The sequence below is a fragment of the Thermobia domestica genome, chromosome 12 (genome assembly GCF_964235325.1).
Source record: "Thermobia domestica chromosome 12, izTheDome1.hap1.1, whole genome shotgun sequence".
Lineage (NCBI taxonomy): Eukaryota > Metazoa > Arthropoda > Insecta > Zygentoma > Lepismatidae > Thermobia > Thermobia domestica.
This window is the reverse complement of record NC_137465.1, coordinates 47512700-47584788: the sequence shown is the minus strand read 5'-3', so window position 1 is coordinate 47584788 and position 72089 is coordinate 47512700.

Genomic DNA, 72089 nt, shown 5'->3' with positions numbered 1-72089 from the left:
ACAGGAGGAAAGACAGAAAATGTGCATCTGAGTGATCGCGCATGCGTAGGTTCCGCTTGCCAAAGTCAAGCGAGAGAGCGCATCCAGAAGATTGCAGTGGAAATACTTGTGATAATACAAGCAAACAATTTATAAATATAATGAAATACGTACTTTTTTCTTATTAACAGGGGATGCCGGGCATACAGGCGTTCCCTTATGTTACGCCGCTGATATGTATATAAGTACAGAGTATACTGACACAGAAGGAACTTGTGTGTTTACCTAGTACAAAGGTAGTTCAAGGTTGACCGGGACTTTTATTCCTTCAGAGGAAACAGATAGCGCAAGAAGCACCAAACTATGTCAGCTTTTCAAAGTATTCTCCGTGTGCGTCGAGGCACGGTTGCCATCGTTGTGGCAGCGCCCTGATTTCTTTGGCGTAGAAAGAACTTGGTTGCTGTCGCAGGCACTGGAGGTCATCGTTTCACAGTGCTTCATCTGTCGTGAATTTCTTCCCTCCCAGATGGTCTTTAAGAGGTGCAAACAAATGATAATCACTGGGGGCTAAATCTGGACTGTAGGGCAGATGGGGCAAAACTTCCCAGCGTATTACGGCCAGAGTTGTTGTTGTTACATTGACCGTGTGAGGCCGGGCATTGTCATGGAGAAGAATGGCATTTCTAGTCATTCCAAGTCTTTTCTTGCGAATGGACTTTCGTACAGCACAGCTTAACAATGAGGAGTAATACTGGACATTAATTGTGCTCCCTTTGTCCAGAACATTCACATGGATAACACTCTTCATGTCCAAGAAGACACTTGCCATGATGTTTCCAGCGGACGGCTGCGTTTGCTTTTCTTGGGTGGAACTTCTATGCCGCCACTCGATGCTGCTTCTTTGGTCTCTGGGATTGAATTCTGCAACAATGTTTCATCACACGTGATGATGGATTGCAACAATTCATCACCTTCGGTTCGAATCAGATTCAGAAGCTATTCATAGACCGTCATGCGTGTCCACTTCTGATCAAATCTCAGCTGGCGGGGAACCCACCTTGCACATATTTTGCGGAAGCGTAAGTGGTCGTGGATGATTGTCTCGACATTTCCGACACTGATATTCACCTCGGCAGCAATATCCGGCACTGTTACTCGCCAGTTCTCAAGAATCATTTGCTCAACACGGGCGATATTCACTATTGTGACTGCAGTCGGACTAGTGTGTCCATGCGCTTCATTTGTCACCAGTTTCCGTCCTTCGCGAAACTGTTCTCACCATTCGTACACTCTTTTGCGTGAAACCCTTTGTTCACCATACTGTGCTTGCAATCTTCTGAAAATCTCAGCTGGTTTAACTTTCTCCTTCACAAGAAATCTGATTTCATGCCGGGAGCTAGTTACTTGAGGACGAATGCATTACGTCACTCGCAAGTTTCATCATGATCCGGCTATTCATCGATTATTTACTTTCGAAAATCCCGGTCAAACTTGAACGACCCTTGTAATATTTAATGAGTAAATAATGTTACTTGATATATAGAAGTGTTTCATGACCAATTGCTCCAGACTCGTATGTAAACTAGTCGCGGAGCTGGGAAACATGGTCAGTTTCCTCTCCATTAACTTTACTTACATTTTAAAATCAAACAGTAAATAATAAACGTTTCCTCTCCCACGAACGATTTTGTATTGATCGTATCTAATATTCAATCCTGATAACGCATGTCCACACTTACATTTCTCTTAGATTTCTAGTCTCCTCGTTTATCTTTAAATCACGCTCGACCCTAGCAATAAATTGAAGCTAAACACACAGCTCTGATTGGTTAGATTTATCCTTTTCTCACCACATAGCATACATATAGCACAAAGCAAATACCAGATGCTGTCGAATCACCTAGCTGAGCATGGTAGCCCCGAGCGTGTTAGTAATGAAAATTGCTATTGGCGTTGGTTCAAATCCGACCCAAGGAAAGTTTTTTTATATTTTTTTTAAAAAAACAAATAATACTTTTTCATTAAAATAAGATGAAAATAATACTCATTTTCCTTCGTACGTAATATGCAGTGCGTAAATTGTGCTGTTTTCACCATCTAGCATTGATTATCTAGCATTGACGTTATAAACCAACATGAGAGTAAGAAGTGGGGCCCTGCCAAGCGAGGGGTTGTTGGGAGATAGAGAGAGAAAGTGCCAAATCCAACAGAAGGGGACCAGACTGTGCACACACTTTATTGATAACAAAATGTGATTTACTTACGTTAGGAAATATAGCTGACCGAGTGCCACCGAACGAATGGGGTTAGAAGCCTCGCAGGGCTTGTTTGGTTCCACGTTGATCCCCATGATAATACGTCAAACTCGAAAAGTCCAACTTCGATGTAAATCTAACTTCACCTGTTTTCTTGTGACCTACTTAAAAGAAAAAATGCAGTCTCGTATATAGGTAGCTAGGCTCATTGCATAGACTTCAAGCAATTTTTCTAATGAATGTGGAGTTGGTTAATTTCTGAACAAACTCTCTTTAAAATATTGTAAGAAGCTTATGATTGGTTGATGAACTTATTAGTTATAGTTTAATATGACTTCTCAGCAATGACGTAACTAGGGTGGGGAAAACGGGGTTTTGTTCCGGGCGCCAGATTGGGAGGGCGCTCGACCCCTCTGCGGAATTTACGGTAACTAAGTGACTTGTGTATGCAAATGTGCCCCAAGCCTCCAGCCATCTACCAGTGTCATTATTTCCATGTCAAACAGCATTATTGTTGTCCTGCGAGCCAATGGTGGAAATTTTAGATATTTAGTAGGTAGTCATAATGCTGTGGCTAGTCAGTGTATGTTCGTACCATAATGACGCAGATCATTGACCATTTTCTCAATCTTCATTTAAAGCCAACAAAATCATCATAGTGACATTGACAAAGGAATCAAGGAATTTCCTAAAACAGGTTCATCGGTTTGGAAAGTTATGAGTATCATCGATAAGTTTTGCTGAGTTTTTATATAAGAAGCGTTTATAAAGAAACGTGCCGAAGGCTGTAATGTGCACACCGGTGATAGAATGGTAATGTTCTTGCGTGTGTAACAAATAGGAATTCCTACAAGAGCGCAGAAGCTCACAATTCGCAGCTAGAGAGTCAGGTGTGCAAGTCACGTGAGTTATAAAGCCAGCAGCAGCAGACGCCAATCATCCAGCGCGATCAGTCGTGTTATGAGCAGTGCAAGAATGAAATGGAGGCTTTCACTGTAACTGTAGTCCTAGTTAACGAGTGCATCAATCAGCTGGACGATGTCATCGATAATGCCGTGTGATGTTGCAGATCGTGCATCATCGGCTAACAACACCCGTCATTCCCTGAAGCGCTTGTGCCACTTCTTAACCCTTGCAATCTTCACCGTACACTTGTGACATTCTTCGATGAATGTCCGTTCTCCCTACTCCTCCCGCCGTCAGTAAACGAACAATACCTCCATTTCACTGTTGTACTGCTCGCAATACGACTGAACGCACTTTAAGATTGGTGTCTGATTCTGCTGGTTTTATAAGACACGTGGTTTGCACACGTGACCCTCTAGCGGCGGCTTGTGAACTTTCGCGCTCTTGTAGGAACGCCAGCAACAATATTACCATTCTCTCACCGGTGTACACATTACAGCCTTCGGCTCGTTTCTTTTTGAATGCTCCTTATATATTAGTTGTGAATATTTTGGGTTAATTTATTTGGGAAGACGATTGTTCTTAAAAACATTTTAGTTCCATTTAATTACTTGAAATAATAATAGTATGTTTTTTTCATAATATGAGAAAGTAGTAACTAACTAGATGGAATGTACAAGGTCGATGGTATGTTCTCTTTAAATTTTACGTGCCTTCATGAACATGGAAAGATAGGGCCCTTTTCACATTTTTGCGAGTAGGCCCATTCATTCGTAGTTGCGCTAATGTATATATATAATAAATTTAACTAAAGAACCAATTCAAAGGTATCATAAATATTACAGGTCAGTAATTTCTGTATATTGGTTAACTCATGTTACAATTTCGGGAGTACAATATTGCTTTCATTAACATTTAAAACAAAAGAAAATATTTTATAATTTTAAAATTCTAGCATAATTCACAATACTTTCAGTTTTATTTATTTATTACGTTGGTGGTAGTAATATGTCCGTTTTGAACTGTGGTGGCAGACGCATCTCAGCAACGCAGCACGGGGATGTACTGAGATTATGATTTTTTTAATGCCACAAACTCTATGCATGTTCAATAATTAGGCTGGAGTAACTACACAATCATAAAGCAGTGGCTTGTATGAAAATGCACATTGGAGAACTCACAACTGATTTTTTTTTTCAAATTCAAACAGACTTTCTACACAAGAAGCCACAACAAAAATTAGCAATGCAATAGAACCAGGGATATTAATTTGATTTGTCGAATTTCGTTCCGGTGACCTAGCATTGCAAAATGGGTCGGGACCAACATTATGTTGGAATGAGCTCTTCAGTTATACCGCAGAAGTCAAGGAAAGAGATTCTCGGGAAACTGGTCGAGCATTGAAGATGTGTTAGTTATATTCCATACCACTGTAGTTCGGCAGATATGTGTAATCGCAAAAAGTAAAAATAATAGACTCATGTGTGCTACGTGAGTTGACACCGGTTAGCAAGAATCTCCGTCTGGAAATATGCAATTCTCGGAGTGTAAAAATTAACTGGGAAAGCTTCCTGCACCAGAATGTTACTTTTGATGGAAAGTGGATCTTCCGCGACACGTAAACTATCAGAGCAATGGTTGGATCTTGATCAAAACCTAGGACGGTTTCGATAACCCATAGAAGATGTTGATGGTATGGTACTGTTCAATCCGTTACGTCTCTCTCTACGTCGAGGCGAAATAATTACTGTGCATGTTAAGATACTGAACTTATGAAACGCACAGAAACTTTATCGGTATACATCCAGAAATATTCAAAAGGCTTAGTGTCATCTTGTTGCACAAATGTTGTGCAAAGAACATTGAAGGCTATTCAAGAATTGGAGTATAAAACCCTTCCTCCTCCACCATATACTCCTGATATTTCTCCCACCGACTACTATCTCCTCCGAAAATTCATACCCTTGCAGGGGAAGATCTTAATTAATAATGATTTGACGCTGCAGTATGAGATTGAGAACTGCTACAGATCGCATACTCCCGTCTTATTTCTCCATGAAATCCAGTTTTTGGTTTAGTGATGGAGAAAATGTGTGGCTGCAGAAGGCAGCTATTTTGATTGACCAGGTATTAGTGACGTCCCCACAGGGTGAGTTCTGGGTTTCGAACTACCTGAAATATGTAAATTTATTGTAATTTTCGGAGTGATTTTATAAATTTTAATACATTTGCATATTGAATTTGGACACCCAAAATAAATATTCGTGCATACGTGCCTGTAGTACGTGCGTACTATTTTTTTTGAAATACCGAACGTCGGTCGGACATTTCCTTTTGCACCAACCTAATAGTATACCAGGTTTACTCTCGCTTTGCAGCGCGTGACTCTATACGTATCGCATTAATAATTACGTACTGATCCTTTGAAGATTACATTCCGTAAACAAATGGAAACTTCATATAGCACTGCTGCTGTATGCACTAATTTCTCATTTAATTATAAAACAAAACTTCTGTATTAATACAAAAGTAGGTTTACAACCACCTTTATCTTATTAATCCCTATTCTTACAATTCAACTCGTTATTTAATTTAGGGATACAAGTGGCAATAACCGTATCAATTACAGTGTCTGAAAGATAATAATTCGCCTCCTATCAACAGAGTATATACTAGATATCACATACGAGTAATAATAATTCATTCTCCCGTATCGACAATAAAATTTAGAATTGAAAGAGCTCAAAACAAACTATCTGTCAGTCAAAGCATCTGAAACATATTTCTAGTACCTCAAAATGGTTGTAGTCACAGGCTATAGGACATTTCTCAAGTATGTAAAGGAAAAATTATCAATTATGTGAAGAAGATGAAGACTATTTATTTATACCACTCGCTCGGAAGAGTAATACTCCCGGAAGCTGCTTTTTCATGGCGCTATCCTACCCAGCTGTTTTCAGTTGGTCACAAAATGTATATCATGAAGATCAAAGTGGTAAAAAAAAACGAGCCCTGCGGGGCTTTTAACCCGTTCCTACTACTGCTTATCTGCACAAAAGTAAGTAAATCAGGTTTTTGAGCATTATTTTCATATTATTTTAGTGGAAAACGTGTTATGAATTTAAAAACTTTCCTTTGACAGGGTTTGAACTCACTGCAAAAGAGAGACACATTACTAGCCCGTTGCGATAGCACACTCGGCCACGAGGGACTCTTTTAAACATAAAACTCTGATTTTATTTTAGGAAATTTGTTACATACATCGTTAAAGAAAAGAAAAGAAAGAAAGAAATTGTTATGTAACTTTACTAATGTTCTACCCACAAACTGTATATGGGGGCACGGAGGTTCAGCGGTTGAACGCTTACCTCTGGTGCGTGAGGTCCTTGTTCGATTTCCGGTAAAATAAATTTTGAGTTGGCCAACTCGTGTCTGTGGGTTTCCTCTCTGTATTTTCATTTCCTCTCACATTATAATCCTACCAATTCTTCCATCAATATTCACTTGCCCCATTCATCCTTTTCTCTTAGCCTAAAGGCCATAAGATTTTATGACGTTTCATTTACAAGCTGCGTGTGTATAATATACTGTATGTGTGCAAATACACGTCATAAAAACAAACACGTACGAAAAACAAGTGCAGATTAAGAATTAGTCCGTCATAAAGATGAAACTATTATGATTAAAATGAGTGAGTGCATGTGGAAGAGAACTGTCTAACATATAAGATATTAATTTCCATTGTCAGAGCATTTCTGCATAATATAAGAAACCAGTATTTTATGTTTACGTATATGTATCAAACTACGAAAATTGCTGTAGTATAGTTGAAATGAGTCAGTGTATTTGAAAGACGACTCGGAAACATATTAACTTCCATCAGCAAGAATCTTTAGTTGTAGAGCAAAAGGTGGCGTGTGCATTAATAACATTTAAAACAAATTGACTGATTTATAATAGTTGATCGTTATGTTTATAGCTATGTTGGAAGTTAACTGTCATAGACAAGTCTTTTCTGTTTCTGATCTAGAATTCGTTTCCCTGTAGAGTCAGTATATTTTTTAAATTTCGAGTAAAATCATTTGCAATGCTAAAATTATTTTTATCTCCTGAATTTACATTCGTCTTTCGTGAATGTCGGCTCAGTTTGTATTCACTAATAGACAGGTGGATTTATTTCAGTGTGATAATTTGTTTTACATATTTACAGAGAGGTCCAGAAAATGTACTCACTGTTTGTAAGTAAATAATTTCTAAACAAAGACATTCACATTCACTAATTTAATGCGTAGTGTAGTATGAGGTATGAACTTTGTCACGATAGATGGACGTATAAATATATGCAGGATGTGCAGGTTATCGTTGGTGAAACGAGTTAGTTATATTAGCTAGTGCAGCAAAAGACAGTCCAGTAGCAATAATGGCTAAGGTTCCCTTATCGTTTGTTGAACACAAATCTGTACTGAAATGGTACTTAGAAATACGAGAACATTCGCGAGATACAGCGGCATTCGCAGAGAGAGTTTGGAAGACTGCCACCAACACGTTGGACAATTGCCCGCATTCACGATAAATGCGAAGCCGACGGAACAGTTAAAGATGTACACACGGAAAGATCCGGTCGGCCATGAACAGCTACAAGTCTGGTGTCCAGTGCTGCGGTGTCGTAACATTTCCCGTGATCACCGCAAAAATCAGCGAATCAGGAAGCACGCAAAAGTGAGGTGAGTCAGTCAAGTATAAAACGCATTCCGATGAGAGCAAAGTGAAAGCGTACATTCCAAAACTGCTACACATGAAGAATGAGAACGACCCAACTGGAAGGATGGAGCACTGTGAAAGTCGAATGAAGTTTGTGTGAACTGACGAGCCACAATTGAAAGTTAACGGTACTCTGAACTGCCACAATTTGTGTCTACTGGGCTCCTGAAAATCCTCAAACTGATGTTGACAGGGCAGTGAATCTACCGGAAGCAGCTCTGTGGTGTGGTATATCAATGCATGGTGTGATTCTTCGAGGGTACCGTAACTGGTGAGGCATATCTTGAAACGTCTCAGGCAAAGATTTTGCCTACCATTCAAACATGTATGGCGATGAACTTTTTTACATGTAACAAAACGGATCCTCAACCTTGTTACAATAGAGATGTGAAGATGTACCTCGATAACATTCTACCCGTATAGTGGATTTGTGGAAGAAGTGTTGTTGAGTACAAACATTGGTCTCCTGATTTGACATTTTTGGACTTGTACATCTACACAGCAAAAAATACAGATCTAATTTTAAACACAGTAGAACACTGTACACATTACCGACACTCTTTGAACACCTCCAGATGACACATATTTACCTCTTGTAGATACTGTGTTGTTCAAGTATGTTCCAGATGTATGTACAAAATGTGAAAAATATATGTCATCACTTTGTTCTCGAACTGTTTGCCGAGAAGAAAATTTTCAAATATGTTAAACTTGATACTGATTTCAGAGAATGAACGCTTTTGGACATGCCAAGCACAGTTTATAAGCACACGCTTGATATATTTCCCCCTCAACATTAAAAGTGTTTAAATGATTTTATTTTTTACAGTGCTCGTGAACGTTAAGGATGTTGTGTGTCGACAAAACCAGCAACAATTGATGAGCTATGTGAAGAACTCGAGAGTCATGTGCTGTCAGTATGGGAGATATAGTGACAGCCGTAGTTGTTGTGCTGTTCGGCTCCATGGGTTTTGTATAAAAGCTGCTGGAAATCATTTCGAACACGTAATCTCTCTCTCTCAGTGCTCTCAGTGCAAAAAGTTATCACATCAAGTTAAATGTGTTACAAGATATGGAGTTGCAAACAGTGATTGCGTTTTTTGGGTGATGATAACGCGGAGTCATATCGAGTTAGTATGAAGCCTAACGACATACAGGAATGAAAGCCTGAATCAATGTCCTATGCGATGTCCGGACGTCATTGCTTCTGTTCCATTGTTAGCAGCTTCCGTACATTTTTTAGGGATTTTCTCCTCATCCCAAATTCTCGTTCAAAATTGAATGTATTGATCCGATGCTTACCCCTATATCGTTCGAAATTCCTCGGAGTGTAGTACAACGGGCTTGCAAGGTAACAGTTAGCACTTGCTCGATGGCATTGTTTTTACGGCTTGTAGAAGGCCTACCTGAACTTGGTTCTCTGTCCACTGATGTGCGGCCATCTTTGAGGCGGTTATACCACTCTCTTATGTGTGAGGTGGGAATGACATCGTCCCCGAAAACCTGTTGAACCTTGCGAATAGTTTCCGCTTGGGTATCGATAATTGGCAAACTTTGAAGCAATATCGCTGCTCAAGTTTTTCTGTCATTTTACAAAAACTGAAAATGACGACCGCTCACTACACGTCTTCACTCGTTGGCCGTCTGTCAGAGACTGAAGCTTTATGTGGGCCGACTGTGCATTAGTGTCCCCTCTATATCTACACTGAAGGAAGTATCCCGTGTTTCATTGGTTTACGGGGGAGAAAATCATGTCCGATACATTTCGAGCACACCTCGTATACTTATATTAAATACTATACTACTAAGTTTATTTAATGTTTTTAATAAAAATATTTGCATAAATAACTCTTGTTTTATGCTATGTGTTATGTGCATTAAAGTGCATATCCATGATTGCAATCATGTTTAGGCGTTTTGCTCTCATTGGAAATAATCCTGCGGGTATAGCCTAAGAGGTGAAAATTATAGCTTTAAAAGCTACAAAAATATTAAAGAACAGTTAGATTTCGGAAAATCTTAATTTCAATTGTTTATATTTTTGCTTGTTTTTACTTTCTATTTAAATTGCATAAATACAGCATCAGTTACCTGCTTCGCTGGGTTAAATTTTAGAAAATAGTAATACGTTCCGTTGGTCAGTCACTTTTTACTGTTACTAAAACGTTCTTCTATACGTGTTATTTTCGATGATTTTTATATGTCTCCTTCCCTCCCCATGTTGCGTGGCGCTGCATTGGAAGTGTTATTGTTCATCTCAGCGACCCCAAAAACTATGAATTCGACACTGATATTGGCATTTCGATCATTTTCATATATCTCCTCTCCCTCTCACAAGCTGTGGAGCAGAAATTATATTTAAACAGCATCGGAAGTGTCACTGCTCATCTCAGCGACCCCAAAAACTATAGATTACACACTAATATCGGTCATTTTCGATCATTGTTAAATGTCTCTTCCCCTCCCTTAAGTTACACCGTCAAAGTGATATGACAAAAACCATCTCTGGTTCAAACTTCATGTAAGTTGAAACTTTGATTGAAATCGACAAGCTGGTTCAAGAGTTAACTTTGATTTATTCTTATATATCTCCGTCTCCCATCCACCACCCCTGAATTCTACTGTCAAAGTGAAATCGTAAAAACATATCAGGTCCGAACCTCATCTATGTTAAAAATTTGATTAAGATCGGTCGGGTGATACAAGAGATTAAAGAATTTATGATAGTTATTATGCATATCCATACAAGAAATTCAGTAAGATTAAATAAAAATTGATTATTCATAATCCATACAATTCTTTGTATAGTAAAGTTGCAAGATGACACAAACATGAGAAACCGGGAATGATAGGGAATTTAAGAGACAAGCTACGTATGTTTGAATCATAAATTTCCTAAGAAGGATATTTTAAAATTTCCTATATTAATAAAATTCTTCTTCTTCTCCTCCTTTTGAATTCTTTATGTATCTGATTCTTATGTAAATATATTCGATATAACACGACACCCTTGTCTGTGATGTGTAACAAACTTATGCTGTGAAATGGAATATTATATTAGTAGTTCCAATGATCTTATAAAATAGAGGATCTGCCCTTACAACAAAATCTTGAAGCCATACGTCACAGTTTCGCCGCACCTACTCTGCGCGCTCTGCCGAATAAGATCGCAATGTTTAGAGCCAACAATCATGGTTGAAACGAAAGTAGCCAATCAGACGTGCCGATGCTCGGTTGTCTTTTGGTTTTATTAATTTAATAGGATGAATATACATATGAGTACATTCTCAATTTTATAACATTCTTGAGCAATTCATTAACAAAATGCAGTTGAATCAAGGATCCAAATGTATTCCCATAATTCTATTTCCCCCTTTTTCGTTCCTACCAGTTTCGATTTTATCGAAATTTTCTGTCCTGTATTGAATGAATGTGATTTGTCACACGACCTAGCACAGACCTGTCGATCTTTGAGTAACGATAACTGTGTTACCACTGTTTAGAAGCGAAGTTTAGCTAATTGTAAACAAACTCTACTGCCTATGAAACCCGAAGGTTCAATGCCTCGTTCATAAAAGCTCTCCACTGGCTTGTATCCTTAGCAAACTGGATCCAGTTTCTATGTTTTATTACTATTTCTACATCTGCGACTAGGTCTTCTTAATGGTCTTTTCTGATTGTCTCCCAGTTAAAACTTTGAAAGGGTTTCTACTTTTTTCCATTCTGGCTAAATGACCTGCCCTCCTGAGCCTCCTAGTTTTGATGGCCCTAACAATGTTTGGTGAACAGTATAATTTATGTAGTTCCTCGTTATGAAGTTTCCGCCATTCAACATTCCCGTTCCTCTTGGGTCCGAATATTTGTCTCAGGATCTTGTTCTCAAATACTTTCAATCTACGTTCTTCCCTCAGAGTAAGAGACCATGTTTCGCAACCATACAGAAAACCACAGGCATGATCATCGTTTTATATATTTTAAGCTTCAAATTCCTCGACAGAATTCGCGACGACAAGAGATTTTGCATTAAATAATAAATAGGAATTCCCTGCTTTTAGTCAACATTTAATTCCTTTTGTGAATATGTTTTTCGTCTGTAAATATTGATTCTAGATATCTGAAAGTATTTACAATACAAACTACCGATACATGTAATTTAAATTTGGAGTCCTTCCTGCTGATGTAGCAGTTAACTCGCATGCCATTATTTAACGGAGTGGCAAGTTCGCTTCACGGCGGGAGATCCTTTATAAATGTTAAGCCATTAGTGTAGTTCGGATTCCGTCTTAAATTATAGGTTCGCACCTCATATAACCTTGGTGCTGGAAAGGTACGCTAAACTTTAAAATGAACAACGAGGCACAAGTTTGGAGGAGGGATCTTCAGTTTTATTTAATTTCCAAATCATTGAAATAACCAGAAACAGCATGAAAACTAAGTTTCTTTTCTTCCGTGCATAGGGGTTCGCAGCATTTTCACTAGCGTGCCATCACATGTCAAGCTCGCTAAAAACTAGCGGCTCGCGTACCATACGTTGCGAAACCGAGAAATGATATTTCACCATCTCCGAGAAGAAATAATCCTTTATAATGTTTTGTTTCTGGAATTTCGAGGTGAAGATTAGTTAAAATGAATGTGTCAGTTTACTTCCGTAAGTAACTACCATATAATTATTGCGCAGTTCACAAATATAATATAACTGGTTATCAACGAAACGTATATAAAAACTATCACCTGAATATATTAAATGAATTGGCAGGATACATATTTAATAATGAAATACTAACCTAGATGCCCAATTAAGCAGCCGTTGTTTTAATTCAATCATTTACGTTTCTATGACTACTTGCCATAATCACTGGGACGTTGTTGCTAAGAAATTTCTACATTAGTTTGTAGACTCAAACAATGGTATTTGTTTAGATTGTAGACAAAAAAGGAATATTATACTTCATTAACTGCAAACAAAGCATACCTCTGAAAATATCATTCAAATTAAATAATTTTGGTTGATAAAGTTCAGCGTCACACACTGCATGGCCTCCTGCTAATGTCTTAGATAAAATACCGTAATTCATGGATGGAGAAACTACTTATTTAAATATTGTTCCCATAAATAAATTGCCCATCGATCTCGAATTACCGAAATATCACAATATGAGCAATATAAGAAATTAATTCTTGCTTTAAATATAGTAAGCATCAGTGTCTGTTATTCAATGAAAAAAAAAAACAGATTTTTTTTTAAAAACGAAAATCAAGTACATACCTCACTTTAATTTAAAAATTAACTGTTATACTTACACTACAAGATTGTTTTAGTATTTTTTTTTATATTTAAAGACTTTATAACAGGGTGTAATTTCTTACAAAACTCAACAAAAGAATGTAGACGGAAATTATTTGAAAACACGATCCTGAGACGAATATTCGGACCCAAGAGGAACGGGAATGGAGAATGGCGGAAACTTCATAACCAGGAACTACATAATTTATATCGTTTACCAAACTTTGTTATCATCATCAAATCTAGCAGGCTCAGATGAGCAGGCGATCTAGCCAGAATGGAAGAAAGTAGGAACGCTTTCGAAGTTTTAACTGGAAACCCAATCGGAAAACGACCATTAGGAAAACCTAGACGCAGATCGAAGGACAATATTAAGATGGATCCATGGATCTAGCAGAAATGGGAATACAAAGTAGAAACTGAATCCAGTTGGCTAAGGACAGAAGTCAATGGAGAGCTTTTGTGAACTCGGCATTGAACCTTTGGGTTCCATAGGCCATACAGTTAGTAATTTCTAACATTATTATTTCGGTAATTCTACCCTAAGTAATCATTCTGATTGTTGTATTCAAATAAGTTGGTTATTAGTCCAGAAATCGTTTACCTGAAATGTAAGCAAGAGGCCATTGATTGTGATGCAGAAGTTAGTCAATCCTTCAAACGATTTATTGGAGAAAGATATTTGGATTAGTCTTTCTTTCTCTTTTAAGCAAGTATAAAAGTAGTTTTTCAAGGACTAAGCATATGAGGCGCCTAGAATCAAACCCCAACAAATCAATTTTTCATATAAATTTACTTATGCATCCTATCCTCTAATTTTAAACATGTCGAATTCAAAGAAAACATTATTTCGTATCTCAACTCGCCACATTCTACTGTAAAATAATGTTGAAAATGTGGTTTGGTTTCAAAATCCGCCAACTCCGAACAGAGCTAGGTCATGCTTGGTTTCAAACTTCGCCACATCCAAGGCAGCCAATCAGAGTGCCTGGCTCAGTTATGTGACTTCGCAGAATGATCAGCGATTTTGAGTTAATAGAAAAAGACTTGAAACAGAAAAACAAGATTCTGGAGTGTTGCCAACCGTAGCGGAATTCCGCTACGTGTAGCGACTTTTCATTGCCCTGGTGACAAAGCGGCGGCGAACGAAAAATATGGAAAATGTACGGACTTTTGAAAATCTTAAATCTTAAAACTTCCAACTTTCCACCATTGCTTGAAAGAATTGCTCAAATTAAGTTACAGGACATTTATTTCTTTCTAAAATGCTTAATATAGTTTTGTAGAGGGAAAGTACAAAAATTTCAATAAACGGGATTTCCCCGTTTTCGAGAACGACGTATGTAGGAGGAGAGGAGAATTGCACAAGTGGCCATGCCTGCTCCTACTTCTGATGACTTCATTCAAAATAGGAATTGCAATTGAGTCATAAGTTGCATCTTTTGTTATTGTAACTGGTATCCAGCAACTACAAGAAGAAATATAATCGACGGGGTAAACTAAAGTTCTTTAGAGTTTGCTAATTTAAGTAAAATGTTATAATTTTGTAGTAATGGAATTCCCTATGCAAACAGGTACATACGCAGGTGTGATTGTATGATGACGAGAGGTAACCTGAAATTTCAACTTCCCAGGGTTAAAATATGCAATTTCTGTTCAGGCTGAATTTAGAATCTAACTATAAAATCTTAGAGATCACTTCCAATAAAATTTCTGGATATATGCCTATACGGAAATTACCATATTGGTCAACCTACAGGGTGGTCCATAAGTCTTAGTACAGTGGATTATTTTGGAAACAAACATGATTAAAGCAAATCTGACTAGCAGAGGGCGGACTTGAATAAATGAGCTACCGATTGATGCATGTGTGGTGAATGGCGGCCATCTTGCATCCAGGTCTTCTTTTTTCAAATAGTAAGGTAAGCATATGACACATCAATTAACACTGTTTTTTTTCCGCAGGGAAATACAGTCCCGCAAGCAGAAATGCGTTATTATATCAGGTTTCAAAGTTATGACACCACAAAGTTGACGGTTTTCTGTTTCCTTGCAGGGAGAGCGACATGGCACTAATGCTGCAAGAAAGACGTGAAGCCCCAAATTTAACAGGTTTTCTTTTCGTTGCAGGTAGAGCGAGATGGCACTGACGAAGCAGAAAAGAATTGAGATCATCCTAATGTCTGGAAAAAGAAGCAGTCGTGTGATTCCCCAGGACTTCAACGCGCGCCACCCCGAAAGACCTGCAATAAGACACAACATCGTTAGCTACCTCATTAGGAAATTCAGTGTAACTGGTAATATTGCCGACAGACTGCGACACGAACGGAGACAGATGAGGAGACATGCACAATGATGTTTGCTGCGAGTTTGAAAAGTTCGAAGCGCAGCATAAGACAACTATCAGCGTTGACAGGCGTACCACGTGCTTCCGTGATGAGGATTCTCCATACGAACAAGTGGCATCCCTTCAAGCTGCAGCTTGTCTACAACCTTTCAGAGGATGATCCAGACCGGCGCATGGAATTCGTCAATTGTGCTTTGTCAAAATATGACAAAGATCCGCATTTCCCAGCCAGTATTCTCTTCACAGACGAGGCAAGCCTTTATTTGTACGGGGAAGTGAATTGCCAGAACATGCTATATTGGTCGGATGCAAACTCACATTCGATGAATCCTTGTAACAGGGTTACCCCTGCTCATATCATGGTGTGGTGTGACATATGGAACACGTCGGTCATATAAAATTTATTCATTCCTGGTACCCTAAATGGTGTCCGATATTTGGACATGTTACAGGAATTGGTGTTTCCGTTGCTTCTCCGCCCTGATGCCACCTTGCCGCGATATTTTCAGCAAGATGGTGCCCCACTGCACTGTGCGCTGCCTGTGCGGGAATGCTTGGATCTGCATTTTGCTGGACTTTGGATCTGTCGCCGAGGCTCTGTGGAGTGGCCAACCAGGTCACTGGACCTCTCTCCCTTGGATTATTTTATGGGACACTTAAAACACTCGGTGTATCAGGAGAAGATTCTGGATGTTGCACACCTACAGGGACGTATTCAGGACGCCTGTGATACTATCACCCCCACTGTATTGTTACGGGGTCAAGAGGACTGTATTAAGAGACTGGTTCTGTGTTGCAATGGACGGGCAGCATGTGGAGCACATCCTGTGGGTGGGATTTTGGGGCGTCATAACTTTGAAACGGAACATGATAATGCATTTCTGCTTGCGGGAGTGCATTCCCCTGCAAAAAGAGTGTTAATTGATGTGTCACATGCATACTTTCCCATTTGAAAAAAAAAATAACCTGAATCCAACATGACCGCCATTCATCACACATTCATCAATCTGTAGCTCCTTTACCCAAGTCTGCTGAAAGTTTCGTGGGGGAGGGCGGTCGTTCGAAGTCAATAGATTTTATTTAACATTTATAATACAAAGGTGAAAATTCTTGGGATAAGTTTTAATTTTAAAATAAAAAATATCCTATTCTGGAGGGGGTGAGATCGAGTTTCGAAGAAGAAAATGTCTTACCACAGCTCTAATTCCTAGCCCTGTGTCTTTCGTGCATATTATCCCGTGTTCGATTTCCGGCGGAGAGCATAAAAAATTAATCTGAAATCATTCACTTTCAACAATCATCTATCTTGTTTAGCCTAATTTGCTAGAATGCTAAACTATTAGTTTTTTTCATTTTCGAAGGAAAACATCTTAGATTCCATGCTTCTTTATAGTAGAACAGCAGACAAAAATACTTGGTTTCTGAAAATGGACTTTTTGTTCCTTATACTCATACAAAGAAATGCTAACAAAATGCATATGAGAGGTGTTTCTGTATCCTAAAGAAAAGATGGCGGAAAATATTTGCGGTAGCGATGCTTTCTATTTAGAAAATCTTAGCGAGCAGCATTTAAGATTTCAATGAAGTTATAAAAGAATTTGAAGGTCGAAAAGAACGAAGAAAGAACTTACATTTTAATATAATAAATAGTTATATAATTAAATAATTTTGTTTAACTGCGTGCATAAATATATGCAATTTTCTTGCTTTTTTCTTCTTTTTGGGTTAACGCCATCATTTATGGCTTACAGTACATGCTACATACTCAAATTATCTCTTGTTCAATTACATGAGTGTAGAAGTTTTGTATATAAATAGTGTATAGACGTACACTGATAGTGATTGTTTGAAAAAAAGGAAATAGTTTATATATTAAATCAATTATTAGAGATACGTTAATCAATAGTATACAAATAGAGCTTAAAAGACTTTCCTCTTCATATTTCCTGAATATTTTTTGGATAAGACTCAAGAATGCTGGGGGAGGGAAACACTTGCGCGCAGTGTTGAATTCAGATATTTTCACATGGGGAGAATGTGAACTCCTCAGGAGGAAGTGGAGTTCGGGTGAAGTAATTTCTACATTTTGATATTGAAATTTTGAGTTTCTCCGGGGGGACATTCCCCCCGGGCTACCCCAGGATTCATCCCTGTTTGCGCGTACCTACATACCTTTGATATTGCAACATTGCAACCGGTGCTTGTACAGTCCACGAACCGCTACTGGTTCCTATAATGTTCTGATAATCTCGTCATCTCGTAATCAAAGGGTCCTGGGTTTGATTCACAGTGAGGGTGACAGGAAATATTTTGCAGTCTTGTTAAAGCGTCTTTTTGTACCATTAAAGTTTAATTTTCTAGCGTAGCGGAAATAGCGGAATTTCAAAAACGGTAACAGAACGTGACGGAATTTTGACGGCACAGTAGCGACGCTTCGAGCCGGACACCTGGCAACACTGTGATTCTGACCGTGAGACCAAAAGCAGCATGAGAAACTTCTTGATAAGCATGGCATAGTTCATAATGTAGGGATAACAGTACCAGTTAAAGATTGGAAAATGGAAGCAAACAAGGTACAAAAGAAGCCAGGCAACTCGTGTTTCAAATTCAACCCTTCCAAATGAATCATTTTGAAGCAAAATCAAAACAAATCGTGTGTTCCTACGTAGTCGAGGAGGAAGAAGACGATAATAGCATGAAAGTAACATATTTTGTTCTAGCTTGGAAAAAATATATACAGGGTGCGGGAAAATTCAGTTTTGTAATAGACAAAATGTCATTTAGATTTCAGAAAAATAAAAAATACAACAGTTTAAGTTCTGTTTGGTATTGTTTAACCCTACGACCAGGTGGGTCCATTGGACACATACAGATTCTTTTGTCAGTAATTATAATAATACTGTGCGTTTCCAGGTATTGATATCCTCTGACTTTTTCCTGTTTGCATTCTAGTTTGAAATTACTTAGGTGTTATTTTAATTTTGTAAGTCATGTGGTAGGTTTACTAATTTATAGCTTTAAGTCCCAAGCGGGTCCATTGAACCCTCACTTTTATTGCGTACAAACATATTTACCAAACTTCGGCTTCGTTAAAATCGTGCACTGTAGATGGCAGCAATAGCATTTTAATGTTCTCCTAGCTATCATGGTGAAGCTAGAAATAAATACGAGTCCTGGAAAGAAGCGCATGGCAACATTGTTTTATCCCCGCGCAAGGAGTTTCGTTAGACCTGCTACTGTCAACAAGTGTAGAGGGTGTGTGGAGCTATACAACGCGAATGACAGCGCTAATGTAGGTGCTGCAGTGATAGGAGTGGAGTATGTTGAATGTAGGTTGTTAAATCAAACCGTTTTAAAGAGGATGTTTTCCAAGTTAGAACAACTACCATGGACTAAAATCGAAGTGCCAGTGAACAAAACGCTAGGGAATGTCACTCTGGACTACGTGAAGCATGGGGTAATGACGCATTCCGGTATTGGGCTGCGATGCTTTGGGTCGCAGCGTTTCGTGCAGGACGTGACAGTATGCAACAGAAACTACGTGAAGGTCGACATGGGGTCGGAAGGAGAGTCATTGAATTGATTCAATCTTTGCTGCATGTGGACAGGAGGTGGACTGACAGTGGATAGACTAGCGAGATAGGACCATCCCGCACTGCAGTATTGAATGTTTTGCACAATCTCCTTGGATACGGAGAAATTGCATCCCGGTGGGTACTGCACTACTTTACAGACGTTCAAAAATGACACAAATACGCCCTCGTTGGTTATCATTTGGTACATTACAGACGGATAGGTCAGGTGTTTCTGGATAGGATCATCGCACTTGAGGAAACATGGACGCGCTCTTATAAGCCAGAAATTAAGCGCCAATCCAACGAATGGTGCCACAAATCATCTCCCCGACTGAAAAAGCTGCGTCATCATGAAAGTAAGCGTAACTTAGGGGGAATGTGAAGGTGTTGCTGATAGTGGCATACGATGTATGCAGTTTCTCCAAACCAGACTGTAAATGCAATGTACTACTGCAGGTTTCTGGAATAATATCTTCGTCCTGAACTGCGAAGGAAACGACCCAACTTTATAGGAATCCGCTCATTATTTTGCATGACAAGTCACGTTGCCACAACTCAATTCCTATGAGAAACTTGTTTGCAAGATGGGGTGGGAGGTTCTAGAGCGCCCACCCTATTCACCGGACGTGAGTCCATGTGACTTTCCTTTGTTCCGTAAAATGAAAGAACGACTGTGAGATTCTAAAAACTCTTCGGGAAATTTTATATAATTTTATTTTAGTTACATAGAAATATATTTCTGACGTATAAATTTCAATATTATGTATTAGTTGCTTCATAAATAAAAAAGATGCTTTCGCTTAAAAAAGAGAAAAATCATAAAACGTAAATGTATTTCATTGATGTAGTTAACAAAAAGTAAGATGTAACAATTTACTGTTTACCCCTCCTATCTTCAAAAAGTACATATTATTGCCTAGAAAAAAAAATATATATATATATATATATCACTGTGGGTACATTGGACCCGGTTGGTATCGGAAGGTACAAAATTTTGTCCGTAGTTCCAGGGTTAGGAAATTAATGTAAAAATAAGGTTTAAGAACATTAGGTTCTCAAACTTGAGATAATTGTAATATTGCAAATGACGGTGTAATCTAATTTTGACAACACAGTAAAGTATTTTTCAACTTTACATTTTATTGATATCCTACAATGTCATAAATTATTGGTTTTCTCTATTTTTATTGTTAAATAGTACTTAGTTTTGAATTCCCTTTGAAGCAAAAGCATAAATTTAGTTCTGGTTTTCAATACTAGCTAAGTTCTGTCAGTATCAAATCCCGCCAAATCCATCACTCAGTATCAAACACAGCCACATCCGAATTTCTTACATATATTTTCCTTATATTTTAAATTGTTATTATTGCATTGTGTTCATATTTTGTCACTATGACACAATACAATTAAGAACATGTTTGGTAAATAAAAAATATATTGGTATTTACAAAGGTTTGTTTGTGACACTTTTTGTGACTTTTTCCACAAAAGTGTGTAAGATGATTTGGCGAGGTTTCATTCTTGGCGCCTCATATAAACTTATGTGAATCCATGATCATATAAAAATTCTTAGCAATAAGGTAGCGATGTATGATAAAGATTAATGGAAATGTATATGATTTAATACATACAACTTGTGCCTAAGTAAAGTACGAAGTTATTAGTTCATTACCGACTGAATAGCTACTCAATACTAACTTGTGTACTGTTAGATAAAACTTACAACTGAAAAATACAATTACAGTTTAACATTTCACGAATTTCACGGTACAGCCATATTTGATCTGTGCAGTACTACGTATATAAAAAAAATTATATAATTATGTTCAATGTATTCCATATAAATTAATTTGCAAGCAAACAATAGACAGATATTTTGTGCAAATAACGAAGTACTTTTAATTTACTCTTGTAATAATACAGTTCATTACAAATACTGGTTGAAGAATTGTATATTTAGTGTAATTTTGCTTTAAAATTATCATCTTGTTTTAAAACACCTATATTGTCGAATTCACATGATACGTTTATATTAAGTGTTAAATCTATTTATGTTTATAAAGATTCTATTATGGTTACATATTTAGACAACTTGATATAATAGAATATGTATTCAATATTTATTAAAAATAGCTACAAATTAAACTAATTATGGACATTTAGGAGAAAAAGTGTTGCTCTTTTATCAGCACATACCCTTTCACAAAACTTTTACCTATGAAATTTCATCTCTTTCACTATTTTTTTCCGAATTACTTTTCTTACTTCTAATGGTACTCCAGCTGATGCTTCTATTTAAAACACCGATAGTTGGTGAAAGAAGACAAGACAAGACAATGCTACTCCATCAAATTTTCCTTGTACCTAAATGCTATTCATATGTACCAGTCTGTATTTTATGTAGGTGATTAATAACTATTAAGGTGGACCACCATCCGGAAGTCTGTACATATTTTAGCTCATTCCCTTAATTTCTGCGCAATGGAATGTTATATATTATAAGTATTGTACTATAAGATAGAGTTATGCTTCAGCTACAACACAAGACACTGATTCATTTGATTCTGTCTTCTAATATCGTAAAAGGTAAATAAAAGAAACTATTTGATTCGTTTCACAATGAGTACACACGATGGCACTTGCTGTAAGATCTTACTAGAACTGTTTAGTTCCATTAAATATTTATTTGTATATGCAAAGTATTTTAGAGTAACGATCTTATTACGAAATAGATATATTGTTTGACTGTTTTTCGTTTTACGTTTCACACTTTATTTAAATTTTATTTTACATATAAGGAAATAGATTTTGAGAAGAAACTTGCACAGAACGCCATAATGCGTTGTTGCCAAATTTGTACGTTTACTATGATAGTCACAATAAGAAAATTCCTGGATTCAAGCGTTGCAGTTCCAGAAGCGGAACTTAGCTATAAATTGCTGTAAGGGTAGAAAACTAATTTCTCCAATAAGTATCCAAGCAGAATTCCGTCATTACTTCCTTTATTATCTGACATCAGTAAACATTCAACACTATCTGGCAACGCCGCACTATTCAAGCAGCGTTTAGCATAGCACCGAGAACACCTAGTGATCCACCTTAAACACTGTTTTTCAATCTCACTTGTTTCATTAATGTTTTATTTCACTCTACTAATAACATAATCGATCAAAGATTCTTGACGTACAGTTTCAATTGAGTAACTGTTCATCGACCAATTACATTATTAGTAATCAATATGATGTAGTCAGGCCCGTGCTGACCCACCAGAACACCGGGATATGTCCCAGTGCGCCCTCTGAAACATCACGTTATAAATAAATGTACAAGTTTCTTATAATAAATTCTTACAGTAGTTATAGGTAAACAAAACCTTGATAAGTACAGTGCACTTTTTACATAAGGCGCCCTTGCGAACCATATCAAAGATAAACAGTTTTATTTATTCTTCTGTATAGTACAGTTCTGTACAGTAAATACATACTGTTAATGTTGATAAAGAACTCGTGAAGTATACAGTGCGCCCCGAGAAACATCACATTATAGATTAGTGGTTTTAGTTGTTAATTTGGATACCAGTTCTACATAGTAAATTCATGTAGTCGTTGTTGATAAGGCATCTGTGAAGGGTACAGTGTGCCCATATACTATATAAGAGGCGGTCTGCTAATTATCACATTATAAATATTTTTTTAAAAAATTCTTGTGTGTACCAATTTTGTATAGTAAATTCATGCAGTGGATGTTGGTAAAGAATCTATGAAGGGTACACTGCACCTTTTGCACCTTTTTAAAAGGCGTCCTGAGAAATAACACATTATAAACATTTATCTTTTAAAAAATATCTTCTGAGTATCAGTTTTGTATTGCACGTTTCTATAGTTGCTATTGGAAGAGAACAGGTAAAGAGTACAATAACTTTTCAAAAAAAAGAAAGAAAGAAAGAAAAGAAAAGAAAAAAGAAATGTATAAAGCCAGTAAAGCAATTGAGATATAGGTATTTGGAAAGATAAAATAGTAGGTTTTCGTGTTGTTACTCATTTATTGAAAAAAAAAAAAAAAAACCGTTCAGAAGCTAACCGCAAACGATATAGCGAAACTTAAACAATTCAATTTTTTAAAGCTCTTTATTTTCACATTTGATTGTTCCTGTCTGTTTTAGAGCAATCTTCGAAAAATCAGTGGCTTTGTATTTCTAAAATATAGCTATATTGATTTGTTGGTATATATTTAGCTTCAGTTTATTTGCCAAAAAACCTTGATTAGAAGAACTAAAATGTGTTTCTCGAAGTAAAGAGGTTTCCGAGATTTTCCCAATTTAGCTATTTACATCACTAAACTTATTTGGTGGTTTTAATATGTAAAAGGCGCCCGTATATATGCAAGGTGTAACTTAATTAATATAACAAATGTCGGGGGATGATTGCTGAAACCGAGATAAAACGAAAATTATACACCAGCCTGGGTGTAAAAGTGCCTTGATCACTCGAAAATTTGTCGGGGAAATGCAAAAGCAGGTATAACTCAAGAACAAAATGTTGGATCGAAGTTGGGTAAAACAGAATGTCCATTACTTTTAGTCGTAGATTCCATTAACGTACAGGTACAATCAAATATAGTGCAGTGGCGGTGCAACGGTGTATCCCAAGGAAACTGGAGTATTCCCTTGAGGATTTTATGAAACGTTGAATGCGGGAAATGAACAACAAGCAAGTAAAAGATTTCAACAATTAAAAATAATACAACATTGTTCAAGTTAGAACACTTCGAATTCGAAAGGAAGAGAGATACACATGTGCGATTGATCTATTTTGTCTAACTACTAAGTACAGAATAAATTCTCGGAAGAAGAATTTAAATGAAACAAAGTCTTTAACGTATCACAGATACATCTTCTAGGCTAATGGTGACGTATGATAAATGTACGGCTTCGTGTCCAAGTTACGAGTGTGAAAATTGAGAAAATAACTGACCCAGATTAGATTTAAAACGACTGTTCATAGGACAGTCAGACGGCATGTAAAGAAACATAACGTGCAGTATCCAAAATGTAAAGATCATATGTGATAAAAAAAAGTGTACAAGGGAGTCTCCACGTGACACAAGGATTCTCGGCAAATTTCGTGAATACATTGGGCAAAAGAAAGCTGCATTAAAGGGTTTCCTCCTAGTAATATGTGATTCCGTGGAATATGATACTTCTGTATACAGAAGCAACGGAAATCGAAAAAACACGAGATGTTGCACGCGTTGCATAACGATACACAGATATGCGCTGGGACAATATATTTGATTTCTCCGTTAGGCGAATCTTCTTCCAGGGATTGGAGTTGGCAAACTGTCCCTTCGGCTGAGCTACGAAAATCTACATTGCTATTGTGAATATACCAAAATAGCGTCCTAATTTGGTGGTCCGTCCTAATAGCGTAAAATAGCGTCCTAATTAGATCGAGCTCATCTATTTGGTCTAGGAATTAATTCGTGCGGTTGGACAAGAGATGGCGCAACGAACGGAGCGTCCCACAGTTCCGTGTATCCACACATGTGTTGCAAACCCCTGCCATCACGTATCGTTCGTAGTATAGGGCAGTGGATTAAAGCGTCAACAACACCAGTTTGTAGTTAAGTGAACATGGCGCAATTTGTGCCTGATAAAGTGTTTTTGCGGGGTGTCCTGCTGCATTACTTTAACATGCAGAAAAGTGCGACTGAAAGTCATCGTATTTTGGTGGAAGTGTATGGTGATCATGCTCTAGCTGAGCGAACGTGTCAGAAGTGGTTTGCACGGTTTAGAAGTGGTGATTTCGGCTTGGCAGACCAAGAGCGAGCTGGACAGCCAAAAAAATTTCAAGACGAAGAATTGACAGCATTGCTCGAGCAGGATTCGTGTCAAACGCAGGAACAACTTGCAGCAGCATTAGGTGTTGATCAAACAACAGTCTCCAAACGCTTGAAAGCCATGGAAATGATTCAAAAGATGTCACATTGGGTTCCACATGAATTGAAAGACAGAGACGTTGAAAGACGAAAAACCATTTGCGAATTGCTGCTTCAATGACAAAGCAGAAAGGGGTGCTTTGCAGTGCAGTGCAGTGCAGTGCAGCAAATTTCTGCATCGAATTATTACGGGTGATGAGAAGTGGATCCATTACGAGAACCCTAAACGAAAAAAGGCCTGGGTGAAACCAGGTGAACCAGGTCCATCACAACCAAAACGAGATATTCACTGTGCAAAGGTTATGCTGTGCATATGGTGGGATATGAAAGGTGTGGTGTACTATGAGCTGCTGCAACCGGGTGAAACTATGAATGGAGAACGTTATCGACGACAATTAATGCGTTTGAAGCAAGCTCTGGCCAGAACACGACCAGAATGGGAGAACAGGCATGATAAACTTATTGTTCAACATGATAACGCTCGTCCACATGTCGCAAAACCGGTCAAAACCTATTTAGAAAATGCCGGATGGGAAGTTTTACCCCACCCGCCGTATTCACCAGACATTGCTCCTTCGGACTACTACTTGTTCGATTACATGAACAACGATTTGATTGGACAGCGGTTTACTTCTTCAGAAGATATCGAAACATGGGTCTCTGACTGGATCGCTTCCAAGGATGAGGACTTCTTTCGCCACGGAATCCGTACATTGCCTGACAGATGGGCGAAAGTGGTGGCTAGCGATGGACAATATTTTTCTTAAGGTATTTGTGTATTTTGTGTTTGTACTACAGCTTCAATGTGTGCGTACCAACCGCACGAATTAATTCCTAGACCAAATAAATTTTAATTTTGTCACTGCTGGAGAAATTTTCTTGAAGAATCCTCGTTGGAATTACATCCAAAAAATGGGGAAAATATGTTTTTTCGATGTTCTAATGTACCTCGGAGCTGGATAGAATATCTACGCAGAGGAAAGAGAACGTGGCACTTTTGCGTACATGTAGCAGCAAATATATAACTCATAGTACTTTCACTAAGGACATCATGCTCTTGTCGCATACTACGGAACTATCGTCCCTTGTGTGCCAATTGTGGGTGGCTAGCAGAAGGCTGTCTTGCAGTTTTATTGTGGAATGGCTTCAATTAGCGTGACTGTGTTGTAGTAGGCACCTACACAACTTGTGAGTGATACATAGTCCGATGCTCTGGTGTTACGTGTGGAATTGCTGTATAACAGAATAGGAAGTGTTGTGTTCAACGGTACAGGGCCGTCTTCAGGTATTCACGGTATGTAAAAGTGTAGAGGTTGGTGTTTAGGTAAAATTAATGGTGCTAATGTGTACGAGCATGCGTAGTGGTAGATTACCTTGTCCACGAGCTGGCAGATGTGCACCTCATTTATGAACAGGCAAGGGGAAATAGGCCAGAGACGAGGCGTTTATATCGTGACAGTCACCCTCAAAGGAAAGTAAGTTTCCTTTTTTTTCTACGCCTCCATATTTGCTTCGAGAGATAGTGTCTCTTCAATTTATCCTACATGAAATGGAGGAAATTTGCACCATGTGAACAGTTGAATTTGAAAACGGCGTACTGGGAATGTTCAGAGACCACCCTGAAACTTGCAGAAGCCATGTGCAGGGCTTAAAAATCCACATGCAACTCTAGTGAACGATCAGCAGCAGAGATTTAGTGTGAGCGTGCCGTGCGGTATGGTGGATAATTTTGTGGTAGAATCTTATTTTGTTAATGGCCCGCCTGTGTGGGGGTATGTTTCTTTTATTTTTACATAATGTCCAAAATTGTTAGAACATGTACCCTTAAACATAAGACAACAAATGTGATTCCAGCATGACAGTGTACATGCACATCTTGACTGGAATATGCAGACCTACCTAAACGAAACATTCCCAGATCATTGGCTATTCTTTGGGGGGGGGGGAGATGAAACACTTTCGTATACAACACCAGCCACTATAGCCAACACTCTTAAATTAGACTTGACACAACTCATTTATCATAAGTTACCATTAGATTACAACATATAATTATGATACGTCGAAGACTCCTTTCCATTTAAATTCTTCCGAGAGTTTGGTGTGTGTTCTGAGACAAAATAGATCAATAGGTATATATATATACCTATTCACATTTGCATGAGCGCCCTTTCGGTAGACTTATCCTCCACCCTCTTTAGTATCCCAGCATGGGATTGGATGTAATTTCACATACGACATTAATATTTGTAAAAAGCCATGTGCTGAGGAAACCTATAGCTTTTGCCCGAAACGTTCACAATTAGTTAATTTTGGTTGCTTTTACGGAAAGTATTCTTCTTTGTGTGTGTGTGTCTGTGTGTGTCTCTGTGTGTGAATACGTTCCTCATTTGTTAATTTACAGTTATATGAATTTCTCAATATGGCAGATATTACTTTGACTCCACCTTTCTAACCGAATCACAATGTGGGAGGAAACGGAAGTAGTCCAAAAATATCATGGACACCAACTTGTCTACCACAAATTTAGTTTGCCGGCTATCGAACCAGAGACGCCACGCACCACAGATAAAAGTTGTACCAGTCATAAACAGTGCACCAACTTCAACCATTTTATTATACAGTTATAACAAGAACCTACGAAACCTATACAAAATTAGGGAGTAGTGGGAAGTAGTGGGAACGCTCTTCTGCCGTTAGAAGGTTTTCCTCAACGCTACACGAATTCCTATTTAATTAAGGAAATGTGAGGCAAGAAAGTGTGACGAGTGGTAAAGACTATGTGTTTTTCAATCAAAATCATCAGTACCATGAAATAGAGGAGAAAAGGGAAAATGTAACAACAATATATTTCAGAAAGACTAACAAGTGTGAACCAAAATGGAAATGGCACAGTACGCCACAAATTTTCCAGGGCGTTCATGAAGCGTTTGGCGATTCGGTGTTACCATTACCATACTCTGGCGTTAAGTGTAATAGCGTTTCGTGAAGGCAGGAATGTCACTGAAGATCTTCTTGGTTAAGGACGATCCTAACGGACAACAACACAATTCAGCTTCTTGACTCTTCCTACATTCGGATGGATTGAGGGTGTTTGTCGCGTAAGTAAGTGTTTGCTAGAAAACAGTATTACATATTCTGCACGACGTTATTGGGTACCGCAGAATTGCAGCGCATTGGATACCGCATCAAATCACCGAGGGGTGCAACAATGGCATCTCCATGTGCTTGTGAAGGAATTCTTCAACCACTGCCAGAGGAAGGATGAACACTGCCTTGAAAGAATCGTAACTATGGACAAATTCTGAGATCGGTTGTATGAGCCATTGTTGAACCGGCAATCCAATAAGTGTAAACATATTTGGTTCTCATTGTCAAAAGAAGTCTCCCTCCCCACAGTTTTTTACCACAAATTCTTCTTTGTGCGAGCTGGTACTGAACCAAGAATTCCGCACACCAGAAGTGAAAGCTCTGCAACTGAGGGTACGCGCCGCACAAAATGATTCCGATGTAGTCGAAGAGGCAATATTTGATACAAGTAACTTATCCTTACTCAAGCGAAAAAATATCTGAATTTTGAGAGAGTATAAGATGAATATAAATAAAGTGTATCTGAAGGGAGTTTATAAAACAACGATACAAAATAAAGAATAAATGAATAGGAATGAACAATACAATGATAGGATTAACGCATACCGAAAAGATGTAAAATAAATAATAAAATGAATACAATCAGATAATTTACGTAAACATGGGTGATTATGAAAAGAATATATTATAGCACAGTGAAAATACGAGTACTATTTTCCCTGTTTGTACGTACGACTCAATCACATTTAATGTATCTGTATACCGTAACTTGTAGATTTGTATGATGTATTTTCTTCCTTCCAATTAACATTTTATGCAATATGTCTTGCATATGTTACATACGCTTCTTATGTTATTTGATTTACTATCTGTTGTTGTTTTTACCATTAGTTCTAATCATATTTACTAAATGTTTAACCTAAATGAAAGCTAAAGAAGTTCATTTTAAAGATTATTGTAAAAGTCTGCTGATCTTCTAGTACGTCTATTATCATATATTCAGCTGTGAAAAAGATAATATTACCTTATAAAACAAGTATGAATAACTGAAACTTTAATTATCTGGATGATTGAGAAAATTACATAGTTATGATATTTGTGATATCTAAAATTCTTTCGTTAGAAGATTAAGATAATGTGCATCGAAAATAATATATTTTACCTTTAATCCTCACACTACCAACGGGGGAAGATACTTTGTGCACCCACAATATGTTTCTTATAAGTACTCTTCTAATCGTTTCTTTAAAAATGTAAAACAAAAAATAAGCTTTTATTCAACATGTTTAGCTAAAGCGTATGCCATACAGGGGTAGAAATTGAAGGCTAGTGTGTCTTATAAATGTGCTATTTTATGTTGGTGGGTGGGAACAAAGTACTCCTGTTGGTAGAAGATGTGACTGACATTTACAAGTGCCACTCGTAGATGACAGTATAATAAATACCTTTTTCCCGCCTTTTTTAAATTTGGTGGTAGGTCTTATCCTGTGTATTGTTCACTTCGATCACTATAGATTTTTGTGGGAGTTTCATGTTAATGTGTTTCATAAATTTGCTATTTAAAGTTCGTGAACACAAAGTAGGGTCTACTACCTGTTTGTAGGAGATGTGACTAACACTTAGAAATGTTCTCTTAGATTTCAGTATAATAAATAGTTGTTTCCCGCCTTTTCTGAACTTGTCGGTTAGTTTTATCTCATATGGTGTTCACTTCAGTCACTTTAGATTTTTGTCAGTTTCTAATTTGATTCTTTTGCGAGTTGTATTTTATCTTAGCTGGTGGGTACAAAATGACTCCTCCTTGGTAGTCCATGTTACAAAAATTACCTCGGTAGTGCGAGAGTTAAAAATCCTCATCTAAATTTTAACGTTCGTTTAAATACTTCTTTTCAACAAAATTATATATTTAGAAATGAATATATTCAGGTCAATTTTTGAATATACTTTCTATGTTCTGATAGTGTAATATTATTTAGCGATCCTTGTGAGTGGCGTTCGGAGAATTGGAGTTATACCTAGGTACCCTTATAATAGATAATTTTTATCTTCCAGAAACAAATTTTGCTAAATGAACTCTAACTACAATATAATTATAACATAATCATATGAACACTAAATATAATTGTCTTCCTCTATCAATGGAAAGCCAGAGAGGGTGAAGGTGTAGCATACAGTAATTCAAATACTTCAAAACAATTTTTTGTGGTGCAACTCCCTTAATAACAGAGCGAAAAATCTAGATTATTTGGTGGACAAATTTAGAAAGATATAACATATTTATTACCTTGCGTTTCTAATTGAGTTTCGGAAGCAAAGGGGTCTTCAGGAATATAGACAGATATGTCGCTAGGATATTCGTCATCGAATCGTACACTAGGAGTTGTTAACTTAAGATCAGAATTGCTTCTAATTTTAGTTTAGTTTAATGTTCCACAATTACGCTTCGAGATTGAGGAAGACGGTGATAATGAGTGAAATGATGGAATAACGAAAGAGCGATAAATTGGGAGAATCCCGAGAATCCCATGCACACGGTGTTTATTTGCTTCTATTGTATAGTGAATAGTGTAGTTATCGATAAAAGTAAATTTTGCGTATGAATTCTCTATATAAAATGTGCTATGCTCATATATAGGTGATTTTGAAGTGTGTACCTGTATTCTCTTATGACAGTCCCCCCTTTCCACCACCTATTGTGATATATGTACACAATTCGAACAGTGCACTTTCCACTGGAGAAGACTTGTTTACAGGCGTAGAAAACGTGCTTCATTAAACTCTTGTTGGAACGATTTCCAAAATCTAGAATCTGTGCGTAGCTTGACTGTTTTAGAAGTCCAACAGCAAAGTTTTTCATTGGGACTCTTGTCTACGATGTAAGTAAAGGAAAATTGTACAGGAAATGTCTTTGCTAAAATGGGAGAAATTGCAATGGTAAGACAGTGATCTTCACTGGTAACAGTGGTTTAAGTCTCTCAAACAGTATGGGAGACAGGGACTGGTTGACGCAGGGGTAGGTTGACACGGTGCGAATTAAATCCACGTTCTGCAATCGGTACCCCCGATACGCATTTCACGGAGTGACTACGTACGGCGCAATAGCTGCTGTAGTTTCATAGATATAGGAGAGGGTTTCAAGAGTTGAGAAGAAAAAGCTTTTTAGATGAGGTAAGTATAATTTTATAATTCTAATTTTTATGCAATTTGAGTTACTAATTTACTAGTGAAGAAAACAACGAACAACGGATTTCAGATTACTATTTCGCCTACAATAGGCATTGAGATAAACAGTGTATGACTCATATTCATTGTTTGCAGAAGCTAATAAGTTGACATAGCGCGATGGGGCTGTTCGACACAAAAGGCTTGGGGTAGATTGAAACGTGTATCAACCAACCCTGTGTGGTGATGAAAGATATTTTGAATGTATTTCGTTAAGTCTTATAGTTAATATTTTTTTATTTTCAGGAGTTTTGACATATTTCCATCTTCCAGTTTGGTACTGTAGGCCTATATTTATTGATTGAAACTTCACTTCACTTCATGTCAACCAGCACTTCCTTACCCTCTTCCTCAACTCATCCCTTTCCAAAAGCTTCCGATTTACCAGGTCTCTTTTCTTGTCTAAGCATTATTTTCTCCACTTCATTTCGTTGCCTGAGCACGTAATGATAACAAAGGGGGAACTTCCAACGGGTGTTCGTTGCATATTTGTCCTGCATTTCTGAGCGTTGAGACAAAGGACAATATTACCTGCATTCCCTAAGCAGCATAAGATTTTGAAAGAAATAAATATCAAGCGGAAGGGTATGATTTTTTAAAGGTAAGATGGAGCCTGAACAGTGAAATGATTTTTCTATTGTAATATAGGTACAGTCGGCGAGAACTATCTTGGCAGTGACGTCAGCGCTCTCAGTTGCAATCCTACCAACTTACGCTATTCACAAATAGTGCTTAGATAGCACACTGAACGCTCACCTCGTAACTGCAATTTAAAATAATTCTGGTAGCAAACTGGTTAGAATTTAAATATCAATGTACGGTATTTGTATTTATATAATACTAGTATATGCGTGTATTGTTATGACAAAGAAAGAAAAAATAAGATTGCGCTAATAATTATTAGAATATTTTAAAATGTACAAAGAAATTATAACAATAAACGTAAAAATATTTTACTCTTAACTTTAGTCTATGATTCGTGAGCATCCGAGATCGTCTGAATAGTCGCTATAAGTTCCAGGTCCGTCTTTCCGATCACTATCTGTTAAAGAACTATCGGGTTCTGAATGGCTTCCAACACTTATAATTAAATTGTCAACCTCTCCGTCCATAAGACAGTCCTTTTCCCAGTAAAACTATTCCCATTTACGGGAGTTTCCAACAGCATTGCCAGGTCCGTATCCAGGGGGTCTGGGGAGCCGCCCCCTAAATTTTTGCTGCCGCCCTAAAATTTTCACGGTAGGCTTACAAATGAACTATAATATGGTTGGATCGAGCTCCCCTAACTTCAGCCGGCCGGTCTAGGGGGGTCTAGAATCTATATATATTTGTTTTCTTTTTTCTATATTTGGTCTTGCTTTACCGGGTGTTACGACGGGTTGTCCTGTATTTAGACTTCTTCTCTTTCACAATTCGCCACACGGATCTCTCACTGACACATGTTGCTCGGGAGGTTTTACGAACACTGTCAGATTTATTATTGTTTGCTGCAAAAAAGTTGTAAACATTAAAAACAATGTCTCTTGCATCACTATGCAACGGCTTGTCCTTCTTTATAGTACTATCACCCATTCTTTCGAGAGCGGTGTTCTTGTGTCCTATCGGTAAAAGTTATACTCTTGAAAGCTATTCACTAACCCCTAGCTCTGTTTCGGCGACCAGGAAACATGTTTACATATCATCTTCTAATTCAAGGACCATGATAGGTAAAGACATGGGGGTTTCTTTAAAATAAACGTTGGGTTTCCCTTCCCATTTCGTCCACAGCATGTTTGTGTCTATCTTCAAAAAAACTAAAGTTTGTAGCATGTTGAAATGTGAATATTGTTAGAACAGAATAAGTTATATAAATATAATAGCAAAAAATATAGCATTTATGTTTCCTCGTACTCCAGTTATCGTTATACAAAGATGACAAGTATATTTGTTAGAAACGAATCTCCCATATTCGGCTCATTTCCTTTCGCTTTCTTGTTGTAGAGAACGGAGCTTGCTTTTAAGTTGGTATTTGTGTTCGCGCATTTTCTCTTTCCTGGGATTGGAGGTTGAATTGAACGAAGAATCTGCTTTAACCAGTGGGATGGCTTTTAAGCAACAGCGGTGTACACGTCACTGCCAGGATAATTCTCGGGCACTGAGGAGGAAGACTACTGTTATTTTTGAAAAAATACTCAATGATGATAGGTGGGAAATTAAAATGGAAAGTGGAGGGAGAGAACTAAACATATCCAAACAAAAACTTATTCTTTAGTTTACGTCATTGGGACTATATTATGCTACCGCAATAAGTACAGATTGCAACATGTACTTATCTTTACCTCAAAATTTGTTGTAGCCTATTCTTTGCGGGACCAGTTTGTTGGACTAAAATATTCCATTTTAAAAAATGATTAAAGCACCATTCACAGGGCCTCGTCGGAGGAGAGTTTACTAGCTTAGTCTTCCTTCCCTTTAAAGGTTAAGTTGCCTCTTTTATCGTGTTCCAAAATTCTCCTTGCCTGCTTGTTGTATAGCTTATTAATATAGGTATTTCACTGTGTTGCCAAATGTATTCAAAGCCCTGTAGATCTATATCCAGTAGCCGCAGAAATGTATTATGAAAGGAGCTTAACCACTTAGGCTATAGGCCTCTGGTGTAAACTGCAGTTAAAAATTATGATTAGACTATTCGTTTCTAGATGCTTATTTACTAGGTCTAACCTAGCCTATTGTGTACTGATGGACAGATCAACGTGAGTCAATATTTCTTTTTTTCAGTAATGGTGCGTACTTACCAAAACAAGAGTAACAAACGAACTAATCCAGCAGATATTATTTGCAATTAGATGGGGCTGCGAAGGATGAGAGGCCGGTCAAAGATTGGAGCAGCCGAAGATTACTCAACACCGATTAATACTTTGGGCAGACACTGCAAAAAATTGACAGGACATGAGAATGTAAGTATGCCTCCCACAAAGGTTGCTTTTTCTGAATATAGGATATGTAAAAAAAAAAAAAAATAGATTGATCTCCCACGCACAAGCGAAGAAACTTGAAATGCACTTGAAATAATAAAACAGTATTTTTGTAGCTTTTGAATTGTTCGACTTCAACAAATTCAATTCAACAAATACTTTATATCTTATGAAATTTTGATATTTTGGTGATAGTCAATCGCAACCCTATTTCTATACAAGTTTCAAAACATTAATTTATTTGATCCTTATTACGGCAACCCAAAAGCATAACAGCAATTTACACATATGGTTGGTACCTTGAACATGGTTGTGGTTGTCTAAGGGTCGCGAAGAAACTAATTTTAAAAGTATAATAAAGCATAATTTTAGAAAATAAAGCACAAGACATAATTTAAAATACAGAACACAATTCTTGGAAAATTCTATTAGAACAATTCTTGGAAAATTCTGTTTAAGTGCAAGTTTAGCATACTGTATTCATATTTTTTGAAACCAAGTGTTATTGCACGTAGTTTGTGAACATCTTAAGTGAGTTACGTTCTCCGGTAAAAAATTATGCGTACAGAAATTGTATATATGATGGTTCGAAATGCAGAAAAAGTGCACAAGAACTCAACACTATATCGTTATGTTTAGCTCTTGAACTCGAGCACTTTCTGTACTTTTTGGTGGCAACTTGTACTTTCCCTTTCTGTATATACGCACTCTTATGGCGTACACAAGTGATAAACTGACTCGAGTAAACCATATCTCTTTAGAGTGCATTAAGTAGAAAGTGCATTAAATATGAAAGAAACTGGATATATAAGGTGTTAATAAATAAGTCAGGATATTTAGAATATTTAATGCATAATAAATATTATACATTATACATGGTTAATGTAAAACAATGATTGAAATTAACAATAAAGCATAATAAAGCATAATTTGGAAAACTTAAAGCATAATTAAATAAAAATAAAGCATAATGTGGGTTACTCTACTCATTATCGATGAATTTAAGGTATACATGTCTTCTGAAAGTGCACATATGTGTTGCTTAAGCCAACAAGAGTTTTCTGAACAACTAAATTGTAAATCTAATGTTCTTACATTTCTTGCTTAATGCTAGCAGTAAGATGTAGCTTGGAAATATATTATGTCAACAAAGTACCTGGAATTGGTCAATAAAACACAAAATATAAATTATTCATCCAAATTTACTGTTTGGCAATTTTTCTATTGGTTAATTTCGGAGGTCTACCATCATGCCAAATTTCATCATTCTTATTCTGCCGAAAACGCCTAAACATTTTGAGGTGTATAAGATGTCTCTTATAAATAACATTAGGAAGATTTTTCAGTTCCCCATAAAACCTCTCTATGGTTGAAAACTTTTACTTCTGGTAATTTACTTTGGTAACGCTAAGGGAAACATAGAAGCGTATCGTATTTCAAGTTTTTATTCCAATTACTAGTACCTAAAACATGAGGTCACAAGTCCCCCCTCCAAAAAAAAAGCTCATTTAAATAACATGGAGAATTTCTTCATGCCCCTTTAGACCCCCTAAAACTAAAAATATTAACTTTTGGAAGCTTTTCTGTGGGTTATTATTTGAAAGCTACAATCATCCTAAATTTCAACTTTTTACGTCAACCGGAAGTACCCCTTTCCTTTATGTCAATTCATGTAGTTTTATATATAGTTAGGAAAGATGTAAAGCAACCTTGTGAACATATTAACTTCCGATTAGATTTCAATGACACTTCTCTGATACATTAAGTGCCTTAATGCCACGGTCCAGTTAGACGATGGATGTCGTGGGTGCAATGGGGAGCTAACCGCCTTACCATACAGACGTGGCAATGATCATGGAGCTAGAAATATGGAACAAACGCCACTCGCAAGCTTTTTCACAACTGAAGACAAACGAAAACTGACATAATTGATGCACCATGCGTAATATTTGAGGTCTCATATGAACCATATCCGAACATTTAAATTTTGTCGGGCTACGACCATCGTCACGTACTGCTTTCTTCGCGTTTGTACCATGTCCTCACTTTTTTCTCCATGTAATGTCAGTTATGATTTTTCTCAATAGTTAATTCACATACAGAATTACTTTGTGGCCTAGGTACCAAATTTTAGCACTTTGCCCTCGTGAGATATTACGTCCCAAAAATTGCATCAAAATCACAAACTTCAACTTTCGGACTTTATTTCTGCAGACTCTTTACATGAAATAGAATTTAGCACAAAATTTATGAACCCGTCCCCACTTTAATCCATTACAAAATACAAACCTTTAATAGTGTAATTTTCTGTACATTTTCTGGTGACTTCATTTATTGGTTTGTAACTCTGCATATTTATTTAGAAACAAGAGTGTATGTTCTCCGTCTGCCTCGGTTCCTCCTCTGAAGATTCGTTTTTGTTTGCTGTTCGTCTGGTTCGTATGTCCTGAGCAACTGTAGTTTTCGTAAACATTTGCAAATGCAACAATTGTTACTTCACCGACAACAAAGTTGGCCGCCATTCAGGAACACTTCTACATATGAATATGTGGGTATTAGGTCAGATGCTCAAGTATGTTTTGCCCAACCATTAAAGTGTGGGACATTTCCTCAAGTATCTTATTTGGCTATTGATCATGAACTGGAAATCCATTACAGGCGCGAAAATCTTGGCTAATGGCCAGAACGGGGGGTTGAGATTTTCATATATGATAAAATATATGCAGGGTTGCCACAAATTAGATATCATATTTTCCATATTACGAAGGCAAAACACTGTATCTGAGGGTTTCAAGGTACAAACTGGATTTCTTTCATTGCTTAAAAGACTTAAGAAAAAGAGAATAATTGATTACAGACGATACACAGTATGTACGAATTCTTCAATAAATCACATCAATTCCTCAGGTTATGTACAGTATAATTCAAATGAGCTGTATTGAAGGAAATTATATTAAATATTCCATTGTTTGAAGCAAAATGTTTTATGCGTAGAGTATAACAACGATTAAGAATAGTGTTGGCCAAGAGACGAGATTTAAGGCTGTTTCGTGTTGAAAAGGAGGCTTCAAAGTGTTGTCTTTAAACATGAGTTTTTGGAAGAGTTCGGTGTCATCTCGAAAATTCTCTCTCAACGTTATGTAGGGTAACACTAATTCCATAATCTATATAGTACTATTATATAAAAGAATGGAAGTGATTCGCTCATCATCGCCTAGATCATACTTCTTTAGGGAAAAATAAACTTGAAATTTTGACAGAATATTCCTCAGGTGTACTCCACTAGTGCACAAAGAAATGAAAGAAAGTGCTTATGGTATCGCGAGCACACAATATTCGATATTGTGTTGTCATGTTTGGATTTGTTTTACAAATCAGGGCTATATAAGAGATTGTTCCTGTTACATAGAGAGGCAAATATCAAGAAATATAACAGCCGTTTATTATAACACGATTAATTGCCACATTTTGATTTATGAAAAATATGGGAAGATGTTTTGTATGAAAAGGTAAACAGCAAGAAGTATAACATATACGTAATATCATTATATAGTAAATTTATATCCACGATATGTCTTTAATTGACATTTACCCATTTTTAGTTCTCACCTATAAAAAGAAAAAAAAGTGAACATCACCGGCTAGCACCACAGTATAAATGCCGCTAAATGTGTAACTTTCGTCAAGGGGAAGATTTAAGTTTGTTTGTGTACCAGTTTTAAACAACTTAAAATAGGATTCCTGAATTTCATTTATGCACAATTATTCTTGCTGTTTACTTTGAAAATGATTACCATATGTTATAGAGAATAGCAGTTTACTTTTTTTTAAGAATATGCTGACAATATGAAAGTATAAAGACGTGACATGTAATATGTTGACCTCACTAGCGTGCGCAGGACATTGGGAATGTGGGTGCCAGATCTAAAGTACCACCATATGGAATGTCGTCCTCCCCCCTTTCCCCTAAGAAAAGATAGCGTCATTGCATCCGACGTTGCGTCGGCGACGCACGGCACACATGCAGACGGGAAATAATTTAGACGTAATCTCTTCTCAGTTTGTAATAATTCTACATAAAAAAGTTTGTCTAATGGGGGTGCCAAGGCACCCATGGCACCCACGTTGCGCACGCCTATGGTTGACCTATCTCCAAATTCTGTTTTCTTCTCCTGCGCGAAATAAATTAACTAATCTTGTGCCCAGTGATAATGCAATATTTGTTTGGAGGGTGGAGGAAGGTGATTTAAAAAAAAAATCACTATTGCCAAAAACTGTTTTACACAATGGAGTATCATTGTATCATATTTTGTGCACTCGAGGTTTCTCATTTATGTCATGATCGCACAGAGGCCTTTATTTGTGCACTCCCGGCCTACGGCCTATCCCTTTTATTACGGAGGCAAGAGATAAGAAAGGATTTTTGGAGCATGTATTCCAAGGGAAATGAAGAGGTTTTTAAAGTTGTTTTTTTTTTTAAGTATCTCACACATTCACGAAATTAGAGAGATGAAACTCAGCATATAAACTCTTTTTTTTATAATAAGTGAATACGTATTTTTTAGCGCTTTCAAAAATGCCGCTTGTAACGGAGACATGTCTATAATATTCAAACTTCTTTTCCTTTCTTCAGGGGCTGTCGAATGTGAAGATTCGCTTAAGCTGGGGATGTGGAATTCAGTACATAGATTTTTAATTAAAAATAAGGGAACACACGTTTCAAGAGCAAAAAGAAGATCATATTTATTATATTGAAAATTCCTTTTATTTATACATAAAGTGCCGAGTGTGACAATTTAAATTTCCGGTATTATATTTATTACATCTTATCTTCCTGTAAGGAAAATGGAAACTTCTGCTACTGTATGTATAATCAGAATACGATAAAATATGTATTTAATATCTAGCCTTCGGTTGTCTGGGGACTTCGCCCAGAAACTGCCGTGTTTCCTCGGCCTACGGCCTCACATTTCATACACCTGCAAGCATGTCGATTTTCAGTTCAAACATCAAGTTTCATGTTTCTAACTTTCGGGATCCCTAGATATGAATGTATTATTATAATCCGTAAAGAGGATTACGTAATATTTTATCATTTAATATTGAATATGGAAGTTGAAGTATGGCTCTTTCAATTCCGGTTTGAGTAGAAAGATTAGTGTTAAAATGGAATATAGGCTATTCTTGGGCACTTAATTGATTAAAGGAAATTGCTTCTCGCTGTCTATTACCATTTTTAATTTATAGTGATCAACATTATAACCGGAAGAGAGTATTTTCTACTTCCGGTTATTCTAGAGTGTTAAGGATGAAGATGAATGTTGTCCTTGAAACGTTTAATCGATTACGAAAACAGGTTTTCGCTATATATTACCGTTTTTGTTATATAGTGATCAACGTTAAAACAAGATGTGCCTTATTTCTACAACTTGCGGTTTCACTAGAATGAAGATGAAAGTTGTCCTTGAAATTTGTAATCGATTTCCGAAAACCGTTTACCTCTATTTCTGTTTTTCCTCTACAATGATAAATGTGGAAACCGGAAATGGCTAATTTCTACTACTTCCGGTAGGCAAATCACCTCCATTAACGAACTCTCACGAGATAATCACTATATCTATCTATGGCAAAAAAAAAAAAAAACAGAATTTAAAAATTAGCATTCTTCAAAAGTTATCGTGTGGAGTAACGGACGTATGTACTAACATTGTAATCTTATAAGTACCACTACGTGATCCTAATAATTGTAATACTTCGACTAGCTAGGTGTTTCGCCCTCAGAATCTTGCATTTGTTCAACCTACTGTCTCGCACCTCATAAACCTACAAGTACACCGAATGTCAGTTCAAATACTACCTTTCATTTCTCTAATCGTCCTGAATGCTGAAATACGCTGATTTTAAGTACCAGGGAACTTTGCCCCCAAACCTGCGTTCAATCGGCCTACGGGTTCACATCCCATGAACCTATATAGTGCCGAATTTCAGTTTAAATACCAAGCTTCATGCCTCTAATCTTCAGAGATCCAAAAATATGAACATCTTTTTGTAATTGTGATTCTCACCTTTTTTCTTTCCTTCTAAGCCAGATGTAAAAAATACGTATAGAGTGACATCTTATTATAATAATTGCATTCCCAACCTTTCCCCCCACTATTTTTCTTCCTCTTTTTACTAAAATATCAGATGTTTCTAACCTTCAAAGATTCGAAATATCGATATATAATAATTGCAAACTCCCACTTCTTTTTGTCTTTCCATTTCTTTTCTTACCCTTTTAGTAAAATATCAGAAAACGTTGAAAAAAACGTATCACATTATTTTAAATGAGAAATCTCAATACCAAATTTCAAATCTGTAACTTTAAGGAATTCGGAGATATGGCCATCTTATTAAATTAATTTCCATCCCTATTTCTCCCCCTTCCCCGTCGAATTTTAAAAAATTCTTTTTTAGTAGTACCTAGGTCACAAATCTTACATACTCTCCAAATTTCAAGTTTATAGTTTGAGCAGTTTGGACCGTGGGATGATCAGTCAATCACTCAACAAGTGACTTCAACTTTCTCCTATTCAAGATTCGCCTAATAACCATAGTCAATGGAATTTACAGATGCTAACTCAAGAGAAAGTGTAGGTGAATCTTGAATTTAAGATTCGCCTTTTAAGATTTGCCTAATGCGAAATTTTGTTCGTAGGACTGACAAGAAATGACATAAAAATTTATAGTTTTTAAATTTAATATATATATATATATGAGAAGTTTAATTAAGTGCAAACTTTTTAGTCCAGTATGTAGGGGTGTGAACTCGAAAAAAAAATTAGTAACTTAATTAAATTTGCAGAGCAGCTTCTTTCCATCAAGTATAGGCATATCCTGGAAGTGCGCTTTAAGCTTCACTACATATGGCTGCCATACCTAATTTAGCCGCCTTCGTTTATAGAAGAATGATGCTTTCCTTGATTTCTTACCTTACGTTCAATTCTACGATTTCGAAAGTTATAACAAAATATTTTGGAAGCAAACTTTCATTTCGTTTGATAAATAATACATCTCTGTAGGTTAGGTAGATATGAAGTTCCAAATGATAGAGTAGACTTGTGTTTATTTCTTTCAAGAGTAGTTTTTGATATTTTAAAATTCTTTCATAAAGAAGGCAGATTGCATCCACCAGTCAAAATGTATAAATACATGAAATTACGGGAGTAAGTATGGGTGATGTGATACTGTTTTCACATTAATTTTCAGGAAGTGACACGACTTTGTCTCTGTTCCAGAAAGGGAAGAAGACTTGTTAGAAATTACTTGGGAAATAGTTAATTGCAATAAGTTGTGAGTATATTCAACAAATGTACTTCGAATCCGAAATAACATTTCCAATTACACTTTTGTGCATCGTATGCTGAAAACGCACTGGCTTTGTATCTATATTTCGTATACAGAAGATTTATTTCACACCAGTCACTCATTTCTCAGCTTTTACCTATAAGAGCAAGTTCGAGCAGACGACACGTATTGAAGGTGTACCATCAGGAGAGTTGAGTTGAGTTGATTTAAGTTTAGCGTCCCTTTCAGCAGCGAGGCTATATGAGACGTGGACCTACTGATTAACGTGGAATCCGAACCACATGAGCTCCCGCCGGGAATCGAACCCGGGTCTCCCACGCCAAAGGCGCGTACGCTAACCGCTTAGCCACGGAGGAGCTCTACCATCAGGAGAAAACTTGACTAGAGCAAGATATTCCATCAATTGATTGTAGATCAAAGGAGTAAATGAAGAATACTACTCAGTTACTTGTTTGGACACACCAGCACCAAATATTTTTTTTTTTCTGAAGCTTGTGTATTGCAAGTGTAATACTCTCATGTACTTAATCCAACTATTATGTTAGTAATCTTCGAGATTGTACATGTCGGCGTTTTATTCAGACATGTTGGCGTTACATTGGTGTTGAACTACCCTCGAATTATACGTTACTTTTATTAATTATCAAAGTTCCTTCTTTCTTTTTCTTTTTAATTTTTCAGTTTGATAGGTAACTTTCCTGTTCTGAAAGAAGCGGAGTTTATTATATGAAACCTAAATTACTAAAATAGAAAAATGGATTGACCCATACTATTAATATCATGAATTGCACTTATAAGAGGATATCACTATCAGTGATATGAAAAACAAACAAAAAATCACAAGATACATGCTGGGTTTGGAATTTTCATCTACATAATTTTCGCGGCAATTCTCTTTCGCCTCAGGCTATTCTAAACGACGTTAGAGCCCTCTTTTGCAGAAATGTTTAGAAATCGCTCAACTCACTTGACACAATAGTTTGTGAATACTTATACAATCACTATAGTTAAATGAAATCTTTGAGTTTTACGGCCCGCGGTTATGTCGGTTAGGCTAAAGGAGACGGTGATGATGAGTAATGAATTAAATGGTGGAATGAAGAAAGTGGGAGGAAACGGGAGAACCGCGAGGAAACCCACGCACACGGTGTTTGTCCACCACAAAGTTCACTTGTCGGGGGCTAGAATCGAACCCGAGACCCCAAGGTGAGCACTCTATCACTAGTCACCGCGGCCCCGATCGCAATTGTTGTTTTGGATAGAACCTCCTTCATGATCATGTGGAAAGTATCACGAAACTTGGATTTTTTAATTTCCGTGGAGAACATAATCAATTATAAAAAGTACGTAAATTAGGTATGTATTTCTATGAAAATTTATTTTAAGAGTCTTCTGTGGTTCTACCAATTCATTTGTTTTATTATTTTTCAAAATTCTCGTATCGCTTAAAAACAAGAGTTATTTTCAAATTTCTCATCAGTACTGTTTATTACTTATAAAACGTTCTTTATTGCAACAGGCTTGGGGAGATATTTCTCATGGCCCACTAGTACTGCCGGTTCAACTCTATTATGAAGTGTTAAATTTAGATGCCCAACTACTCAATAAGAACAACATTGACTGCATTATTAAATAGTACTTTGTAACCACAAACAATTCCAAAATTATAAAATTCATTTTAATTTTTTTGCAAAATTTTGAAAAAAAAAATAGAAAGTGCGAACGCAACGAACAAACTTTATTTTCTGGTTTGTCATAGTGTGGAGTTTGTTATTAGAATTTACTGTTTAGAAATAAATATCAAATAGCTATAACTCAAAGGAATTATAACAACAAAACTCCTGAGTGCTATACGAACAATTGTTCTCTTTATTTTCAGCTAACTTAAAAAGTTCGTTACTGAATTCTCTGTCTACGTATGTGTGTGTGTGTGTGTGTGTGTATGTGTGTGTGTGCCTCTGTTATTTAGATTTTTTTTCAATTTTCAGCCCTCCATTAGATACATCAACAACCATCTCAAATAAGTGAAGGATTTTTTTCGCGTCACTCTTCCCGTTTCCGAGATATTGGCAAAAAGTAGTTCCAATTTCGGGAGATTTAAGGAGTCATATCCCTGGAGCCGTAAGTCATAGAGAAATCATATTTTGCAATATTTTGCGAGCAATAGAAGAAGGTCCGGATAAGGAGATTTACTTTTACATGTAGGACCAATCACAGTTATCCTTCCCGCTTCATCTCTATTATTTTAGTTCATTCTGGTAATGCTCATGGATCATTCTCAACTTCTTTAACATTGTAATGTAAATATTCTCTAGTCATGGTAATAAATCTAATAATTCTTATGTTTGAACCCAATTTGTAGTTGTTTTCTACACTCTTAAAACAGGATTATGTAATTTGTCAGTATTCTTTATTTAAGAAATTACTTAAACCCTTACCTCAAGTGCTGCATGTGAAAACAATTCAAATATTTCCAGTTTCGACATTTATCGCCCTAGAAAAAGAACAATAATAAATAGCAACAATAACTCTTTAACAATTGATTCACCATTTCGAGGTAGCATACTATCATCACTCGTAACATTATTTCAAAACCAGAAACGGAAGTGGTGGAAAGCTATTAATACTTCCGATTTCAATACTTATTTTCATAGACCAAGGACTGTAAGAGATTTCGGGATTCTTTTTTTATGACTCACACTCAGCGTTGCCAAGGATGACTTCTGTCTCAACTTTTTTCTGGCTGTTAAAACCGGAACCTGTTTACTATAATATATTTATTTATTATTGCTTTTTGTTACAACACTGTTCTCCCGTGTGAGAGGGTTTCCTCGGGGTTCTCCGGTTTCCTTCCACTTTCTTCTTTCCAGCATTTCACTCATTTCCCATAATCACCGTCTCCTTTAACTTAGCCGGCATAATCGTGGGACGTAAAACTCAAAAATTTCATTTTTTCAACACTCATCCCATAATGGATGAAACTGAAATATGTAGAGATAAGTAATTTCTTTATATGGATTTAGCACTGTAAGAATATGTTTCACCTCTGAGTTTAAATTATTATTGCAACTAAAAGAGATAAACATCACTTAGCACTTCAGGTTTCTATATTAACTCATTGCGTACCAGTGACATTCATATATGCTATGAAAATACAGGGTTATTCAAAAAGAAAGAACAGATTTCAAACATTTATTTCTTCCAAACTACAAAAGAGAGAAACATGATTCAAACGTTACGTGATTAAGAAAAGTTTACAATTTATTGTTAGTAATTATGGTGTGCATTCAATATGAGCACCGTGTGTTACACGACAAATGTCAAAACGGTGGCTCATTTCTTGCCACACACGAATCAGCTGGTCTCTAGTTATCGAATTCACAGCTTCAAGAATTCTATGTCGTAGACCTTCAAGAGCGTCAGGCATAGGAGGGATAAAAACACGGTCTTTTACGTAACCCCATAGATAAAAATCACACGGAGTGAAATCTGGAGACCTGGGAGGCCACCGGCAATAAAGTTGATCTTCTGCTCCTCCTCTTCCAATCCAACGTCCTGGAATGGTATTATTCAAGTAACGTTGAACGTGGTTAAAGAAATGAGGCGGGGCACCATCTCGCATGAAGATGAAGTCATCTGAATTCTTTTTCAAGTTGGGGAAGTAACCGATTTTGAAGCATGTCTAGATTGGTTAATCCTGTCACATTTTTCTCCAAGAAGAAAGGCCCATAAACTTTGGCTACAGATATCGCACAGAAAACGTTCATCTTTGGTGAATCACTTTCATGTTGAATACCTGCCGCAGGATTTTTACTTACCCAAATTCTAACGTTATGGCGATTAAGTGGATTCATCGGAAAAAATTAATCGTTGAGCAAAATTGTGTTCTTCCATATCATCTAACATTCTAATGCAAAATTCGTACCTTTTGTTGTGGTCGACAGGATGCAATGCTTGCAATAACTGCAGTTTGTATGGCTTCATGTGCAGACGATGTTTTAGAACTCGGAATACCGTTGTTTGAGGAATGTTAATTTCTTTGCCTGCTCCTGATGTGGATTTCTTTGGGCACCTTTCGTAAGGTGTACGAATACGCTCGACATTCTCGTTCGATGTGTGTGGACGTCCCGTGCTTTTTCCTTTCCAGATGCAACCATCTTGTACAAATTTTCGATCCCACTCGTAAATTTGCTTATGATGCGGCGGTTGTTTATTAAATTGACGGCGAAATATTCGCTCAACTGCAACGTATTAATCCTGGAGATGCTGAAATTTGTTAGTGCAAGCAGGGCAAGTGTTAGTTCTAATATTTCTCTTTAGGTGACAGCACCTTACTGACAGAAAAGACCAAAACAAATGTGTTGTGTCAGTAGATGGTAAACCTAAGGAAGCATTCACTTTCAAACACACATGTGTTTCTTTTACCTTGATCCAAGCTTTCAGAAAATATATACACCACCTCCACTTGGTGGGTTCAAGTGAATACCGGGTTATATTAAATCTAATAAATATTTTCCGTCATAAAAATTTTAATAAATATTTCTCATCATAGAAATTTTAAAATGTTGAAGCCAGTCATAAAATTTCACCATATTTCATTGATTACTAAGAGCCAATCCTAAAATGCCGTTATATCTCTCTGATTACTAAAGACTAATCCCATAATGTCCTAACATGTTCGCCCTTTTAATCAAGGGTTCCCGGTGTGGACACAGCAAATATTATTAAAGTTTAATTTTATGATGTAATTATAAAATAGCAGAATTTCATTAAGGGCAGCAGAACGTAGCGAAATTTTAACATCACAGTAGCGACTTTTCGAGCTGGGACTTGGCAACACTGCCAGAGCAGCATGAGAACATCCTTGATAAGCATGATATAATTCATAATGTAGGGGTAAGAGTACCAGTTAAAGATTGGAAAATAGAAGCAAGAAAGGTACAAAAGAAGCCAGACAACTAGTATTTCAAATTCAAGCCATCCAAACGAATCATTTTGAAGCAAAATCAAAAGAAATCTTGTTACTACGTAGTCGAGGAAGAAGAAGATGATAATAGCATGAAAGTAGCATATTTTGTTCTGGCTTGGAAGACATATTTACAGGGTTTGGGAAAATTCACTATTGTAATAGACAAAATGTCATTTAGATTTCAGAAAAATAAAATAAAATACAACACTTTAACGTAAGTTCTGTTTGATATTGTTTAGGAAAACAATGTAAAAAAACACTTTTAATAAGGTTTAACATTAGGTTCTCAAATTTGAGATAGTTTTAATATTGCAAATGACCGTGTAATCTAATTTTGACAACTCAGTAAAGTATTTTTCAACTTTACAGTTTATTATTGATATTCTATACTGTCATAAATTATTGGTTTTCCCTGTTTTTATTGTTAAATCGTACTTAGTTTTAAAGCTCCTTTGAAGCAAAAGGATAAATTTAGTTCAGGTTTCCAATACTAGCCAAGTTCAGTCAGTAACAAACCCCGCCAAATCCATCATTTAGCATCAAAACCCGCCACATACGAATTTCCTTATATTTTGAATTGTTATTATTAAACTTTGTTTATATTTTGTCACTATGACACAATACAATTAACAACATGTTTGGTAAATAAAAAATATGTTTGTATTTACAAAGGTTTGTTTGTGACAGTTTTTTTTTTTTTTTTTTTTTTTTTTTTACTTTTTCCACGAAAGTGTGTAAGAGGATTTGGTTTAGTTTGCTTCCTGGCGCCTTATATATACTTATGCGAATCCATGATCATATAAGAATTCTTAGGAATAAGGTATCGATGTATGACAAAGATTAATGGAAATGTACGTGATTTAATACATAAAACTTGTGCCTAAGTAAAATACAAAATTAGTATTTGATTACCGACTGAATAGCTACTCAATACTAACTTGTTTACTGTTAGGTAAAATATACAACTGAAAAGTACAATTACAGTTTAACATTTCACGAATTTTACGGTACAGTCATATTTAATCTGTGCACTACTATATAAAAATAATTATATAATTATGTTCAATGTATTACATGAACAATGTATTACTTTGCAGGCAAATAATAAAGGCAGATATTTTGTGCAAATAACGAAGTACTTTTAATTTACTCTTGTAAGAATACAGTTCATTACAAATACTGGTTGAAGAATTGTATATTTAGTGTAATTTTACTTTAAAATTATCATCTTGTTTTAAAACACCTATATTGTCGAATTCACATGATACGTTTATATTATGTGTTAACTCTAATTATGTTTATAAAGATTCTATTATGGTTACATATTTAGACAACGTGATATAATAGAATGTGTATTCAATATTTATTAAAAATAGCTACAAATTAAACTAATTATGGACATTTAGGAGAAAAAGTGTTGCTCTTTTATCAGCACATACCCTTTCACAAAACTTTTACCTATGAAATTTCATCTCTTTCACTATCTTTTTCCGAATTACTTTTCTTACTTCTAATGGTACTCCATCAAATTTTCCTTGTACCTAAATGCTATTCATATGTACAAGTCTGTATTTTATGTAGGTGATTAATGACCATTGAGGTGGATCACCATCCGGAAGTCAGTACATATTTTAGCTCATTCCCTTAATTACTGCGCAATGAAACGTTACATATTATAAATATTGTACCATAAGATAGAGTTACGTTTCAGCTACAACACAAGACACTGATTCATTTGGTTATGTCTTCTGATATCGTAAAAGGTAACAAATAAAAGAAACTATTTGATTCGTTTCGTAATGAGTACACAAGACGGCACTTGCTGTTAGATCTTACTAGAACTGTTCAGTTCCATTAAATGTTTATTTGTATGTGTAAAGTATTTTAGAGTGAAGATCTTATTACGAAATAGATATATTGATTGACTGTTTTTCGTGTTATGTTTCACGTTTTATTTAAATTTTATTTACATTTAAGGAAATAGATTTTGAAAAGAAACTTGCGCAGAACGCCATAATGCGTTGTTGCCAAATTTGTACGTTTACTATGGTAGTCACAATAAGAATATTCCTGGATTCAAGCGTTGCAGTTCCAGAAGCGGAACTTAGCTGTGAATTTCTGTAAGGGTCGAAAATTAATTTCTCCAATAAGTATCCAAGCAGAATTCCATCATTACTTCCTTTATTATCTGACATCAGTAAACATTCAACACTATCTGGCAACGCCACAGTATTCAAGAAGCGTTTAGTATAGCACCGAGAACACCTAGTGATCCATCTTAAACACTGCTTTTAAATCTCACTTGTTTCACTAATGTTTTATTTCACTCTATTAATAACATAATTAATCAAAGGTTGTTGATGTACAGTTTCAATTGAGTAACTGTGCATCGACCAATAACATTATTAATAACCAATATGATGTAATCAGGCCCGTGCTGTCCCACCAGGTAGAGATGGGAAAAAAAGCCGGCTTCTTTGAATCGTTTTTTTTTTTTTTGCACACAAAAAGCCGGCTTTTTGGAAAAAAACCGAGATTTCTGAAAATTTTGGCTTTTTTCATTTTCATGATTTTTCTATTTGAATAGTTTTCTTATAGTATACTCTAAAGTTAAATAAGATTCCATAACCTAAATACCATATTTCGCTCTGGAATTCACCATCATGATGGATGGAGCACATGTTTTATGAATTAAAGTAAACATATAGTACGTAGTATTTGAGGGCAATTGTAGTGGATATTTAACTTATTTTAACTATTAAGTTACCGACATTTTTTCTTCTTTACTTCATTTCTCTTTAGTCACCTGTGTTTCATTTCTTAGAGATTAGTAGGCCTACTCTAGCTTCTAGCACGCAAGTTAAACTTATGTTTTTCAATATATCTGTTAGAGCGTACGTTTGTCAGTATATCTGTAAGAGCGTACTTCCACATTTTTGTTATACTGTAGCTGTGCAATTATTTAGCAATAATTTTCCGGATCCAACCTTGAGGACCATTTTATACTGATAACCAGTGGCGGATTTAGAAAAGTATTTTGGGAGGGTTTTTCCATATTAATGTTTAGTTTTTCTAAAAATGCCTAATTTTTATTTGAGGAGAGCTTGAAATTTATGAGTAAAGGCATAACAAATATTTTGATTGTTTTAGAAATTCCGTAATTTCGGGGTACAGGCTTCAATCTGTAAGACTTCCCCACCCTAACCCCCTTCGCAAATCCGTCACTGCTGGTAATTAGTAATAACAACGATTTAAAAAGGATGAAGATAGTCGACCACGATTCACAGCACACGCACTATCTCTACATTCACAAATGGAATTAAGAAAAACTTTTGTCAAAATGCTCGAATTCGGGGTTGAATCCTGGACTTCCCGATAGAAGTGCAAAACCTAACCACTCACTTATGCAGTTGTGCTTAACTTAAATATATTCTCTCTCTCTCTATGGCTTATGGAATCCGAAGATTCAATGCCGCGTTCACAAAATCTCTATACTGACTTCTATCTTTAGCCAAATGGATCCAGTTCTTACTTTGTATTCTTATTTCTTCGAGATCCATCTTAATATTGTCCTCCCATCTGCCCCGCCCCTAGGTTTTCCTAATGGACGTTTTCCGATTGGATTTCCAGTTAAAACTTTGAAAGAGTTCCTATCTTCTTCCATTCTGGCTGCATGACCTGCCCACTTGAGCCTCCTAGACTTGATGACCGCAACGATGTTTAGTAAACCGTATAAATTATGCAGTTCTTCGTTATGAAGTTTCCCCCATTCCCGTTCCTCTTGTGTCCGAATATTCGTCTCAGGACTTTATTTTCAAATACATTCAGTCTGCGTTCTTCCCTCATCGCAAGGGACTATGTTTCACAACCATATAAAATAACAGGCATGATTATCGTTTTATATATTTTAAGTTTTAAATTCCTCGACTGAATTCGCGACGACAAAATATTTTGAACTGAATAATAACACGATTCCTGATTTCAGTCGACATTTAATTTCTTTGTGGATATGATTTTGGTCTGGTAATATTGATCCTAGATATTCGAAAGTGTCCACTTTGTCGAAAATATTTGATATTTTAACGTATCCACAATTTGCCGTATTACGAGCCCGGTGAACTTCCATGTATTTAGTTTTCTCTGCATTTACTTCTAAACCAATGTCCCTACAAGCGTTTAGTAAGGCTTACGCATTTCTTTCTATTGTTCTCCTATCATCTCCTATTAAATTTACAGCATAATCTATAACCTGGTGAATAACATTCAGCTCTAGGGCCTGGTTGCTATCTTTAATTTTCCATATAGCGTACTCCGGAACAATGCTGAATAATAAAGGCGATAACGCATCTCTTTGTTTCAGACCATTCTCGACGTTGAAGCTCATGGACAAGAATTTTTCTACTCGGACTTTACTCTGGGATTCAGTTAAATACATTTTAATTAATCTAACTAGCTTTTTCGGTATTCCGAATTTGCAAGAATTGTACAATATATCCCTCTGGGTCGTAAACCTTTTTAAAATCAATAAACAGCTGATGTACTGGGTAATATATTCCCATTTCTTTTCGAGTACCCGTATTTGTCGAATAGTCAAGGGCGCCCATGTTGTGGTTTCCAAGGGGGGCAAATATAAGCGACGTTTCAAATATAGGTTCAAATTTTGCTGTAATTAATGTAAACATTCTGTTGGGTTTTCGATATTCTGAAGTACAATTTCCTCTAGGGGGGCGAGTGCCCCACCTTTCCCCCCTGATGGGCGCCCTTGCGCATAGTAAATATATGGTGGATAGTTGATCGATTTCCCTAAATCCACACTGATAATAACCAATAATTTCATCTGCGTATGGAATCAATCTTGTTAATAGAATGTTAAGAGAAATGCCTCCCTAATTATTACAATAAGTTTTGTAGCCTTTCTTGTGAATTGAAACAGTGATTGATTCTTTCCACTGTTCTTAAATATATTCCGTGGTTTTTTTTAATTTTTATACAAAAATTTTAATTCCTGTCGATAAAATTTCAGAAACCTTCAGGACTGGGTAAACCGTGATGGTGGTTATAATCCTAAGAAACCACACGATCAGATGAACGGTCTATTACACATATGATCCATGGACAGAACATTCGGTACTTCCCGATTTTAAACAAGCTTAAGGAACAGTCAGTGCATTATACAATTCGGAATTTTACAGATTTTGCAGATCCGAAGCACCTGATAGGTGGTAACAGATTATTATGTATGTGATCAATAAACGAAAAATTTGTTTGAAATATCCATACAATGTATATGAAAGTTAAAACTTAAAAGTTTCAAGAATGTGCAGAACCATCCGAAACCAAGCTCTTGATGTGCAGCCTTTAAGATTATCATATAAATGTATTTATCTCATGTTTTATTTTACTTTGTTTCGAAAAGAGGGTGTGTGATATTTTAAAGTAAAAATACTATATACAAATTTGCTAGTTATTTGTGTATCATTTTTTAAAATAAAAGTACTTAATTTTGTGTATTAAAAAAAAAATCTTTTCGAAATTCATGGTTTATTTTAGGTTTTATATTATTACCTTCATCAACCACTAATTAAATGAGTTTTAGTGCTGTAGAGAAGCGAAACAAAGTCTGCTTTATCAATTTAAAGCAAAATTTTGAAAAAAGCCCAAAATTTCCCAAGCAAAAAAGGGAAGCAGAAGAAACCGAGTTCTTTTTTCCAAAAAGCCGGGTTTTTTCCGAGCCCTTGCATCTCTACCACCAGGACACCGGAATATGTCCCAGTGCGCCCTCTGAAACATCACGTTATAAATAAAGGTACAAGTTTCTTATAATAAATTCTTACAGTTGTTATAGGTAAAGAAAACCGTGATAAGTACGTGCACTCTTTACATAGGCGCCCTTGCAAAACCATATCAAAGATAAACGGTTTTATTTATTCTTCTACATAGTACAGTTCTGTGTAATAAATACATACTGTTACTGTTGATAAAGAACCCGTGAAGTGTACAGTGCGCCCCGAGAAACATCACATTGTAGATTAGTGGTTTCAGTTGTCTAGTTCTGCGTAGTAAATTCATGTAGTCGATGTTGTTAAGGCATCTGTGAAGAGTACAGTGCGCCCATATATATAAGAGACGGCCTGCGAAATATCACATTATAAATATATTTTTTAAAATTCTTGTGTATACCAGTTTTATATAGTAAATTAATGCAGTGGATGTTGGTAAAGAATCTCTGAAGGGTACACTGAGTCTTTTTAAAAGGCGTCGTGAGAAATAGCACATTAAAAACATTTATTTTTAAAAAAAAAATTCTTCTGAGTACCGGTTTCGTATTATAGGTTCCTACAGTTGCTATTGGGAGAAAACAGGTAAATGGTACAATCACTTTTCAAAAAAGAAATGTATAAAGCCAGTAAAGCAATTGATATATAAGTATTTGGAAAGATAAAATAGCAGGTTTTCGTGCTGTTAATCTTTTATTGTCAAAGAAAAAACTTTCAGAAGCTAACCGCAAACGATATAGCGCAACTTAAACAATTCAATTTTTTAAAGCTCTTTATTTACACATTTGATTGTTTCTTTGTGTTTTAGAGCAGTCTTCGAATAATCAGTGGCTTTGTATTACTAAAATATAGCTATATTGATTTATTGGTATATATTTAGCTTCATGTTATTTGCCAAAAAACTTGATTACAGGAACTAACAAGTGTTTCTGTAAGTAAAGAAATTTCCGAGATTTTCCCAATTTAGCTATTTACGTCACTAAACTAATTTGGTGGTTTTAATACGTAAAAGGCGCCCTATATATGCAAGGTGTAACTTAATTAATATAACAAACGTCAGGAGATGATTGCTGACACCAAGATTAAACGAAAATTATACACCAACCTGGGTGTAAAAGTGCCTCCTTTCGGCGCCTTGATCACTCGAAAATTTGTCTTGAAAATGCAAAAGCAGGTATAACTCAAGAACAAAATGTCGGATCGAAGTTGTGTAAAAGAGAATATCCATTACTTTTAGTCGTAGATTCCATTAACGTACAATCAAATATAGTCCAGTGGCGGAGCGAGGGTGACTCCCAAGAAAACTGGAGTATTCCTTTGAGAATTTTATCAAACGTTGAATGCGGGAAATGAACAATCAAATACAATCAATTAAAAATAATAGTACATCGTTCAAGTTAGAACACGTCGAATTCGAAAGAAAGAGAGATACACATGTGCGATTAATCTGTTTTATCTAACTAGTAAGAACAGAATAAATTCTCGGAAGAAGAATTTAAATGAAACAAAGTCTTTAACGTATCACACTTTCTTCTAGGCTAATGGTGACGTATGATAAATGTACGGCTTCGTGTCCAAGTTACGAGTGTGTGAAAATGAAAAAAAAAATAACTTTGATCCAGATTAGATTTAACCCTTTTAATTTATGATGGCACAACAACTGTGTAATGGCGTCGACTTTCGGAATTTGCTTTATAAGTGTCTAGTAAAGCTTTTCAGACCGGGTTTCTTGCATTCATTCAAATATGGAAGCATCATAGAACATATTTTATTGGCATTTTGCAGCCTCGCGTGCTCTGTATGGGGACTGTGACGTTACAAGCATGGACGATGGGTTTAGAAAAAGGGTATATTTGAGAAGTTTTTTCAAAAAATTAATGACACATTACTATTTACCCTAGAATCATGGTTTGTACCTCGTTGGTTTCGTTATGAGACAGGCTTCTGAAATGTACCACACAAATGTCTCTATTGTGTACCAGAAGCGGGAATATCTCGTCCAAAATGAAAAAGGGGATTTTTTAAAGAAAAATTTCCCTTTTCCGAATTTTTTCTTCACATGTACACGATAGCGAAATTTGAGTGGTACCATTTGAAAGGTTGCCTTACGCTAAAGAAAATTAGGTATAACTCATGTTGCTAGAGTCAACAGACGTGTGTCAAGAAAATCTCGATTTCTTTATTTTTTATTTTTTACGCATTTTTAGTCAATTACTTTAGTAAAATGTCTTCAGTATTATCACTATTTATTCTAAATTCATGATACGTACCCCGTTTTCTTTGGCATGAACCAGTCTTTCAAACGGAACCACTCGCATGTCTCTAGCATGTACCATAGTGGAGAAAATTCGCAAAAAAGAGAATTTTTTGTCAAAAAATCCTTTTTCCCCGATTTTGGACCCCTCAGGCCGGCCCCTCTGTCAACTCACCGAGCCCCAAAAAATCTCAAACATACTACATACTATGTGTAATAACTGTTCAAAGTTTCAATGTTATATCTTGATGTAGTATGTTTGAGATTTTTTGGGGCTCTGTGGGTTGACACAAGGGCCGGCCAGAGGGGCCAAAAATCGGGGAAAAAGGGATTTTTTGTCAAAAATTTGTCTTTCACAACAATTTTTATAGAGGGAGCTTGACTACGGGCCTACGATATAAACTACTCTCCAACTACCTCCATAAAAATTGTTGCGTGAGTACCTTAGGATTGTAAAACATGTATGTTTGGATAGAGCACATTCTATTTACTAAGTGAAGTCTTGACCCGACTACGGTAGGTCCCATAGTTTTGGAGCTATGGTCCTTTAAATTTCATTTTTTCATGTTTTCGGCAGAGTATAACACGTAAACGATGGGGTTTTCGCCCTATGTTTATTGGAACTTTTTGTTTGTTTTATTCTCAGGAACCACTCCTCTGCTTTTGTACAACGAATTTAGTGCCATACTGTATATATATATATATATATATATATATATATATATATATATATATATATATACATATACATATATATACCATGGGCGCCCTTTCGGTAGACTTGTCCACCGCCCTCCTTAGTATCCCAGCATGGAATTGGATGTAATTTCACTTGCGACATTAATATTTGTGAAAAGACATGTGCTGAGGAAACCTATAGCTTTTGCTCGAAACGTTCACAATTAGTTAATTTTGGTTGTTTTTGCGGAAAGTATTCTTTTTTTGCGAATACGTTTCTCATTTGTTAATTTACATTTATATGAACTTGTGAATATGGCAGATATTACTTTGACTCCACGTTTCTAACGGAATCAGAATGTAAGAGGAAACGGAAGTACTCCAAAAAAATCCATGGGCACCATGTTGTCTACTACAAATTTACTTTGCCGACGATCGAACCAGAGATCCCACGCACCAGAGGTAAGCGTTCTACCAGTCATCGACAGTGCACCCACTTCAATCATTTTGTTATACAGTTATAACAAGAACTTTCGAAACCTATACAAAATTAGGACAAAAAAAAAGTAGTGGGAACGCTGTTCAGTAGTCAGAGGGTTTTCCTCAGCGCTACACGAGTTACGATCTAATTAAGGAAATGTGAGGCAAGAAAGTGTGACGAGTGGTAAGGACTGTGTGTTTTTCAGTCAAAATCATCAATGCCATGAAATAGAGGAGAAAAAGGAAAGTGTAACAACAATACGTTTCAGGAAGACAAACAAGTGTGAACCAAAATGGAAGTGGCACAGTACACCACAAAGTTTAAAGGGACTTCATGAAGTGTGTGGCGAATCGGTGTTTCCATTATCATACGGTGGCCCGATGGGTAATATCGTTTCGTGAAGGCAGGAATGTCATTCAAGGTCTTCTTCGTTAAGGACAATCCCAACGGACAACAACCCAATTCAGCTTCTTTACTCCTTGCTGCATTCGGATGGGATCAAGGTGAGTTTGTCGCGTAAGAAAGTGTGTGCTAAAAAACAGTATTACATATTCTGGACGACGTTATTGGGGACCGTAGAATTGCAAAACATTGGATACCGCATCAAATCACAGAGGGGTGCAACAATGGCATCTCTACGTGTTTGTGCAGGAATTCATCAATCACTGCCAGAGGAAGTATTAACATTGCCTTGAAAGAATCGTAACTATGGACAAATTTTGCGCTTGGTTATATGAGCCATTGTTGAACCGGCAATCCAATAAATGTAAACATATTGGTTCTCATTATCAAAAAAAAGTCTCCCTCCCCACATTTTTTATACCACAAATTCTTCTTTGTGCGAGCTGGTACTGAACCAAGAACTCCACACACAAAAAGTGAAAGATCTACAACAGAGGGTACGCGGCGCACAAAATCATGCCGATATAGTCGAAATGGCAATATTTGATACAAGTAACTTATCCTTACTAAACCGAAAAAATATCTGAATTTTGAGAGTGTACAAGATGAATATAAATAAAGTGTATCTGAAGGGAGTTTATAAAACAATGATACAAAATAAAGAATAAATGAATTGAAATTAACACAATGATAGGAATAACGAATATGGAAAAGATGTAAAAATAAAATAAACACTGTCAAATAATTTACGTAAGCATGAGTGATTATGAAAATAGTGAAAATACGAGCTTCCGATTTACCAGGTCTCTTTTTTTGTCTCAGCATTATTTTCTCCACTTCATTTCATTGGCTGAGCACGTAATGATAGCAAAGGGGGGACTTCCAAGGGGTGTTCGTTGCATATTTGTCTTGCATTTCTGAGCATTGACACAAAGGACAATGTTTCTTGCATTTCCTAAGTAGCAGAAGATTTTGAAAGAAATAAATGTCAAGCGGAAGGGTATGTTTTTTAAAGGTAAGATGGAGCCTGGAAGGGTGAAATGATTTTTCTATTGTAATATAGGTAGGAGGAAAACTACTGTTATTTTTGAAAAAAATACTCAATGAAGGTAGGTGAGAAAAAAAATGGGAAGTGGAGGGGGAGAAGTAAGCATATCCAAACAAAAACTTCTTTAGTTTACGTCATTAGGCCTATAATAGGCTACCGCAATAAGTACAGATTGCAACATGTCGTTATCTTCACCTCAAAATTTGTTGTATACTATTCTCTGTGGTACTAGTTGTTTGGATTAAAATATTCCATTTTAAAAAAGGATTAAAGCAAAATTGACTGGGCCTCGCCGGAGGAGAGTTTACTAGCTTAGTTCTTCTTCACTTTAAAGGTTAAGTTGTCTTTTTTTATTGTATTCCAAAATTCTCCTTGCCTGCTCGTTGTATAACCTATTAATATAGGTATTTCACTGTGTTGTCAAATGTATACAAAGCCCTGTAGATCTATATCCAGTAGCCGCAGAAATGTATTTTGGAAGGAGTTTAATCACTTAGGCTATAGGCCTCTGGTGTAAGCTGCAGTTAAATATTCTGATTAGACTATTCATTTCTAGATGTTTATTTACTAGGTCTAACCTAGCCTATTGTGTACTGGTGGACAGACATACGTAAGTCAACATTTCTTTCCTTCAGAAATGGCGTGTACTGACCAAACACAGACTGCCGAATTAACTACTCCAGAAGATGGTTTGAAATCAGAGCGAGCTTCGAACGACGGAGGCCTGCCAATTAGTGGAGCAGCTGATAATTACACAAGAGAGCTTAATACTTTGGGTAGACACTGCAAAAAACGGACAGGACATGAGATTGTAAGTATGTCTCCCAAAACAAAGTTTTTTTTCTGAATATAGGATATGTAAAAAAAATTAGATTGATCTCCCACGCAAAAGAGAAGAAACTTGAAATGTACTTGATAAAAGCATTGCAAGACATATTTTTGATTTTGATATTTTATAGATAACTTTAAATTTACCAAATCATTATTTTTCTTATAACTGAGACTTCTTTTCTCTTGGTTGGTTCTGGACTTGAAATTTCATTATTGTTTTAGTTGAAAAATGAAATTCCAGTTTCTCAATGCTCCAACAATAACAGGATGGCAGATATTATCCTGGAAATGCATAAACAACTAAGTTAAATTTTGATGGTTGTGGTTTCCTACGGGAAACACATTGTACTGAAAATGTGGTTGTAGCAACTACAGGAATTTTGTCATCATCGATAGTGGATAATCAAATTAAGAAAAATAGGGAAAATAATGAAATCCACAAAACGGATATTCTTCCTATCTCTACGTCGCTATGCCATCCTACTCAAGTTGTGATACTCAAGTTCATAACCAATCACGAATAAACATGTCAAAGGAATCACCATAAACTCCGCCTAATCATACTTTTCCATCCCCCCTTTCTTACAATTTACGCCAATTAACATTCTGTGATGTATGTTCCGGCCAATCCCCTATCCGAAAGATATGTAACAAAAATTTACAAAATTCGAGAGGCCACTCTCCGACTATCAGCAGCCGAGGTTGATCCTCGTGGGATGTCACCTTATAGGAGGTAAATATGTCTTTGACTTTGTTATTGATTAAGTTGTTATAATCGTAACTTCATTTCCCCTAGACAACATTAATCTTGCCATGGCTCAAGTAATAGTTTAAAATTTTTCAGAGCCATGACCTACAAAATTTCAAGATACAAAGACTAGAACAGATGCCCCTTGGCATACACATATTGCTAATCATATTGCTTTAGAGGATCTTTCTAATTATAAAGAATGAGCTATATCCTTTTTGAAATGTTATTTCGTTTTAAGTCATCTTAGCCATTGTCAGTTATTGTTGTTCGTTCTTTCAATATTTTACTTATTTTTATTTTATTTTAATAATTAATCATTAATAGTAATTTGCATTTGTTTTGTTATGTTCTGTTCTCTCGAAGCCTTAAAGACCGGAGGTAAATAAATTTTCTTTGAAACATCTCCGACCTGAGGTTTCTCGGATTCGTGACTCTTGCTATTGTTCGGGGTAATGATGGTAGTCACCTATTTTACCCCGGACAACCTAAAATATTGTTTCAAATATGTTGTCTTAGTCCAGGCGTTTTAGGTCTCCTTTAGGACCTAATCATATTCTATCGTATGAGATTAAATTGTAGCAGAACAGAACTAATGTCTATATTGCGGTATGTAGTTACTATGGACTAAAAAATATATTAGCAATAAGACAGTTGATTATGTCCTAATTTTACATTTGCGTTAGTATTCCTATTAAGGTGGATAGACTAAATATTGTTAAGCTGAAAAAAAAAAGTTAATAGTAACACTCCAGTATTTTACACGTTCTGTATGATAGTGTTATTAGTGAGTTCCATGAAGCTTTATTTATAGAAACAGCAGTAGTTAATGGGAAACAATGTCAGTTGCGTTAGTTAAGAGAATTTTGCTTTTCAATGTAGATTTTGATAACTGAATTAGAATAAAATACTACTTGTGCTCTCGGAATCTCACGTCAGGAGCTCTTAGCTCCAGTGGAAATAGGTATGCCAACTAATGTATTAGCTCTTATTCGTTTTTTTTTTTTTTTACCTTTTTTCCGTTAGTTATAAGATAACAGTAAAGTTTAGGGTTATTCAGGATGAAATAGTAATTAAAGATAGTATTCTGTTATTTTTACCTTCGGAGAAATCGCATTTTTACCACACCCGAAACCAGATCGAGTCAATGAAGTGTTTTTGCTATTTGTAATCGCTCTAGGAAATAAATAAATAAATAAATAAATAAATAAAAGAAAGAAGAAAGCGGCTGAAAGAAGCATTGTTCCTTAAAGTTTGAATTTGATCTTGTAACGAAAGAAAAAAAAAATCGCCTGAATAACCGACTAGAACGAAGCTATTCTGGTGTTATTTAAAGGAGAAGATGAAAATTAGACAACTTATTGAGTAAGAAGTAGGAAAGATAGGAGGATTGTTCTGAGAAACGTTATGTTCAATTTTGTTTCCATTTTCTGATACCGTAATTATTAGGAAAAGAAATATATACAGTTAATCCAGTGAAGAAACTAAGAGATAAGTATTGGTAATTTTAAATGAAAATATTATATTCTACTTGTTAGAGAGATGCATATTGTAATTAAGTTCAGAGAACTTTAGCTGCTTATAATAGGAGAGAGCGTTCATTGAAGATCTAGAAAACACCAATGATCCCTTCATATGGGATATATTGTGGAAAATGAACAGATATACCTATAGGTGGCAAATGAGATTGAGGGCCACAGTCTCTTTGTACTAAACACATATATAGAATAATGATTTATCCATTCTTTTAGTGAGAATTGGGTATAGTAAGTAGTGAATATGACTCAGTAATATTACTAATATGTTTCGTAAGTTAATCGAAGATAAGGTATCCCCAGCGGAGGACGGGAAACTGTTAATGAAAATCGTAGAAACTGCACTATCGAATTATCGGTAGCTTGTGTTTTATCCCTAGCAATCCCTTAAGTAATATTTGCTTATGAGGTGTGAAGCAAGTTGAGAAAATACTGCAAGAAAAAACATTAAATGTGCATGTTGCTCGCTAGTGGTTAGGGCACTTCAATCTCATGTGACATCTTCACTGGATTGAAAAAACTAAACGTAAAATATTGTAGTATATATACAAACGACGCAATCTCTCCTTGCTGTACCTTTGAATGGGAGTGCCTTGTTAGTAATTTTTATAGGTATTGAGAGAGATGTGAGGTCGTCTTGTGCAAAGCGCATAAAGACGTATTATTAAGGTTTTATGCTTAAAGCCTTAGGTGGGAATAGCATTCGCACTTACATATATTTTTGGAGATTGTCCCAGGATACGGTTCCCAGAAAACAGAATATTTAGTCACGAAGTTTAGAATATTAACGTCTGCACCCACTGTAGGAAGTAATCAACCATACTGAATTAGAGAATCAATAGATTCCTTTGAATAGCAAGATTGTTGGCTAGACGTTGGAATGGGTACGTGTACTAATTCATTAAAACCTTCCGACAAAATCTTCTAAGCTATAAAAAGGAAGTATATTAGTATACTGGTTGGGATAGAATAAATCTTAAAAAAAAAAAGAAAACTGTAAATATTTTATTCATATAGTTACACTTTATTTATTCTTAGAATAGTTAGCTTTTGCCTTATTTCCCTAATAAAAACAGTTGAGGCACGGTTGAGAAAAAGAAATGGATAAAAAAAAAGTGGTGATAATGGGGGGCCGCCACTAAAAAGAAAACCTTCTGGTTTTCCCTCTGAACTGGAATATGGGAAGAAAATCTTATATGCTTCATGCTTTGTACTTTATTACCGTTGTACTTGTATATAGACTACGGTAATTAACCTTTATAAGAAAATATATCAAGATTTCCTTCATACGATTAAAGTGGGTACTTTATTAGAATCTGGTTCCATTGCTTCGTCGGATATCAGGATGAAACGGGAAAATACTGGTTCAATAATGTATGGAAGGCTGATATGAAATAAATATATCATAAAGGGTTATAATGAGTAAATCACAACTTGTGCAGTAAATAGTTAAATTATGTTTCTATAGTCGCATATTGCCGTGCCATCGGTAGACAATATTGCTCTAAAGAAAATAATGTGAAAATGTATGTAGTGAGCTGGATTCGAATTCCAGTCCTTTTAGTTTGAAAATCTCACTTTTTTATATACGTGACGTTACTGATAGTTTTATTTTTATTCGAGATCTTTTAGCATAGTGTTTTATGTAATTCCGCTTAATGTAGAAAAATCATTATATTCTCGATATAATCGCTTTTCTTACTTCTTTTCAATTGTTTGCTAGAAGTACTTCTTTTAAATATTAAATACACGGGAAAGAAAAATAAACCTCAACTAAAAGTTTATGTAACTATTAAAAGACGTTGTTTGCTGATTAGGATTACGTCACGTCAAAAGGATCTTCTTTCTTTTACCTTACTTCCGGAATTCGGATTGCCACTATCTCTGGATGATGTGATATTGTAGCTCTTCCGTTAGACAATCTGAAAAATCTTTTCCTTGTTTTTCTTGCTCTAAAATATTTCGTTAAAAAAATAACAACTATTTAACCGAGTGTGAGAATTAGAATGTACACTCGTGCTCAATAAACTATTCCTTACTATGTACACTTATGCACTAAAAGATGTCCATTAGTAGTTCTTTTTTAACTTTAATTTAAGAAAATATCATTGACCACTATTAATCAATAACAAACAGCGTTTACAATTTTACTCTTTTACAATTGTTCCGTCACTCAAACGCTGAATTTTGGAAAAGCATATTATTATAGAATCTAGAATTTATTATTCATTAGTGATGGTTAAGGGTGGAACACACTATTGGGTATGACCGAGTAGTAATTCCAATTCCACTACGCTGGGAAGGAATCTAGTATATTTGTAGGTTGAGAGCGAACGGATAGAATCATCTTATAGTATCACAAAGGAGATGAGTAGTTATATAGAATGTGATAGTATCTCTACTTTCCCTTTTTCTCTTTTCCTTCTTAGAGTAAAACATTAACCAATTTAGCTGAAATAATTCTTTCCTTGAATATCTAATAAATTAAAGATTATAGGGTGACTATAGAATAAACAATAGCTACTTATATAAGAAGTGGAAGCTAGGAATCCCAAATAGCTACTGTACGCCACTATTACCTTTTTATTGAAGAAATGTATAGAGCATGCAAAGCACAAAAATTTGGAATAGATTAACAGAATATTTATTAACATTAACCTTAGAATGGTTTCGTAATAAATTAAAACTAAAATTGATATTAAGAGTAAAAGTTAAAATTAATAGTAATTAATGGTTATATAATGGGTAGTACCGAGAGAATATCCATATGGAAACCTAGGCAAATAATTTGTAAGTGATCAACATTGAACTCGAGAGGTAGTTTAATTCAGAATAATTGATTGTTTTAGTGTACAGCGTTATACATACTAAATATATGCCATAAGCCACACGGCAAGCGTTTATTGGATTTTCATGGTAGTATAGCGTATAATAGTGAACGTGGGATACGAATATAATCAATTATTACTTTAATGACGATCACAGTACGCATCAATTGAAACGAAGGGTACCTTGGGCCAGTACAAGAATAGCCAAATAAGAAAATCTTATGAAAATGGACGTTTGAAAGACGTATAGAGTACACATATTCATGCTTATGTTGTATTTAATCTGTATAGACTAGAGACCTGCATGGGCCGGGCTGAGCTTCGGCGAGCCGACTCTGTTATTTCTTTGGACCGGGCCGGGCTTGGTCGGGCCGACACTGATTTGTCTTCAGGTCGGGCCGGGCTGGGGCTGATTAATTGCAATTCTTTAATAATTATTGACTTTCGTTAAACGATAATTAGAATAAAGGCAAACGTTGAAGACGTGTGCCCGTGAAAAATGTTACAAAATGAAACTTTTAAAATTTATCGGGCCTGGGCCGGGCTTGGGCCAAGAATTTTAAAAAACTTATCGGGCCGGGCCGGGCTCGGGCCGAAAATCCCCAAAATTTTTCGGGCCCGGGCTGGGCTGGGCCTAGGTACATTCGGGCTAGATTGGGCTCGGGCCGAAAAATTCGGCCAGTGCAGGTCTCTAGTATAGACAGATATAGGAAAAATTAAAGAAAGCAACGTAAATGTTTCTGCTTAAAAACCGAGCTTCGCGTCTTATGAAAGAAAATCAGATAATTGTTATGCTGACCATAGATCAGTGAGAGATTAAAAAGTATAATCCAAGAGCTGGCTGTAATAAATTAAGTCGACTGCATGCCATTTGTCCTATGGCTGAATTAAGCCACAATATATCATGTAGAATGAACATATTGTAGAATGAAAGGATAACCCTAAAAATTATGCCCATCATATTTAAAAAGAGAAAGCCTAATAAACATTATATAATCATTGAATGTAGTATTTATGCTGAATTGTGGTTTAATATATTAGATTGTGAGAAGAAAATTTGAAAATCAGTTGAAGAAATGTGAAGACATGAACTAACCTTCACTATCTTTCAGGATATATACAGATGGTGATCAGAAAAATGGAAACACCTGTAGTTGGCAACACGTCAGATGTATGGGTTGGCAGTGGTGTCGTGACGCCCGCAGCGCCGGACCGCTGGTGGTGGTGTGTTAGGTCGGTCTCCATACTACGTCATGCGCAGTGGAACAGTAGTATCCAGTGGCTGCAGCAGACGGAGGTAGTGTAAAATGGGAGACCTCTCAGATTTTCAAAAAGGGCAAATTGTTGGTGCGCGATTATGTGGAGTCAGTGTGACGGCAATGGCTACTGTGTTAGGTGTGTCGCGTGGGACAGTGTCGAAGGTGATGACGGCATACACAACACACGGGAAAACCACATCGGGGAAGCGGAACAGTGGGCGGAAGAAAATTATGAGTGACAGGTCACGCCGGGTATTAAAGCGCATTGCCACGCAGAACCGTCGTGCCACTGCGGAGCAATTGACGGAGGAACTCAATCAGCACCTCCCCCACCCTGTTTCGACAATCACAGTCCGCCGCGAATTACATGACATGAACTTACGGGGTTGTGTTGCATGGGCGAAACCGCCCATCAGGGACCATAGCGCTTTCGCACGCTGCAAATGGTACCGCGACCATGCAACTTGAACCGTTGAGGACAGGAAACGTGTGATATGGTCGGATGAGTCATTCTTCACCCTATTCCCAACCACGGGCCGTGTTTATGTGTGGAGAACGCCCAAAGAAGCTTATGATGTGCAGTGTCTCCGCCCAACTGTGAAACATGGCGGAGGCTCGGTGATGCTGTGGGCCGCCATATCATGGTTTTCATTGGGTCCTGTGGTCACACTTAGCGGACGAATCACTGCCAACGATTATGTCGCAATTTTAGGAGACCACTTGCATCCTATGGTCCGGATGTTGTTCCCGGATAATGACGCCATCTTTCAGAATGATAATGCGTCCATTCACACAGCTAGTGTGGTTGCAGCGTGGTTTGAGGAACATCGGGATGAAGTTCAACACCTCCCCTGACCCGTCCAATCCCCAGATCTCAACATAATTGAACATCTGGGGTCCGTCTTGGAAACACGTCTCCGGCGACGATTTCCACCTCCATCCTCTCTCACAAAACTGGCCGATGCCCTGCACGAGGAATGGTGTAAAATTCCACTTGGTACCATTCACGAACTCTTTGCCTCCATCCCACGTCGCATCAAGGCTGTTCTGAAGGCGAAAGGTGGCCCGACACCATATTAATCTGGTAAGTTGCAATTTCGTTCAGGTGTTTCCATTTTTCTGATCACCATCTGTATATATAACCGAAAACTGTAATGTTACATGGATGTGCATGGATGAGCCAGCCCATAAGAATGCATGCAGTCCATACATAAGAAAAGGGGGTAACAACTGGAGATCTATTAACGACTGGTTAAAATGTTTTCTCTTATAGCAAAAACGATTTCAATTTATTTTAATTTTCTTGAGTTTGTCGCTTCAATTGTGTTATACGGAAAACAAGAATAAAACTCTTCCCTGCCATTGCATAAATGTGGAATTCACAGATAGTTGTACGAAAGCATTTGTGTGTGTGTGTGTGTAAAACATGATATGCAACCCCTATGTTTAGGTGGTACTGATTTTAATTTGAGAACAAAGTTTTGGAGACGATCCCAATGCTATTAAAAATCCAAATAACCATATGAGTACTACGCCTATATGACACAATTAAAGAGACATACTTCTATGTATTTTAGAATAGATATTTTATTGAATATGAATTTTAATTAAAATGATTGGCTATCAAATTATGATTTTGAAGGGTAATTTCATTAAAAAGAATATAGAATAAATGTCAATTGCGTATTGAATTATTTGAAATGACTAAGAATTAAAATTAAATTTTGTTGATTTTGCTTAATTTCAAATAATGAAATTAAATTAAAATTCACTTAGTGATCATAATATTAAATTTTCAGTTTATTTTGTTAATTAACTTCAACGAGAGTAAGTTGTGGAGTTTACTACCTTGATTGCCGTAGTTTGTTGCTTAAAGAACACTATCAAGGGCAAAACTAAAAATAAAAACTCTTACAATTTAATTGATTTCAAAACTCAATCATTCTCAAAATACGAAGGTGGTCACAATGCTGCATTTTAAAAAGACTATAAAGATTTAAAAAAAAAACTATATATAAGTTACAATACACTTATCTTCAGAGAACGCGAAATGATGATTATTTTACTTTTATTGTTTTTAATTTTAGCAGAAGTCATACCACTTTCAACGTTAACATACAAAAATGCGCGTATCATTGCATATGCGAATATGAATGCATTTGCCTATGCTCTCGCACGTTGAAATTTTGCACATTTTTTGCTGCTTCTGCTTCGAAATTGTTTCACATGCACTATGCTTACAAAGTAACACACTTCGACTACTAAGAACGGAAATATCTCAAATGCAAGGCCGCGGTAGTAGCATTCATCTTCCTATTCTGAATCTTGATAACACTATGTGCTAAGCTATACACTACCGGAATGATGCTTCGTTACTAAAATCATTTTTTTTTCTTTTTCAGCTAAAAATAACTTATTGGGAATCGAACCTAGTTTTTGTTGATGACTTGATGTAAACTTCCGATCTTGATGACGCGATAACTCGATATGAACTTCCATCCATTGCAATTCAGGAACCAAAAAGTAAAAAAAAAAAAAATATTATGTATGTTGCAAGTATGTAAACAAATTACTCAAATATATGTATGTTAAACTGAACAAAAAAAAAAAATATTCCTTACCCTCTTCCTCAACTCACCCCTTTCCAAAAGCTTCCGATTTACCAGGTCTCTTTTCTTGTCTAAGCATTATTTTCTCCACTTCATTTCATTGGCTGAGCACGTAATGATAGCAAAGGGAGGACTTCCAAGGGGTGTTCGCTGCATCTTTGTCTTTCATTTCTGAGCGTTGACACAGAGGACAATGTTTCTTGCATTCCCTAAGCAGCAATTCCAGAAGATTTTGAAAGAAATAAATGTCAAGCGGAAGGGTATGCTTTTTTAAAGATAAGATGGAGCCTGGAACGGTGAAATGATTTTTCTATTGTAATATAGGTAGGGGGAAGACTACTGTTATTTTTAAAAAAAAATACTAAATGAAGGTTGGTAGGAAAGTAAAATGGGAAGTGGACGGGGGGAAGTAAACATATAAAAACAAAAACTTCTTATTTAGTTTACATCATTAGGCCTATAATAGGCTACTGCAATAAGTACAGATTGCAACATGTCGTTATCTTTACCACAAAATTTGTTGTAGCCTATTCCCTGTGGGATTAGTTTGTTGGACTAAAACATTCCATTTAAAAAAGATTAAAACACCATTCACAGGGCCTCGCCGGAGGAGAGTTTACTAGCTTAGTTCTCCTTCCCTTTAAAGGTTAAGTTGCGTTTTTCTTATCGTGTTCCAAAATTCTGTATAGCCTATTAAGATAGTTATTTCACAGTGTTGCCAAACGTATACAAAGCCCTGTAGATCTATATCCTGGAGCCGCAGAAATGTATTATGGAAGGAGCTTAACCACTTATTCTATAGGCCTCTGGTGTAAGCTGCAGTTAAAAATTATGATTAGACTATTCATTTCTAGATATTTATTTACTAGGTCTAACCTAGCCTATTGTGTACTGATGGACAGACATACGTCAGTCAATATTTCTTTCTTTCAGAAATGGTGCGTACTTACCATACACAGACACACGAATCAACTACTCCAGAAGATGTTTTAGAAATCAGAGCGGGCTGCGAAGGGTGGAAGCAGGTGAATTCGTGCAGCAGTCGAAGATTAGACAACACCTTTTAATATCTTGGCTAGGCACTGCAAAAAAACTGACAGAACATGAGATTATAAGTATGCCTCCGAAAACGATGTTTTTTTCTGAATATAGGATATGTAAATAAAAATAGATTGATCTCCCACGCACAAGCGAAGAAACTTGAAATTTACTTGAAAAAAGCACTGCAAGAGATATTTTTGATTGGGATATTTTATAGATAATTTTAAATTAACCGAATCATTATTTTTCTTATAATAGAGACTTATTTTCTCTTGGTTGGTTTTGGACTTGAAATTTCTTTATTGCTTTAGTTGAAAAATGAAATTCCAGTTTCTCAATGCTCCAAGAATAACAAGTTGGCAGATATTATCCTGGAAATGCATAAGCCACTAAGTTAAATTTTGATGGTTGTGGTTTCCTACGGAAACACATCGTACGGAAAATGTGGTTGTAGCAACTACAGGAATTTTGTAATCATCGATGGTGGATAATCAAATTATGAAAAATAGGGAAAATAATGAAATACACAAAACGGATATTCTTCCTATTTCTACGTCGTTATGCCATTCTACTCAAGTTCTGATACTCAAGTTCATAACCAATCACGAACAAACATGTCAAAGGAATCACCATAAACTCCGCCTAATCATACTTTTCCATCACCCCTTTCTTACCATTTACGTGAATTAACATTGTGTGACTGTATGTTCCGGCCAACACCCTATCTGAAAAATATATAAGAAATATTTACAAAATTCGAGAGGCCACTCTCCGACTATCAGCAGCCGAGGTTGATCCTCGTGGGACGTCACCTTATAGGAGGTAAATATGTCTTTGACATTGTTATTGACTAAGTTGTTATAATCGAAACTTCATTTCCCCTAGACAACATTAACCTTGTCATTTCTCAAGTAATAGTTTAAAACTTTTCAGAGCCATGACATATAAAATTTCAAGATACAAAGACTAGAACAGGTGCCACTTGGCATACACATATTGCTAATCATATTGCTTTAGAGGATCTTTTGAATTATAAAGAATAAGCTACATCTGTTTTGAAATGTTGTTTCGTTTTAAGTCATCTTATCCATTGTCAGTTATTGTTCGTTTTTTCAATATTTTACTTATTTTTATTTTATTTTAATAAATAATCATTAATAGTAATTTGCATTTGTTTTGTTATGTTCTGTTCTCTCTAAACCTTAAAGACCTGAGGTAAATAAATTTTCTTTGAAACATCTCCGACCAGAGATTTCTCGGGTTCGTGACTCTTGCTATTGTTCGGGGTAATGATGGTAGTCACCTATTTTACCCCTGACAACCTAAAATATCGTTTCAGCATCTAATACTTGTTTTGGACTGACGTCCAAAGAAGTGCGTAAATTAGCTTACGAGTACACAATAGCTTTGGGTGTTAAAATTCTTTCAAATTGAAGTGAGAAAATGCTTGCTAGACCATATTCGTTTACGTATTATCAAAATTCCATAAGGATCTCTCTATTAGAACACCTGAACCCACGAGTTTAGCCCGAGCGTCTTATTTCAACAGGAACAATGTGAGTGAATTCTGAAAACTGTTAGGATCCTATTTGTGGTAACAAATAGGAAATATAACGTCTGGTGAGAGAGGACAGTTGGTTACCATAGCAATTGCGGCATCTGCTACTGGCAACAAAATCCCTACTTATTTTGTATTTCCTCGAGTACACTATAAGGATAATTATTTTGGTAGATGTCCCTTGGAGGTACTGTTGGATCAAACGTGTCTGGATGGATGAATGAAGGCGACTTCATTAAGTATTTTGTAAAAGAGGTGAAGTGCAGTAAATGCTCGCCAGCTGTTCTTCTTCTATTAGACAATCATGACTCATACCTTTCTTTACAAGGTTTGGACTACTGCAAGGGAAATGGAGTAATTTTATTATTTTTCCCTCCACATTGCCCTATAAGCCAGAGACCCTAGAGCGAATTGTTTTGGCCTTTTGAAAAAATATGGAAATTCGTCTGAGACACTTGGCTGACAAACAATCCGAGGCGTATTATGACGATTTACAACATTCCCAAAATCGTTAAAATTTATTTGTCTTTTAGCTGCTACTGAAAAGAATATTCAAGCAGGATTTATAGCCACAGGTATCAGGTCATTCAATCCAGATATACTTCAGAATGTGGACTTTATGCCAGAATATGTGATCGATAGGCCTAATCCTGAGGAAGTTAACGTTGCAAGCATGGAACAGAAAAATTAAGCATCCAAAAGACGAATCCGCCTATCAATAACTATATAATCGAAGTTCAGCCTGTTGCCGGTTCATCAAGAACTACAGACGTGACTGTTTCTCAGTATTCTATGTGTACATCACCTGAAGAAATAAGACCGCTTTCAAAAGCAGGACAAAGGAAGCCGTGTCGAAACAGACAAATAAGAAAGTGTCAATCGACAATATTAACAGATACGCCTGTGAAGAGTATGTTAGAAGAGCAGAAGAGAGTGACAAGATCCAGAAAGGTTTCCTGTAGCAGGAAGAAAACAAGAAAATATCTTCAAAAGGATTTCAATACCTCTTAATCATCAGATGAAGATGATGCTCTTTGTTTGGTTTGCACGGACTTTTACACCAATAGCAAACCAAACGGATCTTTAGTCCAATGCGTGAACTGGGCTTATGAGACATGTACTGACAGAAGCGAATTCTATTTGTGCCATAGGAACACATATAATACTTGCTTATAGTGGACACTTAGCACATGTCAGTTTCTGTGTTTTCATGAACAATAGTTTTTGCATATGTTCAGCGTCCCTTCAGGCCTGCTCCCAACTAACGAACTCACGCACAATCCAGCAATCTTTGCCAGCCCTAGTTTGGAATAGTTATAACTGTTGATTTAGTGGCCACCCAGAACAAGTTGTTGTATTTTTCGCATAAATATTTACTTTTCTGTAAACTCACAAGCCGCTTCGCGCCTACTCCTTAAGAACGTATAATACACTCACATGTTCCACCGTATTCGCCTTACCCTGAACCGAAGTAAATATAATTTTTGCTTGTAGTGGTTACTTAACAGATGTTGATGCATGTTTTTTTCTTTTTAAGCGGAAATAATCCTATTAATGTTATATTAGTTTTCACGCACATTGTCAATATGTACGCAATTATACATGCAACGGGAAAATAAGAGTGCAGGATGTCTTGGAGAGAATCAGATAAAAAAAGGAAAGAAATATGATAAACCTACACGAGGATTAGTAATAACTCAGCACATGTTGTCTTTCCCAAAATATACACGGGACATTGACCTCAAGTAAAGCCCGCCCGCTCATGCCATATTGACTATGTATGTAATTCGTCTACTTGGTCCCGCTCAGGTTTCGACACTCCGTACTAGATTAAGGAACAAATCCATTTGTGAAAGAGCTAAAAATCAGTAATAGTATAAAGGATTTTGCAGAGTATAAAGTATTTATATATATATGTTACCGAATATTTATGACAGGAGAGAAAATTAGATTAGCACCTAAAATGTGTTATTTATAGTTTCAGATATACTGCATGCAGAAATATTTCTGCAGACTGATATGCTTTTCAACTACTTTTTCTCTTCCATTTTGTGCAAATTAATACTAGAAGAAAGAAGGAATGTTTTAAAACATTTGAAAAAAGGAAGAAAATGATTTTAGTAGTTTACAAGTAGACGTGTTAAGACGCCTACCACGAAAGGCTTTTGTGTCATTACTCATGTAACATCCATATACTCTGGCTATCAACCGAGTAAATAGATGTTCCATATGAGTAATAACATTCCATTTCCACTTATGTGCAATGAAATGGGTCAATGAAAAGGTATGGAACAAAGTATCTACAATAGAATCATTTAAAATATATTTATTTTCACCGATCCCGAGAGCTTCATCCAATACAGGACAAATTATATGATAATATATTCACGTACCAATGACATCACGAAGTTTCA